The 72,089-nt window shown below is 43.7% G+C and overlaps 1 long non-coding RNA gene across 1 annotated transcript; it reads right to left on the bottom strand.

Annotated features, from left to right (window-relative positions):
• Nucleotides 1–16,286: 16,286 nt before the first annotated feature.
• LOC130830373 (uncharacterized) lies at nucleotides 16,287–56,393 on the bottom strand. The gene is made up of 7 exons (XR_009047785.1): nucleotides 56,227–56,393; nucleotides 54,847–54,974; nucleotides 50,531–50,657; nucleotides 30,831–31,053; nucleotides 26,000–26,097; nucleotides 17,135–17,316; nucleotides 16,287–16,330 (listed from the first exon to the last, which is right to left on the bottom strand). It is a non-coding gene; the product is annotated as an uncharacterized LOC130830373 (long non-coding RNA).
• Between the last annotated feature and the right edge of the window lie 15,696 nt (nucleotides 56,394–72,089).

Below are 72,089 nucleotides of genomic sequence, written 5' to 3'. Positions count from 1 at the left end.
GTGGGCTGTTAATTAAACTCCCCAAATTGTTATTTACAGACAGCGGCTGCCTCGGGGTGCCAAGGGCAGGCCACGCACACCCGCCTACTGTCCATCTGCCCCTCATTTCCAGGACTCTGTCTCTGGAACAGTGAGCCTCGGGTTCCCAGGGCTGGCAGTGTGCTCACCCAAACACCTGCCCACTGCAGCTGTGGACAGGCAGTGCTGCCTCGTGGTGAGGAATGGGCTCCGACAAGACTGCTGGGGTTGCAGTCCTGGCTCCACCATGAACAAGTTGTGCACCACTGGGAAAGCCTCTTAACCTCAGTACCTCATCTCAGGACCTCAGTTTCCTCATCTATAAAATGGGGATCGTGGTGGTATACCCACCCCTTGAGTAGTTGAGATTAAATAGTAAATATTTAATATTATTATATTAGTAATTAAATATCCTCTAACATGTAAATTGCTTAAAATAGCACTGGAAGCAGAGTAAGACCCCAATATAGGCCAATCCCTATTGCTCTTAGTTTTATTACTGTGCACCTGGATTTACAGAGCAATTCACCAAAATCCTAACCTTCAAAAATTTCCTAGCAGCGCCTTGTCAACACCCACAGTTTCAGTCCTCAAGAGCAATCACGTTAAGTGACAACCCTCGGCCTTCCCCAAATCCTCTGTAAACTTTCAGATGCTGCTGCAACTTGGAAGTCAAAGATTATGAATCTCCAATTGCCAGAGGTGCTGAGTCCCTTACTGCTACAGTGATGGTTTGTGGGGCTCCATAACTCACAGAGGACTTTGTCTTCCGCTAGTCACTTCACTCTGTCCCCACAGCTCTCACCTCCCGCCTTACTGTTTGAGCTCTTGGATGTCACGAGAGCTCCGGTGCTCCTCTACGTTTGCACGTGCCTTTCTCTTTGTGTGCCACGGCTCCTGGGGACACTTCCTCTTCCTTATTCTCCAGAACGCCTCATGTGGCTCATCCTTCTAGACCTTCAGGCATCAGCTTAGGTTCTGCCTCCTCAACTGTCCCGGCCCGGTCGTGTGCCACGCACCTGGTATTCATCACACACTTCAGGCGTAGCGCGTTTCTCCTCCCCACTACACCCTGAGTTCCCTGAGGGTGGAGACTGTGTTGTGGCTTACGGTCTCTCTGGTCCTTAGCACGTCAGCATTTCAAAGATGTTCAGGGGATAAATGAACCACCCATTGAGGGATGCAAACTTTCCAGGGAGCGTCCTTAGAGAGGGGAAACGGTCAACATGACTGCGAAACCTGGAGAAGGCTTCACAGCAGAAGTGACACGTGGAACTGAGTCCTTAAAGATGAGAATGATTTTGACAGGAACAAGAGGGAAGAGGCAAGGGTCTTCAGACCAAGGAACTAAGAGGAGTGAGATGCACAGGCCTGCAGATCTGCTGAAGCCAAGACCTGGGGTGGGCTAGGAGGAGGAGGAGAGAGCTGGAGGGATGCGGGCACTGGGCTAGAAAGTGATGCTCATTTGGGGAGATGGATGTGAAGGACGTTCTGCACCAGGAAGAGGTCGGGCTTTATTCTGAAGGGAACTGGGGCCTATTAACATATTTTAAGCAGGATGGTGTTTTGGAAAGAGTATACGTGGAACAGAGAGGGGCAGGAAGTGCTGTGTACGCTTGCATCTACGCAGAGACTTTTGCAGGTAATGCATGTAATTCCTCTGGAAAGATATCCTTTAGAAACTGGTACTAGACAGTGGCCCTTTCGTGCAGGGACAGGGGTGGAAGGAAGACAATTTTTGCTGTAATCCTTTTGCACTGCTTCTATTTTCCCAGGCATTTGTATTACATTTTCTAAAAGACTACAAGTTTTAAATAGCTAATACAACTGTAAAAATGAGGAATAAAAGAAAGGAAGACAGAAGGAAAGAAGGAAAGGAGTCTCACACCACAATGTGAAAGAGCAAATTACCCCCCGAGTCTGGCCAGGAGACTGTGGGGACGGGCAGGAGAGAGATGATTACTGCCCACCCGGGGCTCTCCTGCCCCAAGGCAGAAAACCAAGGAAAACCAGGGCCACAGTGTAGGGCTGAGTTTGCACACACTTTCCCTTGAGGCAAATCAATCTCCAATTGTAAATCCTCTTATTTCATACTGTGATCCCAGCCTCAAACGTTCCACAAGGCACATGCATCCCCAATTGTAATCAGAGAGATGCTTCCTGCTCCTCTGTGGACCTCCATCCACTCTGCCTCACGTCCATCAGCTTCTTCAGTGCTCAGACCTCTCTGGGCAGACTCCTCTGGGCCTCTGAGGAGAGCCCGGATGTGCTAAGCCAAATGTGCTAAGAGTATACTGAATAAAGTCCAGTATCTGGCCCTGTCTCGTTGATCACTTCACCCGTCTGGGCTTCAAGTTTCCCTTTAGATCTGCAAGATGCATTTCAGCTCTCCACTTAATTCTAGCAGCATCTATTTGTACCATGAAGGGTTTCCTGATTTATTCATCGATGTCCTGTTACCTGTTATCCTAAACTACGTTCAGCATCACTTTTCAAGATGCTCACGGCTCTCCTGAGAGGCGGGTGGCGGGAGGGCAGGGGTAAAGGAGGCACTTTTGGCTCAATCACCCAGAGCTTTAGACTTTCACATATTGGGGAGGTGGGGGCAGCTTTATTTTGCTCGAAGAACGTGTCTGATGCTGGCTATCATCACGGGACTAAAGCTGGGCAGCCCTGTGATGGGGACCCTTTAGGTGGCACCAATGACCTCCTCTTGCACAGGAATTTGTTGATATGAAAATCACGTTTGTGATACTGCTAGCAGATCAGCACTGGTGCCTGTCAGTTTCTCCAAAGCCTCTGCTGACGGGATCTTGGCTGTTGCTTGCTGACAAGGGTCTCAAAATGGTTTGAAATAACTTGAACCGTTTTTCGATATGTTCTGCCTTTTAGGAATAGCCAGCAGATAGTAAATATCATTAAAATTAATTGTGCCAAACATACTCACACAATTTAAATTGAATTGTCAGAGATGCATAATAAAAGATTGAAATTGTGTCACACAAGGAATAAATTTAACCTGATTATTTGACTCAAAATTAAATTAAAGGCTGAAGGTACTTACTTTTTAATATGTTTCACATTGTTATAGGACTTCCCTCAGAGTCATTTATATCTAAGTCGTATTTCTTTAAAGCAGGTAATGTAAATTTGCGCTCTCTCGTGTCTTTCACATCACCAAGGCAAGCAATGTATCTTCCATGTAACTCTGTTTTCTGGTGATGATAATTGATGCATCTTAGTATTTCTAATGTTTGCTCTGTCTCTCATTCACACGCAGAACAATCTATTTCCACACTGTTCCACTCTAATTTTGGATGACTCCCTTGGCCACAATATCAAATGCTAAAGATATTGATTCTCACTCCCCTTGTCCAACACTCTCTGGAGTAGAATGAGCAGATAAAACAAAGGACTGGGCGTCTTGTATTTTTATTTGCCAAGTCTGGCAACCCACTGCCAGAGCCCTTCTAACTTTCTCAGACCTCCTCTTCCACCCAGTTCTCCCTCCCACTCTTCACCCTCAACTTTCCCCAGGCTTTTGGACTCCCCAGGGCCCCCCACCCCGAGCTCTTGCTCACCTGCCTGCTTCCATGGCCCCCACCCATGCTCACCCACCTTGAAGTGCTGAGCTTGTGAAAGCACCCCGCTCCCCACCCTGTAAGGACCCGTCTCCAGCCTAGGATGCTAAGCTTCCTCTCACCCCTTGGGTTCAGTCTTTTGCCAAATGTTTCCCGTTTGTCATGTCCATGTGCTCAGCTGTGTTCTGAAGATGGCAACAGGGATTCCCCCTGGTCCTCCAGCATCTTTTATTCATGATGAAGGATGATCAAAGCAGAGGGATGAAACTAAAAGGAGAAAGGATTAAAGGGCCATCACTCAGGGCTTGGGTTCCTAATGCATAGGAACCTCTTAATGTGAGGATCATGCTTCCAAGACTCCAATCAAATCATCCTCTGTGTCTACAGACCACCTAGACCCTGGAGGATACAGCTTCTGCTTTCTTGTTACAGAGTCACCATTTCCTTAAATGAGCTGGACTCAAAAGGGTGCAAGCAGAAAGCAATTACACTATTTTTTCCGTGCTAAGTTGAATGTTTCTTCTTCGCTCCTGAATGAAATCTCAGGCAGGTCTTATGGAATTAACAAATAGCCTCATTTTTCAGATTATAAAATTGTCCAGTTCAATCAAGAATTCAAATTTGTCATACAATTTAGACTCCTCTCTTCCTGCCAGGTTGGGCCTGATACACGATTAGGAGCTGGTGGTGGTGTAGGAGCTGGTTGGTTCCATCACTGTTTAAACTCCTTCTCGATTCAGGGTCCCCCAGAACAGGAGAAGAGTGAAGGAAAGGGTGGGAGTGAGGAAGGGGTCACTCGGTTGAGACCACTGCAGTCTGGTGTCAGGATGCTTCCTTCTCTATGTAGCACTTTCATGGGTTCTTTGGGGGCGTCTTCCCTCGGCACCTCGCCTAACATCATGGGGGTCTCCAACCTGCAGTTCTTTTTTTTTTAGATTTATTTATTTTGTTTATTTATTTATTTTTGGCTGCGTTGGGTCTTCGTTGCTGCATGTGGGCTTTTCTCTAGTTGTGGTTGCAGTGTGCGGGCTTCTTAGTGTGGTGGCTTCTCTTCTTGTGGAGCACTGGCTGTAGGCGCTGGGACTTCAGTAGTTGTGGCACATGGGCTCAGTAGTTGTGGCTCTCAGGCTCTAGAGCACAGGCTCAGTAGTTGTGGCGCACGGGCTTAGTTGCTCTGAGGCATGTGGGATCTTCCCGGACCAGGGATCAAACCCGTGTCCCCTGCATTGGCAGGTGGATTCTTAACCACTGCGCCACCAGGGAAGTCCCCCTGCAGTTCTTTTAATGAAGCCAAAGTCGCATCCAGCCGACCACGCCCCCCTTACCCCATAGCCCCTGGTGCACCCCAAGTCAGGATACCTTCCCTCCCCAGCCCGGTCTCTTTGCTCTGCTCCCTCTAAGGAGCCGCTGCAATCACATCTTTTCTTTGAGCTTTGCAGATGGAAGGCACCCACCAGTCTGCACCCACCCAATTCTTAGCCTCACAGATAAAGCTTTCTGAGTGGTTTCTGAAGACTCTCTCAGTTGCTTAAGGTGATGGGGAAATATCCACCTCCTTCCTCCCAAGGAGGGTGGGTGGGGTGAGGCAGGAGTGGTGGGAATGCCCAACTCCTGCCAACTCTCTTCAGACTAATCCTCGCCACTGCCTGCTTCAAACTCCTAATACATTCCTGGCCTCCCCTTCTAAGCCCTTGAGGCGGGTGACAGAAGAAGTTTTGGACCACCCCTGTGCCAGCCCTACACAGATGATCTAACACCCTCTCAGGGTACCTCTCAGCTCGGGGGCCTCCCCCAAATGTCCCTGCAGGAGGAGTGTCATGCGAATATCCCATTACAGTAGCTACTTAGGAAACCGTCATAGAGGTACTGAAACGTCATTTTTGGTTGGAGAGCTTCTAGAGATGTAATTGTGCTAGACGTGGACTTGTTTTTAATCCCGGATTTATTTCTCAGAAGAGCAAGGAAGCAACACAAGGACTCGTGCTCTGAACTCAGTACGAGTGTTCTGAAGATGTGCTCTTCATGTTTTCAGGAAGGAGAGTTCAAAGAGGGAGTGTTCGTTTCAAATGTACCCACCGAGAGAACCTAAAATGGGCGGTGGGATACGAGGTGCTCTGAACAGCAGAGCCATGACGTGGTTGTGGTGCGGAGTCAGTCAAGCTGGGGGCTAAAAGGACGTGACCACAAGCTGGAAAGAGAAGACAGGGTCTGGAGACTCAGGCAAAGGAGAAGCCTGAACGTGGAAGGCACGTAGAAGGAAAGGTACAGGCCGGGAGGGGCCGACGCTCATGAAGCAGCAAGGACAGCACCATGCTCTGTGTTCAGTGCACACAACTCCAGCGCGTGCGAGGCTCTCTTCTGTGTTCTTACATTTGTACCAGTCTGTACCAGTTACCACAATAACTACACTAGGATCATCTCATTTTACAGGTGGGGAGATGGAGGTGCGGAGAGTTCAAGCAACGTGCCCGATGGCAGGCCGATGGTAAGAAATCAAACCCAGGCCCCCAGGCTGCACACGGAAGCCCCACCCACTGCCTCTCTGCCAGTCCATCCCCTTTGCTCGGATCCTTCCAGGGCGTGGATTACGTTTTGCTCACATTGTAATCCCAGCATTTAGATCAATGCCTGGCAAGCAACATAGACGCCAAGTTTGATAAACTGAGTTGAACAAGAATAACAGGTAGAACGAGACTCCTCCTGTGTTCTATTTTTGCCAAAGCCTCCAAATCACAGACAAAGGATGATAGTTACCACCCACATTCTAAAGGAGGGGCCGGCCACATCCATCATGAAGTTAGATGGAGGAGGCCAAGCCACCCAGAAACCTCCTGGGCATCCGAGGGGGCTTGTGGCTCTCAGGAGAGGAGAAAGATTTCTTTGGAGAGACGTGTGTAGGACCAGGGAGAGCCTTGTGGTTTCCCAGCAACCTCCACCTCCCCTTGCCTCCAGGATGAGTGAAAAGGGACCTTAAAGAACCACTGGCAGAGATTCGGGTGATTTTCAGGAAGGCAGACTGACAGCCCACACGCTGGCCAGGCGCTGGCTGATCTTCTCAAACTCTGGCGCCCTCCCCTTGCTGTGGCTGGAGGGGCACAGGAGGCTTCCTGGGAGAGGTTGAAACGTGGCCCTTGGGTTTGCTGGTCGGGAGACTCAGGGGCTGACTCTCTACCGAAGCAGCCTGAAGGCAGGGTGCTGGCTGACGCCCTCGCTGGGGGCTGGAAGAGGAGAGAGGACAGAGGGAGGAATGCCTGCAAGGCCTCCGTTTGGAAAGGACCACAGTCAAGAGGGCAGCTGGCTTGGGGAAGGGAGCCCAGTAGCAAAGTGCAGAGAGGAAGAGTCAAGGGGCCTCCTAAGAGGGCATCTCCAAGTGCATCGCCTCTGATGGGGACTGGGGTCCTCGTGTGGCGTCGACATGTGTGTGAGGGAGTGGTGGGGGGTGTGATGGTGGGGTGACAGTGGTGGGGAAGTTCACCTAAGAAACCTACGGAAAGATCCCAGGGGTAAGTGTAGGTCAGCAACGAGAGGAAACATCGCACAGCGCAGAGCGCCTTCCCCGCCCTGGCTCTGGCCCTGCGGGGCCCGGAAGCAGCAGAGAGAGCAGGTGAGGGACAGGAAGAAGGAGCAGGCCTGACCCAAGCTGAGGTGTGGTACGGCGTGGGAGAGAAGGGAGGAGCTTCTGTGGGATGAGGGAGTAAAGTTCCGATCTGGACTATATGGGACTCTCTGAGCCTTGAAGGCGACCAGAGCACTCTAAACTCTGCCCGAGACGACACTAAGGCCTGGGGAGCGGAGAGCTGGCAGGATCGGTTTGAGGGCGACCGTGATGGGGGAAACACAAAGCTCTTTCCTGATTTCACTCCGGCCTGTACAATAGCCAGATACACAAGGAAGTGGGGGCAGGGGACGAAGGTTAACAAGTAACACTCCCTGCACGTCCCTGATCCTAAGACACGCTTTCTTGTAACATTAAAATATTTCTGAAATCCAACCCCTTGTAAATCCCCGTGCACATCTATTATTTGTTTCCCTAAAAAAGTTTTTTGAGCTGATGCTGTCTTCAAATATACTGCATTTTAGGACTGAGAATATTTTGTAATGACAGAGGTGTCCAGATGTTTTACAGGTTTTTCAGTGCTCTCACTTGCGTGATTGCAAGGTCAATGTCACCCTCGGACCTTCCCGCTCTAGAAAGCTGTGCTGTCCAGCCTGAGTGGGGGAGTCAGGAAAAGGGCAGGACAGGAGTGAACAGGGGTTGGCCTGAGATCGTAGGCAGAAAGCCCAGGGGACTCTCAGCCATGTCAACGGCAAGTGATGTCCAGGGAACCACAGGACAACCCAAGCTTTCCAGTGGAAGCGGTGAAGCGGGGGCCAGGATCTGAAGGAACACCTTGGCCACACAAGATTGTGAGAGTGAGTATGGAGAAATTTTTAAAGAAAGGAACTTTAAAATTTAAAAAATGGGTGTCTATTCATCTGTTGATGGGCACTTAGGTTGTTTCCATGCCTTAGCTATTGTGAATAGTGCTGCCACGCGCACGGGGGTGCACACACCCCTTTGGGATAGCGATTTTGTTTCCTTTGGATAAATACCCAGGAGTGGAATTGCTGGATCATATGGTAGTTCTATTTTTAATTTTGTGAGCAACCTCCATACTGATTTCCATAATGGCTGCACCAAGCTACATTCCTACCAACAGTGCATAAGGGTTCCCTTTTCTCCACATCCTCACCAACACTTGTTATCTGTGTGAGGTGTTTGATGTTAACTAAACTTACTGTGGTAGTCATGTTGTAATATATATGTATATCAAATCATTATGTTTGACACCTTGGACTAATACAATGTCATATGTCAATTGTATCTCAGTAACACTGTGAAAAAATAAGCTATGGCAATAAAATTTTTTAAAAGAGTAATAAGTGCTTTTGATGGAATCCATGGAGAGAAAGAGAACTTAAGACAGAGATGGTACATAAAATTAGCCTAAGAAAGAATTAAACTGAACACTATAAAGTAAGGTTAATCAACTTGTCCAAAGTGACAAGAAATAAACAACAGAACTAATTACCTCCAATTTTCTTCAATTTTATCCCTTAATCCGGAGAGTCTCCAAAATGAGAAAAATAAAACAAAGATGCACTGAAGGAAAATAAAGCTTAGGATAGTAACAAAATAGTAAGAAAACACCTAGCTCCAGATTGGAAATACGGAGTTCCTACACAACCACTTTTCTCATGGGGGCCTGTGACAGGCATGGCCATGGCGCGATGGCGTGACTTCCTGCTGAGCCTGGACCGGGTTTAAGAATCCTGCCAGCACGATGCCTCCCTTGGGCAATCACCACCAGCTGACCCTCTCTGCCCCTGAGAAGCTGCCTCTTCTACGTCAGTTTCCCCCTCCCCAGTCCAGACAAGGTCTCTCAGAGTCTGGAAAGATCCCAGAACCCTGGTCATAATCCTTGAGATGTTCTTTGGGGAACAAGATCTTCCAAATTTCAAAAAGATGAATTTCACACACAGGAGCAGGAGGGTTGTTATTTCCTGGCATAATCTGACCATTGAATATTAAACGAAGAACCAAGGCTTCTTAGAAAATAAGGAGCTAAGCGTTCACAAAAGCAGTCGTGCAATACTAACCTCATTATTTTTCATAGCCTTCACGTCCTGGCATGTAAAGGGAATCATAGATAGAAGAAAACATTTGTTGAAGTTCCTTAAAAACAGATAGAAGTATATTCATTGAGTGAAATATGGTTTCGTAAATTCATACGTGATTAAAAAACCTGCATCGAAAGGGAATAAACAGTCCTGTGAGTGGATATTAACAAATCATTGTCAAAAGAAGAGGAGCATGTATTTATTATTTATTAAGGATTGATTCATTTTATTGCTCTATTGCCATCAAAATTCTTATTAATGATTTGGAGCAACAGAAGAAATCGATGGGGGGAATGATCCAACATTTCGGACAAGAATCTGGTTATTTGTGTAAATAACATATGGGTGATCTTTATTTGTGAGTCAGGATAATTTAAACCCATTGTTTGTGGAAAACAGTGTCTCATAGAGCATTTTAATTTATACCTGAAACGCTTTTCAGGCGATGGGAGCAGAGGCTTCTGTGTCGGGGACGCCTCCTTTAATGATCCAGGTCCTTCGGTGATCAATTATGGATATTGCTCCACAGTCATAAAATGTTGATGAATTTTAGAGCATCCTCTCATCAATCCTGCTGTCACTTTTGGTTGGTTCTTCTAGCTAAGCATTCTGAGTTCTTTCAGGGCATAATGAATCATGGCATTTACACATTTAGCCCCCATACCCTTTATCCTCTGAACATGGTCTAAGTTTACCCACGCCCCTCTTAGACGTGACAACTAATTATCAGCTCCAATACTCTAGGTGAGACTGAATCACCTAAGAGCACAGTATAGTGATGTCCAGCCTTGACGGAGAAACCATTCTTCTAAGGAAACAGTCTAATATCAGCTCAACTCTCCAGTACCTGCTTCAAACCTTTGGCTCTCACTCAGTTGTAAACTAAAGCTCTCACCTCTGTTTCATTTGAACTGCTGTTGAAACAAATATCCTCCCTCTCCTCCCTGTTGATTTTTGGGAAACTGAATACATCCCTCCATGTTCACTGCTGTTACATTTTAACTTATTAACTTCAGCTTAATACATAAGTTAGCTGTCTTCAAACCTTTAAATGTAACATTTAGCACAAATCACCTTACATTCATTCAACAAAAACTTGAGTGCCTGTGAGACCCTGGGCATGGAATAACCAACAAATATTTAAGTTCTAAGTTCCAAATATGCATGAACTATCACAGAACCAATATCTTTTAGGAGGAACAATCAAGGAATTCTAGATAGCACGAACACATTGCATACTTCCAGCAGATTTCTCTGCAAGCATCATTTTGTTAGAGGAGCACTGTCCTGAAACAGACCACCAGCCTTGCATGGTTCTCTGCTCCTCAGTCCCCACCCTGCTTGTGGCAGATAAAGATTAGATTCACATTTTCTTAATAACATAAACAAGCTTTTCGGTTCTCTCGATCCCCAGAAGCTAGATCTTCACGTGACTCCAATCATATCATATTTCCTGGACTTAGGTGTCAGCTCTCATCCCTTTGATGTTGGTGGCTTGAACTTCTGGCCCTTCCATTAATTTATCACTTGAATTCATACATGGGAACAGTCAGGCATTACTTGGAGGGCGTGGTCGCAAGAGTAAATTTCTTGGAGTGAGGAGAACTGGTTTTTCCTCAAAGGTGCTGTGTGATAGAGAGCAAGTCTCACTACCTCTCCTAGCCTTGGCTTCTTTCTTTGCCAGTGGAGGTGCTGGACTTACAGCTAAGTGTCACGCCCACAGGGTTAACAGCATAACCGTGATTCTTTCTTGCGCATTAGGGATGTTAAAGGGCTCTGGTTTGGGATGCTTGGGGAAGGGGACTGAGACCCTCCTTAGGACAATGGGAATACTGTGAGTTTGCAGATGAGGATCAGGAAGAGAAAGCTTGGCTTTAGCCAGAAGTGCTCTACTGGTTACAGTGAAGCTCCTGGGTCTCCGCTGACCTTAACCACAAGGATGGTCTGTGTACTCAGCTTTGAAAATTCACTTTGAAAACTGTGGCCCCTTTCAGAGAGGTTTTCTCTTGAAGGAGACAAGAGGAGGCGGAGAGAGAGATACTGTGAGAGAGAGAGAGAGAGAGAGAGAGAGAGAGAGTGTGTGTGTGTGTGTGTGTGTGATACACATAGAGAAAAATGAGTACAGTTGAACAAACAGCTGTAAAGAGAAATCCATGTAACCACTGGGAGACACTGTTGAAACTGCTCAAAATGCTCAGACTGGAAGTTTAATACCAGAGAGAACTCACTGGTTCCCAGATGTCAGCTCACAAGAGCTGAGGGCCCAGGGCCTCCATCCAGCTGATTTTTCTCCCTCCCAAGCCTGGAAAGGTTGGTTCTCTCTCACCAACCTACGTGCTGGTTGATCCTGCTTTCCCCCGGCTCCAAAGAAGCAAGATCCTCTGGAAGGAAGAGGAGAACAAGAGCCTCACTGGGGTCACTGCAGACTCCAGCTGGAGCCCAGCCCTGCCATCCGTCCAGCGGCACAGACCAGCCTCGGGAAAACTTGTGAAACAGGGACGCAGGTCTTGGGGGCTCTCCCCCCTGCCCCCCAGCATCCCCTCCAGGGGCCCCATCAGTTACCTAGCGGTCCCCCTAACATTAAGGAGTCCAGATTGCCATCACCACCACCCCCACACCCCAACTCCAAGAAGATGGTAACTGAGGGCTGGCTGATCAGGGTTTACAGAGTGGCTGCTGGAGAACAGCCTGCCGGGTCCGAAGGAAAGAAGCTCTGACGCTGGAGCAACAGGAAGAAGAACATTCCCGTCTGCCCCCTCCCTCCGCCCCACCCCAGGAACCCCCACAAGGTCGCTCCAGAGTATTGACCTTCTGGCCAGGCTCCCCTGCAGTAACCTGCCCCACCTCCCTCCTCCGAGCCTGGTCTATCTCAGAGGCCCCCAAATTCTGTTCACGGACGTGGAAACACAGCTGTAACGAGAGCGTTTATCTGGCAAAACCAAGACAAAACTGAGTATGCGCGCTTGCTGCCGCCCATCACAGAGCCACGGCATCAGTTTGTGGATAAATTTGGGTGAGCACGGAGTTCACAGCAAGACACCCGTATGTCAGCACTGACCCAAACCCACTGTCGTCTTCGCTTCCATCACGATGTAATGCCACACCTTCTAACTATTAGAAGATTTAGCATGCTCTAAGGATTCTGAATTAATTTCCAGAAACATAAAATACCGTTGAAAAAGCAAAGGATATCTTTCCTGTTCAGCCCACCATCTTCGCCAGCATTTCTCTTCAAAAGCAGAGATGGATTTGAGGCAGCCGGGGGTTGGGGGGCGGGGGGGAGCGGCGGGTCTGGACTGGGGGGAGGTGACAGCCTCTGTCCTTCTCTTGTCCCCGTTACCTAGGGCTTGTTGTCCTAAGATGCCAGCGTGCTTCTCCCCGCTGCCCACCGCCCCTGGTGATCTGAGAGGGCTCCGGTCCCAAGCACACTGGGCTTTGAAGTGCGTGTCCTCTGCAGTTAGACTGTCTGGTTTCCAGTCCAGCTGTGTTCAACCCTCTCTTGTGCCTCAGTCCTCTCATTTGTAAAACAGAAATCATAACAGAATATCCCTCATGGAATTAAATACATAAACGCCGTTGTTCCTGACTTGCCCTGTTGGGGCATCTGTCTTCATCACTGCTCTGAACAGCTGGCCAGGGCCCCCAGCACTTTCCCGGGGACATGGGTCACGTCTCATCTGGTCTGACGTAGCCACAGCACTCAACGCGGCTGATAGTTCTCTCTTTCTCGAGCATCTCCTTGCTTGGTTTCCAGATTAACCATTGATACTGGTTTTCTTTCCACTTCACTCGTTACATTTTCATCTCCATTCTGGATTTCTCCTCCTTTTCCAGAACTTGGCGTGCCCTGGAACTTGGTGCCGGGACTTCTCTTCTAACCTCATACACGCTCAGTTCATCTGTCTGGTCCGCGACTTTCAACACCATCTCTGCCCACTTTTATATTCTTAGTCTGGACACCTCCCTGGAACGGCGGACTAATACCGAAATGCCCGCCTCGAGTTCCTTACTGAGATTGTCACGAGCATCTCAAGTGTAATAATATCACAAAGTGAACTCCCCATTCCAGCTCTTCCCCTAAACAGCTCCTTCGGCAGTTTCACCATCTCAGTAAATGTCAACTCTATCCTTGCAGTTGCCCAGGACAAAATTCTTGGGACAGTCTTTGACTTTCCTCTTCCCCTCACGTACCACATTCAGTCAATCAGCAAATCCCGTGGGCTCTACCTTCAGAGATAACCAGGGACTGACCACTTCTCACCACCTCCAGTGTAACTGCCACAGCCCACAGCCACCAGCCCCTCCAGCCTGGATTCTGCACCAGCCATTTAATTGGCCCCTTGATTTTCACCCTGATGTCCTAGTCTATTTTCAGAACAGCAGCTGGAGGATGCTTTTAAAACAAGTCATTCCCATGGTCAAAGCACTCTGGTGTGCTCCCCGTCCAACTCAGAGTAAAAGCCCTTGTCCTCCCAGAGCCCAGAGAGGCCCTGCTTAGTTTCTCCCCCATTCAGCTCCGTCTGACCTCATACACCCCTCTCCCTCTTGTTCCCATCACCTCTTCCTTAATTTTTCTTCCGTAGGCCAAGCACACTCCCACCGCAGGGCCTATGTACTGGTGTTTCCTCTGATTTTGTCATGTTTGCATGTTTGCTCGCTCTCTGCTCAAATGCCACCTCCTCAATGAGACCTAAATATAGCAACATTTACCCGATGCTCTGTCTGTTCACCTTAAGTGATTTTTCTCTGTAGGACTTAAGGTCACCTGATACACTGTATGTTCTCTTGTTTATTTGTGCATTGCCTGGCAACCCTTAATAGAGTATCCACTCTGTAAAGGCAGAAGCTTTGTTTGGCTTACCACTATAGAGCCCAGATCAGTGCCCAACACACAGGCGACTCTCCGTAAATACTTGCTGAATGAATGAATGAGTGAAAAGTCTTTATAGCAATACTTGACACGTAGGAGGTCAGGCACTGGGTGAATAAATGAATAAACAGCATTTAGAAGTGACAAGCACATAGGATGCACTCAGTGAATACTTGTTGAATGAATGAGTGAATTAAAGCATTTAGAACAGTAGCAACACGTAGAAAGCCACTGGTAAGTGTTAACATTTATTATTTAAACGTCAAAACTCCAACATCAAGGCGTGCTCCTTCTGCCCACACTCCCGGAAGGACAGAGACACTCCTCATTTAGCACTGCGAGGAGGGAGGAAAGGAGAATAAAGAATTAATAGGTGTGGGAGGGCCATCCCTGAGCATCCCTATCTCAGGAGGCCCCAGGATAAGGACCAGGAATTCCAGGACCCCACGCGGGGTTGCTGTTCCTTTCTTGTATGCCCAAGGAGGCTTCCATGCTTCTTATCTATTCTGACTGCAGATCTCTGAATATTGGGGAGTTAACTATCATTTGCTATTTCCAGAGGCAACATTTCCTTATTATCAGATTAAGCAACACAGAGGGAAGGAGGTAACTCTTATGATGTGAAAACTGTTTTGCCCTTGACCCTAGTGAATAAGATGCCACCATTCAAGAGGTTAACTTCTAAACCCTGAAATGGTATAACTGAAATACTCTAATTCATAAAAAGTGTTAAGACTGCTCCAGGAATTTATCAGCCATTTGCTTTTTAGTGTGAATTAGTTCAGCATTTTCCCTCCAGACTCCTTAGTGATACCAGTCTGATCTCAAGAATGGGAGTTTTGCTTGGGATGGAAGAAAGATTGAAGGAGAGGAATTTTATAGCCATGTCACCAGGGGAAAGAACAGTGGAGGCATTTTTTTGCTAATATATGGGCCTCATAATGATAGGGTGAAGCAGATAGGAGGGTAGAAGTTTGGGGATGAGGGTGGGATCAAATGTAAATTTCTTCCAAATGAAAACCAGGCAGCTTCCATATTGACTGCGCTCATTGTGTGCGGCCAGGAAAACCACCTCTCGTGACCCTTTTCCAGGGCAACGGTTTGATGCTAATTCAGTTGGGCAGCTGGAACCCAAGGGAAACCTCTATGTAAACGTTCCTCTAAACTTATTTTTCTTTGCACTCCTTTGAAGGGTCTCAGTTTACAAGGCTGTGTCAATACTGAAGCAATCCAGCCAAAGCATCTAAGTACAGGGCTCTGTGGCCAGGGACTGGGGTTGATTCGGTAGATGCGTAGGTCTGGCAGCCATCTGCCCTCCTCCTTCCTCCTTGCACGGAAATCGTACTCATTTCGAAGGTTTGGCTGTTAGCTCTGCAAATGCAGCTCTGCAGCCTCCTTGCCTGGACTCTGCAGCCTCCTTGCCTGGACTCTGCAGCCATCTGCTACCCTCCTCAAAGATCAGGGGAGAGGTCTTCCCCCCAGAGACGCATGAATCAAATTACACACAGGAACAGAGTTTCAAGAAAACTCACCAAGGAAAACCTAAAAGCTGATCAATTAGGGGTTTGCTTCTGACGTTTATTTATAGATTCTCAATTACTTGACGGGTAGTTTGGAAGCCCAAAGAAACTTGAAGCAAAAATGACAAATTACCAGGGCTGCTCAGAGAGCTGTGAGGCACATTTGGGATTTCAGAAAACTTTAAGTCATCAACACAAACCATTTCCCGCCCTTCAATGTCCTCTCGTACGTTCCAGCCAAGCGGTCCTCTGCCCTGCCCTTCAGCCACCCCTGCTATGGTGACGAGCTTTCCCACCACTGAAGCGACCTGTCCATCTTTGGCTAACTTTACCTGTCAGAAAATTCTTTGTCACCGATAAGAAGGCAGCTCAAATTAAAAATACATTCAAATTTACAAAATTAAATCAGATTTTTTAAAATGACAGCCGTTAACTACTCCTAGTTTAGTTCTTGCAAATCAGTGGCAGTCAAAATCAAAGTTCCAGTGTCTGGGAGAGGGGTCCCAGCCCTGCATGACAGGCTGTGAGCCTTTGAAACAGGAAGGGCAACTTGACGAGGTAGTGATGCTGTGACTTCAGCTACTGATAATGCAGTGCTTACCATGAGATGGGCATTACGCCAGGCGCTGGCACACACATGAATCATTCCCACCAGAGCCCAGGGAAGAGGGTGGCATCACCTGCATTTTTCAGATGAGAAAACGGAGAGGTTAGGGTGACACTGCCAGTCAGTAGCACAGCTGAGAGGTGAACCCTGGAGGGTCTGATATCCAAGCTCACGCTCTACCCGTGGTGTCCCCTCTGAGGGTGGCCTAGCCTCAGCCACTCTTCACGGACCCCGCAGGGCTGGGCTGGATGGCAGGGGTCAAAGAGGAGCTCTCAGCCAACCACAGAGCCGCTAGCACGAGGCCAGCTCAAGGTCATTTCCCTTCCCATTTCTCCTCAGCCTGATGGAAATGTGACCCCAGCCACCAATGCCTAACAGAGATTCCAAGAAAGCATTAATATCCAGGGGCATTTCTGGATTCCCTTAAAACCTGTGATGCATACCTTTTACCTTTTATATAACGTGAAGTCATGCAACAACAGAATCACAGAACTTCAGAGTTGTTGGAACTTTGCAAATTATCTAGCCAAGGTTTCCTCCTGATGTATCCGTTGGGAATAATCTTACCAAGAGCGAACTGAAGAGTTATGGGGAAAAAAAGTAAGTAAGTGTGGGTAGCAAAGCTAGAACAGTCTTCCCTTTGCGGAAGGCAAGAGTATCTGAGACCCGGTCCTTGCCTCTGAAGGGTTTGGAGGCTGGGGAGGTGGCTAGGAGTCAAGCCAGAGGGTGGAACTGAGCCCTGACAGTCTCTGCCTCTAAGTTCTCATGGACCAACTCCAGCTGCACGGCTCTGTATGTTGATGCAGAGGACAGAGAAATACCCCTGGACATACAGAAAGTTCCCTGCTAGCTACATGGGACCAAGCAGAAAGCTAACCTTTTCCACACTTTTCCTAGAAGCCATAAAGGACAAGAGGGTGGAGTCCATGGACGTCCCTGCTGTGTGAGGCTGACCTCCAGGCTTTCAGGAACCCAAGCTGTTGGGTATTCTTCCACGCAGTGAGCTGCTGTCTGCCTCCCCATAAGTTAGTTATAATCTCGAGGCCCCAGTTGTCTTATCTGCAAAAAGAGAATAAGAAAGGTACCTACTTCCTACGAGTTCTATAAGGGTTCCATGAGATAATCTTGGTAAAACTCTTGGAAGAGACTCTGGCACATAGAAAGGTCTTGACTAGTAACGCCAATTAGTAGTATTTTCACTCTACCCACTGGTGAAAGTTAGAGACAAATAGGGACACATTTCTAGAAAAAAAAGCAGGGAGAAAAAGCTTCATATTGTGTTTCATTTTGTCTTTTAAATTTTCTTTAACCATCGGATGTGTCCGTTTTTCTATATTTCAGGCTATAGGGTATTTAGAGCTAGTGCTGAGATTGGACTTAATTTGTAGCTGTGCCCCCAGGACAATATGAGTGGGGGGGGGGGAGTCAAGGAAAAGGGAGGGGGAAGATACAAACAAAGAAACATAGAGATTTTTGTCTCGTTTCCTAGATACCTGAGCTCAGAGAGACTATTTCTGCATTGCTTTTTCCTCAGAGGAAACTCTTAAGATAGTTCTGGTTAATTTTGCTAACGAACTATGACTGACTGAGGATTTAATGTGCTTAATCCTTACATACGTCATCTTGTTGAATCCAGCGCCACTGGCTGAGATAGGTTCATTTTTCCCATTCTCCAGACAGATTGCAGAGCCAGGATTTGAACCCATTTTTTGTCTTATGCCAAGACAGGCTCTTAACCACCATGCTATGCAAAAAGTTCACCCAAATGTCAGTGGATCTGGGTCCTACCTTAAGGCTCAGTCCAACGAAGCTGAGAAAGCAGGAGTGCGTCCTCGCGTTAATACCCAGAATGCCTGCCCTGGCCAGTCAAGTGGTCTTTGAATAAATCTCTGTTAGAGAAGCTGTCTGAGAAAGCAGTGTTGCAGCAAGACGGCTCTATGGAGCCCAGCTGGGCAGCTTATGGGAGCAGCTTCTAAGAGGGAGGATCACTGGGAGAGACTTCGAATGGGTCAGACCTGGGATGATTCATTCCCAGGAACAAGAAGGCACGTCCAAACAGCCTCCAAGTTACCTACTGTGGAGAATGACTCTGTTCCTGCCATGGTCCCAGGATGAAGGGCCAAGGATGGCTTGGGCGGGGGGCGGGGAAGCGAGGGAGCTTGAGCCCACAGCCCCAATCTCCATCAGTCCTTCAATCTATCCCAAATAAAAATAACATTTGGGGGCAAGCAATATTTTCTTAACCTGATATTTACAGTAAATAAAATCACATTGAAAATTTTTATGTAAAGTGATACAGGAAGAGGGATAAATTGGGAGATTGGGATTGACATATACAGACTACATATATGAAACAGATAACTAATAAGGACCTACTGTAGAGCACAGGGAACTCTACTCAATACTCCATAATGGCCTATACAGGAAAAGAAACTAAAAAAAAAAAAAAAAAAAAGAGTGGATATATGTATATGTATAACTGATTCACTTTGCTGTACACCTGAAACTCACACAACATTGTAAATCAAATATACTCCAATAAAAATCTAAAAAAAAAAAAGTGATGTGAAATCTAAGTTTTTAAGAATGCAGCTTGCAGACAAGACCCCAGGGATGGCCTCCTACTCCCCTCACGAGCCCCTCTAGATAGAAATTCTAGAACTGAGGCAACATGAAGCCTCATTGAGAACCAAAGGATTTGCTTTGTATCCTAAGGATATAGGCACAGGCTAGAGAGACAAATCTTCAGGAGGGAGAACTTTCTGCCACAGGTGGAGCCTGGATGGATGAGGGATGAGAATAGATGCAGAGGACAAAAAGCAGTCGTCACAAAGTCCTTGGTTTAAGTACTTCTCTGGTGAGTGTCTCTGTGAATCAGAAGTTGATACTTCAGCAGCGACCACTACCCAATTCTTGTTACAAAATTTAACCTCTCCATCCAAGAGCTTTAAAAACTGAGCCTGTTCTAAATGTCTTTATTCTGCCCTCACCCTGGATGATCCTTATTCAGTCTCCCCATTGGACTAATCATCTACCAGGGGATACAATTTGACTTTGGACATCATATTCCTTGAGGCGCTCTCTTCCCTGCTCCATTGTCCTCCAGGGTCCAATGTTGCTCCAGAGATGTTTGAAGCCATTTGGTTCTTAATCCTTAGTACATGCCTAGGTTTTCTTTCTGGAAACTTGCAGGCTGTTCTCTCTATTCTCACATTCTGAAATCTGACAATGACATATTTAGATATGAATCTATTTTCATTCAGTGGCTGGACACGGGGGTCCCATTGGGGTCTGTATATTCTTCAATGCTGGAAAACAATTCTCAATTCTTTCATTATTTCTCCCCTCTGCTTCCTTTGTCCAGATCTCTAATTATTTGGATGTTCATTCTCCTAGACCAGTTTTCGATCACTCTCCTAAACTAATTTTCAGATTTTTCTCTTTCTCCCCCATTTTCTTCCTGTCTTTCTGCTTCACGTTTTAGTTTTTTGTTGAATTCTTCATTTCGACTACCATGTTTTACAATTTTCAAAAACTCATTTTTATTGTTTTTCAAGGACCCCCTTCTTTAAGAAAAATTAGTCACCTCCTCTTGTTTTCATGGATGAAATATCTTTTCTTACCCCTCCATGGGTATTAATGTTAGCTGTTTTCCAAGTTTAAGTTTTTCCTGAATAGTCTCATTTTTCCTCCAAGATTGTTATTTATTTCAATTTATTTTGTTCTCCATGTTTCTATAGATATCGTCTCACCCTTGACTGTCTGCTCATATTTACAAGGAAGGGAAACTTTGTGTCCACGGTGAGATTTGCTGAAGAGCAGTAGTTCCCAACTTTACTGAATAGGTGGGGATGCTTCTTAAAGTAGACCGCAGGGCCCTACCCTAGTGGTTCCAATTCTGTAGGTCTGGAGACCATGCTTTGGGAACCACCACTGTGACTGGCTGTTTTCCTGGGAACTCCCTGAGATAGCCATTTTTAGGTATTTCTCCTTGGGATGGTCAGATTTCTCAAAGAAGCATCTTCCAATCTCATGCTCAGGGTTGCGGCCCTGCTGCCGGCATTTTGCTTACCGGGCTAAGAGGGCTTGGAGGGAAGGTCTCATCATCAGATGTGTAAGTGTTCATCTGATCCCCCTGGTGTATTATGGCAGACGTGCCATCATCTATTTCTAGAATCCTAGTCCAGAGACCCTCTGTTCCTCCCTCTCCAGAGGGAAAAACACCTCCACTTGTGCCAGTGGAGATGAGTGACAGTCCCTCTGCTGGGGACCCAAAGGCCTCCCAAGCAGACTCTCAGCTGATCCTGCTAGAGCCCCACCTTTAGCCCCAACTACTGAGACCACTAACTCCTGCACTGAGTTTGCATCTCACCTCCCACTCTGTTGGCTTAGGATTCTGGTTCTTGGGTCTGAAAAGTCAATAGTCCTTGTCCTTCTGCCTCCAGCTGTCAGGACTTTGTCGCTCTGCTCTTCCCCTGCATCTTCTGTGTCCTTGTGGGTTTCTACCCTTTTTAAGCCCCCGTTGCTGTCATTTCAGTAGGCTTTCAAGAGGAAAGAGCGATAAATGAAATGTTCAATCTGCTTTCTTTACCCCGAAGTCCCTCACAGCACTCTAAAAAGATTTGGTTTAGTATTAATTGCAGATAATTCTGAGCTCTCTGTATTTGCAAAGACAGATGTGGCCTCATTGTGACTATTTCAGGTTTCTGTACTATTTTTTTTTTCTTTCTGTGCTAAAGAAAGCTTCCTATTTCAAAATGATTTCTTTTTTAACACATCTCCAGTAATGACCCCCAGAAGAAAATATGGAGGCTCTCACTTTTTCTGGTTTCTCAGACTTGCATTAATTAGGAAACGCCCTCAAGAAACAGAAAAGCTCTAAATCAGATTCATTTCAATATTCAGTGTAACATATTCAAGTTGTCAGGGGTTTTACAATACCTCTAATGAAGTGCTTGGCATAATGAATTGTATAATTATAATGAAATAAGGTTCTAATGAGCAATTATCATTCCAAGCAAGAACGTTCCAGGGTTTTGTTTTGTTTTTTTTAATTCTCTTTCTCTCAAACTGGAGGCTAACAAGTAGTTATGAAAAAAATCATTGCGGTATAAGTGTAAGTTTCATGGCACTCAGTCGAAATGACTCTTACAAACCCAGTTTTCCTCCGTTTGTAGATGGCAATAGAGCTTAAGAAGCTGGCTTCTGTGGACCATTGTGCACTGTTGGTGGGAATATCAACTGGTGCAGCCACTATGGAAAACAGTAGACAGGTTTCTCAAAAAATTAAAAATAGAACTACCATATGATCCAGCAATTCTACTTCCTTTTAATATAGAAAGGAAATGAAAACAGAATCTCAGAGAGAGATATCTATACTCCGTGTTCATTCACAACAGCCAAGATATGGAAACAATCTAAGTGTCTACCAGTGGATGAATACATAAGAAGATGTATATTCAGCCGTAAGACAGAATGAAATCCCGCTACTTGTAACAACATAGGCAGATCTTGAGGCCATCACGTTAAGCAAAATAAGTCAGAGAAAGAAAAATACTATATGATATCATTTATATATGGAATCTAAAAACGCTGAACTCAGAGAAACAGGTTAGAATGGTGGTTACCGGGGCCTTGGGGAGTGGATAGGGAGAGGTTGGCCACAGCATACGAACTTCCAGTTATAAGAGGAATAAGTTCTGGGGATCTAATGTACAGCATGGTGATTATAGTTAATAACACCGTGTTATATACTCGAAAGTTGCTAAGACAGTAGATCTTAAATGTTTTCACCACGAAAAAGAAACAGTAATTATATGATGTGATGGAGGTGTTAGCTACGGTTGCAATCATTCTGCCACATGTAAGTGTATCAAATCAACACCTCGACACCTTAGACTTACACAGTGCTATATGGCAATTATATCTCAATAAATCTGAGGGGGGAAAAAGAAAATGGGTTCCCAGGTATGGTCCCGGGATCTTTCCTGATCTATATGAGCTTTCACATTTATGAGATGGAGTTGTTTGGATGTGGGTGTCAGGCATGAAGTACTGACTCACTGATCATAGCTGCAAATTGAGTCTCACCTATGGGACACTCTCCTTCCTTTCTGTCCTATGAATTTGTGGTGTCAAGTGACAATAAGAGGGTAAATGACCCAGAGGTTCTTTGCTACCATCAAAGATTTGAAGGAGAAAAAGACTCGGAATCATCACACTTGTTAAAATAAAAGCTGCCTTTACTGAGTGCCTGTGTTGCATGGGCTGTAAGCACCATGCCAGATAAATTACTGTGCGTTATTCCGTATTCTTACAGCAACCTACAAGGTATATATCTCACAGATGAAAAAAAGCTGAAGCTTTGACAACCAAAATGTGCACTGACAGATGAATGGATAAAGATGTGGTATATATACACAATGGAATATTACTCAGCCATAAAAAGGAAAGACATTGAGTCATCTGTAGAGATGTGGATGGACCTAGAGACTGTCATATAGAGTGAAGTAAGTCAGAAAGAGAAAAACAAATATCGTATATTAACGCATATATGCAGAATCTAGAAAAGTGGTACAGATGAACGGGTTTGCAAGGCAGAAACAGAGACACAGACGTAGAGAACAAATGTATGGACACCAAGGGGGGAGAGGGGGCTGGTGGGGTGAATTGGGAGATTAGGATTGACATATATACACTAATATGTATAAAACAGATAACTAATAAGAACCTGCTGTATAGCACAGGGAACCTTACTTCACTTCACTGTAGAGTAGAAACTAACACAACACTGTAAAACAACTATACCCCAATTTAAAAAAAAAAGCTGAAGCTTCGAGATGCTGAGTGAAGTGGCCCAAGTTTATGGGCAAAAGAACTCAGAGCCGGGTGTGCCAGGCTCCACGCTTCCTCTGGCCTTCGAAGAGGAAGCGCTGTCCCGGCACCTTCTTCTAGGTTTTCTTCCTGATCCCCTCCGTGACTCAGACCAAGCCATTTGCTCACTGCCTGCTTTCTGGAACCTGCTTTGTGCAAGTCCAGGGGCACTGATTACGTCATAGCCTACAGTGATGTAATGTGAGGGCTCCGCTCTGACCATCTGCTTTCCTCATTGGGATGGGAAGAAATGGTGTGAACTGCCATTGTTATTGGTGACAGCGCTTCTGCTGCAAGTAACAGAAGTCTCCAAACCGATCAGCTTAGAAAAGTATAGAAAATGAATCATCTCACAAAAAAGAGGTCCTGATGTAGAACTCCTCGGCCTTGGTTAAGACAGTGACTTTGCAATGCCACCAGAGCCCTAGGCTCTGCTGTCGTCCTGCTCGGTCATCCTCAGGGCACTGGCATTGCTGCAGCTTGCTCCTTGCTTCCCCAGGGCTGCACGGTGGCCACTGCTGTTCTAGGCACTGTATCTTGGCACAGCAGCACCCAGTGGAAGAAGTGGAACAAGTACTGGCATCACTGCCCTTCAGAATCAAGACATTTCCAAGAAACCCCCAAGCAGACCTGTACTCATGCATCATTGTCTACACTGGGCCACCCCTAAATCCATCACTGACAAGGGGCACAAAATTGTTGTGATTAGATTAATTTGGGTTTATTCCTAACTCAGATTAGGGAAAAGTCCAGGACATCGGAACAAAATCAGGGCTTTGACATCAAGGAGTAAGGAAAGAACTGACCACTGGATGCATAACCAACAGAGACTTCTACTTAAGTGAAGTGTGCTAAACGTCTCTGGAGAAAGATCACATAGCATCGAGGTTTTTGTTTCTGTATTTTCAATTGTTCTCCAAATTGGGGATGTGGGAATGAAAAGGGTTGGGACCTTGGTTGAGGAGCTACAAAGAAACTAAAGAAACTTCAACTACGTTAGGACTTGAACTAAATTTCCATGCATTTAGACAAATGCTGTAATGGAGAAATACATTTAACCATCAACACTATGAAGGAGCAGCGGGATTAAGAATCCATGAAGAGATGGATTTTTATCTTTTAGATTAAAGTTTAAGATATGGGCTGTTATTAGCTGATCAGAAACAAGATGAAAGCCGTAACCCAAAGGTACTGATGAGAACAGACCCAGAGGGTTGCCAAGAATCCCTGGACTTGAATGTCAGTATTCTGGGCTCCACTGGGGAGTTACAGCTCTGGTTCTCACAATAGCATTTGGACAGAGTTCTCTGCAAGGCGGATAGCTGCTGTAACCTGTAACATTTTTTACATGTCATTTGTGCCACCAGCATGAGGTTTTCTCAGTTCAGTAAAGTACGTAGGTCATAGAGGGATATTTAATTCATTTGTGCTATTCTTGAAGAAACTGAGGATTAATGAGCTTCTCCAGCACATATAAGGTGTTATCAATTCTTGGAAGAAAAGAACTACTTGTTGTGAAGCAGCAATATCCCTAATCATCAGTCATTAAGCTTTCCACTAAGCTCAGCCAATAATTAAATACACGGAAAAGAAAACATCTCCTTTTAAAACACAAATCTCATGATATTACCACCTATTCAAAAAGTTTTCATGGTATCCTATTTCCTACACAACAAAATCCAAACTGTTTAACTTCATATCCAAGACCCTTGGGAATCTGGTCCCTCTTTTTTTTTTTTTTTTCTCCACTCTTGGTTCCTCCAGTCTTACCAGATGCCTCACCCTTTCTGGCTAGTATGAACTTTCACATTTTTGTGCCTTTGTCTAACTTCACTCTTTTATTTCTACCATTTAAATACCTAGTCATCCTTTAAGACCCTGATTAAACCCAGTTCTTTTGGCAGACTTCCCTTATCAGCGATCCCTTAATCAGAATTAATCAACCTCATCTCTCTGGACTCCCATCTTTGTTTCCACCTCTGTGTAATGCTTTTAACAGTCGCTCCTAATAAAGACACTTTAGTGCCTGCTAGACTTTCTGGGCCACTAAATTAAGAGCTTCTTACCACGGAGGCCAGCTATATCTTCATCAATCCCATTTCCTCTTTCTGGGAACACAGGGAGACCCCATTTTTCAGCCTTCCTTGCTGTTAGTGTGAGGCTATAGGTTTGGGGTCTGACTGATGGAATGGGGTGGAAGTAGCGTAAGAAACTTGCAAGACAGGTCTTTCAAAATATTTGATGAGCCTCCAGCCGGCTCTTCACCTTCTGTGGATAGAGGCCAGAATCACAGGATGAAAGGAGCCTGGGTTTCTGAGTGACGACTTATAGGAGAGCTGCCCAGGAGAGCTGCTGACCTACTTCGGAAATTGTGTGAGTGAGAAATAAACTACTAGTTCACCAAGCCGCCGAGGTTTGGGGATTCCTTGTCATTGCAAAGCAGCCTCACTCACCTTGACTAATACAGTTATTCCTGAGGTAGAGGGGGCCATGCATTGTTCATTTTTTATACCCCTGGGGGTTAGTGTTTTGCATGTCTTTCCAAAGTGAGATGAAGAGTGAATAAAACACTCGTCATAAACATATATTTTCACCTAAGGAAAGACTCACATCCCCTCAAGAGCAACATCTCTATTTTCTGTGACCGTGAGATTAATGAGTTAACAGACGTGTGTTGCTGATGTTTGCTGACCGACTTCTGCAACGAGATTGAGGGGAAAGTGGGGTGGCAAGAGTCGCCCGCCATTCTCCCCAAGGTCAGCCTGCCTTACCTTCAAAACAAGGTCTTCAGGGCGCACCCTGCTACAGGAATAGTCACCTTTTTTCTAATATTATTCTCTATCTTAGCAGTTATCTTCATAGTATTTACCTCAGGGACTTCCCTGGTGGTCCAGTGGTTAATACTCTGTGCTTCCATTGTAGGGGGTGTAGGTTCAATCTCTGGTCGGGAAACTAAGATCCCACAAGCTGTATGGCCAAAAAAAAAAAAAGAATTCACCTCAGATTGTAATTATTTGCCTGGTTTGTTTGAACTCCAGATTAGACTTGTAAAGGAACCACATCCGTCTTGTTCACCACTGTTTCCGGGTACGTAGAGCATGTCTGGCTCACGGCAACACACACTCGTGATGCTGGGTAAGGTAGGGAAGGAGAAAGAAGAAGCCCCAAGCAAAAAAAAATTACTGTAGGGTGGAGGCAAACAGCGCACACTTCCAAACCCCCAGATCACAGTCACACACAGTAAAACAACCAACGAGAAGGTAAAGTCATGTTCCATAAAATATATTTAAGAAGAAAGGAACACGACTGAGGCACTAAAAATATGACCACATAACATAGTTAAAAGCAGGTGACTTCACATCCATAGGAGGAAATCTTAGTTAACTGGCAAAAGCATCCAACTCAACACTATTCTGCAAAGAGTCAAAATAAATGAGCCACGTCATTTATTTAGTTATTTAGTCATTCTTTCACCAGTTCACTAGTTCATTTCTCAACAAATATTTACTGTGTGTCTAGCAGATAGAGACTATTTTTCTGGAAGTTGCTGGGAGTTCTAAGTAGCAGGTATCCTCCTCCTCCTCTTCCTCTTCCTCCTCCTCTTCAGTGACTTATAATTGAAAACATTAAAGAAAAGTGGCCTTGCCTCCTGTTTCCACCTGAGGCCAGGTGCCTAGTCCTCTCTGTTCCCACTCTGGGTCCTCTGTTGCATCTGACCTACAACTCCAAGGTAAGTGACTTTTATACTGACCACAACCCCTATTCTTCAATCCTCACTTCCCATCGACCCACACCTCCTTTCATCATTATTTCATGACAAAATACAATGCATTCCCATCGAAAAGACTCAGTAAATGTCTGCCATGCAGTTAAACAACCACACCCACAGAGCCTGCTCTTCTGCAGATTTCCCCTCCTGGAGAGAACGTATCTCCCCTAGCTTGTCTCCCCAATGGGAAGGCCTCCTCCTTATCGCTCAGTTCCTGCAGTCTGTGGGCCACAAGCCAGTAGTACTTCCTGAAACTCTCATGCTCACTGGAACCTTTTCAAGCCACTTGCAGCTTGTCTTCAGACTTGCCAAAAGCGCTGCCTGCCCCCCTCACCCCCGCCCTGAAACAGCAGTTCCATCCGAACCTGGGGAAGGTGGGCTCTGAGAGATGGAGCCTTTTTTCCCTTGCACTTGAGAGCTGTCTACCTCAAGTGTAAGTTGAATATTTCTGTTGATTTTTTTTTTTTTAACTCCAGTGATTCAAATGTGTTCCCTCAGAGGCAGCTCGGTGAAGCAGAAAGAGTACTGAATCCGAGGTCCACAAAACGTGGTGTTTTCCTGTCCCGGGTCTGCCCCTGACTCACGGTGTGATCTAGGGCACACGGGGTCTTAACCTCTCTGAGTTGGACCAGAAGGTCATCACCTTTTACTCTAAAAAAAAAAAACCCATGAGTGTGTTTTTCATCCTAACACTATGGGTTCTATTGACCTCCTTGGAGAAAACAGTTTGCTGATATGGAAGATGTCTAAGAGCTCTGCGTGCTGAATTGTCACCAAAGCGAGACAGAGCCCCACAGTTGTCAGCTGTCCAATATGGCTCCACGGAAACATCTAATACAACGAGGTGTTGCTCTGATGTTTCTTGGTCTCAGTCTTTGCTTGACTCTTGGAGCTTTGTTTCTATGAAGGCTTTTCTAGCAAATAAGAGTGTTTACATCAATAAGTCCTAAGGCATTATGTAAGTTCAGCAAACAGCATGTTTGAGCAGAAGCAGATTTGAATGGCTAGAATTTATTTGCCTGTGTGATGAAACGTAGCTGCATAATTCACTTCTTCGTTCGGGTGAGTGCTGCAATCCTACGTCCCTGGACTGGGATTAGATTCCCTAATCATTCAAAAGCCTGTTCAGAGATTATCTCCACTTCACTGCGGAGAGCATCTGAAGGATACTTTCTCTCGATTCTTGAATATGAAGTAACAGCACTTACAAATCCTTTACTAAATAACCATTTAGTTCTCAAGGCCATGAAACGAAGGACTCAATCACTTAAAGACAGGCTTTATTTAGTTAGTTGGTTAGTTGTTATTTACTTATTTTTTTAAGCAACGTTTATTGTCATTGTCATAACGCCTTCTGCTAATAGGAGGAGGACACATCACCACCTGCCCTGTCTCTGTGCCCTTAGGTGGGGTGATCTGAGGACAGATCACCTGGTGAGCCCGCCCTGTACGTTCTTTTGTTCCTTGAGCTGCAGTCCAGAAGCTGCTCGTGATGCTGGTCCAGCCCAGGGAGAAACACTCCCTCTCCACCAACACCCAGCAGGCAAAATAATCAGATATCAATTACTTGGCTGAGTGAGGACCAAACAATTGAACTTGACTGTGTGGCTGGCTCAATTTCTGTAGCTCTGGGTTGGCATTTATCTAGCCCTGCAGCAGCTAGGGCTATTTTCCCATGAATGGCTGTTAATTAGAGTGGTTTTGTTTTCCTTAATGGGTTGATAATTCTTCCCGTTACATTTTAAAATAATTTTAAAAAGCTCCTTTCCTCAGGAGAGACGGCATACACCGAAGGGGACAGCGGTAAAAGTCAGGCACTGGATGTTTCTAATGCAGGATTTTTCTAACAGCATTTTTCTAATGCTATTAATCTAGAAAGCCTCCAGACATTTCACAGTGGCATTTCAAGGGATCTCACCATCTGCCTATGTCTCAGGCTCAGTGAACTACTTAGCAATACTTTTAGGAGGCAGATTCGGACATTATGCTGCTGTTTTATATTTTCCACATGCTGTATAATTGACTAGTATAGTCACCCTCTTCTTCCTCTAATGTAGGGCCCAGTGGGCCCCCAGGTACTCATGCCAGCATGCCAAGATGACGTGATAAAAGCCACCTATGTTTCCTTTGGCCTCTTCTTCGAGCTCACAAAAGCTTGCGGGACTAAGGAACTACAATGTGTTGGCCCATTTTCTCCTCTGTTCTCTTTCCTATAAGCAATGGTATTTCAGTGGGTTTAATACGTGTCAGGAACTACTTCAAGGGCTTAACATGTATTCACTCCTTTTATCCTCACCACAGCCCCATTGGGTAGGGACTAACATTGCTCCCATTTTGAGGGGTGGGGACGGGCGGGGCACATGGCATGTGGGATCTTCGTTCCCTGACTAGGGATGGAACCCATGTCCCCTGCACCACAAGCATAGAGTCTTAACCACTGGACCACCAGGGAAGGCCCTTGATCCCATTTTAAAGATGAAGTAGTTGAGACACAGAGGATCTAAGTAACATGTCCAATTTCACAGTAGATGGCAAGGTCAGGTTTCAAACCCAGGCTCTCTGACTCCAGTGCCCAGGCTCTTTACCATTTCACGACTTGAAATTAGTGAGCAGACACTAAATTCCAGCTATGTGATGACAGTAGAAATATCAATGATATAAAGATCCTTGGGGAAAAACCATATATATGGTCTCGAGCATTCAGGTCAGTTGCCTCTAGAGATTGCTTTAGTTTGCACTAAAAAACAAAAACAAACAAACAAAACCCATAAAAACAAACAAAGCCCCACTACATTACTAAGCTCTTGAAATCTACCGTTAGCCCAGGTCTTTTGCTACCTGCTTATCTGGGAAGCTCACATCTCTTCACAGTTGTAATCTGTATCTTCCATACTCAAGTTAGAATGCATCCTTTCTCCAGATTCCAGGTCCCTGAGGAATGAGCTCATCTATTTGGTTCTTCAAGACCCTTCTCTGTGTTCTTTCCATCAATGCATAGGCAACCTGGAATCCCTCCCCTCTCCCGACAGGCTCCTGGCTTTCTCCCGCACCTCAATTTTCTCCAAACTAAACATTTGATCTTATATGATCTCTTTTTCTTTGATTACCCACTGTTTATCCCCAGCCTAAAAAGAAAGGAGCCCAATCGCTAACCACCCAATCGAGGGCTCCTGAGGGTCACGTGTTGGGGTCAACGACCCAGTTGTCTCTCCACCTTCTGGGTGTCCTTGGTCTACCGGCCCCACTGCCTCTCCTAACTGCAATGTGGATGCCTCAGGATGGTCTATAAAGGGAAAGAAAAGCTGAGCACAACCAGAGAGCGGGGGCGGCCTCTCTAAACGGGAAATTAGGACATCTTCTTAAGTCTATGACGTCACTGTTGCCATTAAAGAATAACCGACTCTTGTCCAGAATCTCAGGCAGGAACTCGAGTGGAGTTTCTAGAGTGTGACACAGGAAGTTTGTTTAATTCAGACAAATAGAAGCAAGTGCTAGACTAAATCAGAGTGTTTAAAGGAATATATGTCTCATAAGAACCTCAGCGTACGGTATTTCAGACTGAACTGGTCATTTCCAGCTAAAACACCTGTTTGCCCCCAAGCCTTCGCAGCCACTGGCTTCCTTGATTTTCCCTTTTCCTTCACATCCCATCAGCAGGTCCTGCCGATGCAACTTCTGACGTGTACACTAAATCCTTCCCTTCACCTCCATTTCCATTTCCACCTCCCTCGTCCGTGCCACCATCACCCTCACCTGCACTCACCCGCCAGCCTCCTAACTGGTCTCCCTATTTCTCTTTGCCCCTCCACGTCCATTCTCCACACAACAGCCAGAACAATCTTTTGAAAACATATATTGGATCCCATGACTACCCTGTTTAATGCCCTCCAAAGTCTCCTGATCACACACGAAATAAATTCAAATCCCTTACCATAGCTTGAAGGGCTCTGCAGTTCTGGACGCTGCCAACCTTTCTGACCTCATCACATGCCAGTCTCTGTCTTGGTCCCCAAACCGCAGCCACACCAGACTTTGTCTCCTCCTTGTCCTCAACTGTGGGTCCCTGCACCACCTGTTTCCTCAGCCTGGAAGACTCTTCTGCAGGATTCCACGTGGTTGGCTCCACATCATTCATGCTTCAACTCAGGTGGTATCTAGAAAATCACAACGTGCTATAGATGTGATCAATGCATTTCTCACCAGTGTGGGATGGCAGTATGTTTCCTAAGCAAATTCTGAGTGAATCTAAGAATTCACTGATGAACTCAGCCTAAGAGCATCTATGCAAAGGGCCTTCTCTGACCTCAAGTCTAAACTACCCAATGTTTATAAAGAAGATGTGGTACATATACACAATGGAATATTACTCAGCCATGAAAAAGAATGAAATGATGCCATCTGCAGCAACATGGATGGACCTAGAGATGATCATACTAAGTGAAGTAAGTCAGACAAAGACAAATATCATATGGTATCACTTATATGTGAAATCTAAAAAAGTGATACAAATGAACTTATTTACAAAACAGAGACTCATAGCCACAGAAAACAAACTTATGATTACCCAAGGAGGAAAGTGGGGGGAGCAATAAATTAGGAGTTTGGGATCAACATACACACACTACTATATATAAAATAGATAACCAACAAGGACCTACTGTATAGCACAGGGAACTGTACTCAATATCTTGTAATAACCTATAATGGAAAAGAATCTGAAAAGAACTGAATCACTCTGCTATACACTTGAAGCTAACAAACATTGTAAATCAACTATATTTCAATAAAAACTAAAAAAACAAGTACCCAGTGTTTTATCACATTCTTGTGACTGGCTTTCACCATAGCACCTGTGGCCACCTGGAATGGTCTTGTCCACTTATTTTTTATCTTCCCCAGGAGGATGAGAGCTGTCTGGTTCTTGTCCAAGGCTCTGTCCTCAGGGCCAGGCCACGGCAAAGCATAAAGTATATTTGTTGTGTGAAGCTTGTGAAAGGCAGCAAGGCACACACAGGGCCTGAGCACAGGGGCATTGTGTTTCCTGCTTGGCTTTCGATTAACTAGCTGTGTCAACTTGGAAATGCTGTTTCAACTTTTTCTTGACATTGGCTTGGATGATAATGGAGATGCTTTCAAGGCCTAAGTTCTGTAACAAGTAGGAGGAAAAGGCTCAACTATGTAGAGTAATTTGCTGCTGGGCCTTTCCTAAGTCAATTCGAATAGTTATTAGCCCCTGAAATGTTTCATGAATCTAGGAAAACTTAGCTTACATTGCTATAGTTTTAAAAGTCCTTTGCCTTGTATTCTAATCCTTTGTAAATTGTTCTCTGTGTAGGGCACAGATAGTACCAACCAACCACAGAACTTTCTAGATTAAAACAAACTCATTTCCCACCAGTGCTAGAGGGTGGGATGTTGATTAAAGTGGGTTCTGAGTCAGGCTGTGACTTCACCCAAGAGCGTGGCTGAAGAGGACAGCAACAAAAAGCCTCCCCATCACCTGAGTCTCTCACTTCACAGGTGGAAAGCTGGGCTCTAGGAGTTGTTATGAGCTATAGGGGCAGACCTAGAATCCGGGTCTCTCCCTCCCAGGAGCCAACCTTTCCTCTGCACCCTCCCTGGCACAGCCACCTGGACTCACGTCTTCTCTGTGCGCTCTGCCAGGGCCCAAACGATGCTCTGGTGCTTTCAGCTGAGAAAGGTTTGAGTGGCTACTCTCCCAGATACTGTTCTCTCCCTCTCCCCTCCACCCCCACCTCTGCATTTTCCTCTGTGGCAGAAACAGCAGAGTCCACCTTCAATAGCCCAAGGTTCTGTGAGTGAAGTGGCTCTGGTGTTCCCTTCTAGACCATAAACCTAATAAGCCCTAATAAGGAACTGTGCTCTACAACCAACAGCCATTATAAACATATGAGTCAGTCAACAGATTAAAAAGGAAATACATCTGTGAATAAATACATTTGGGAGACAAAAAGAAGATCTTCTCAACGAACGGATCTCTTATACCGTTGGAAAAGCTACAATTCAGAGAGGGAACTCAAGATTTCCATATGAAAGAAAAGAGGGGAATTTGTGTGTCTTCTAAAATATTTCATCCCATAGTTGACTACTGGCCAAAGAGTCTTGCAACTTATTGCCTCTTCCTTAGTTTCAGGATGAAACTATTTTTGATTTGATTATATAAGGAAAAGAAAGGAGAGACTTTGGCCTGAATAACAAACCATGGGACCCTTCTTACCCAAAAGTGTACATAGAGGTTTTTTTTTTCATCCCTAAAATAAGGTCATTTACTTACACACACATAAAACATGCCAGCATGGCTCGTGGCTTCTTTTTCTAGGTCCCTTGCCTGAGGACGCAGAGCTGATGGGCTGCTCTATATCGGTCCTAGACATTGAGAACATCCAGGTTTCCCAGGAACCTAAGAGCTGCTCTGTCTTGGCTCAAAGTCTCCGGCAGTTCAGCTGCCACACGTGGTTCCCTGGTTGTAATTCAGTCATGATTCTGGCTTTAGCTTCGTCTGCACAAAACAGTAGCCTCTCTGGGGCTCCAAGGATCTAAGTGGTCAGAGAACTTAGTCTAACTTCTGGTGTTCTCTGTTCAACCAGGCAAAGAGCCCTGCCAGCCACCCTTGAAATACCTGGTCCTCGGTTTAACCTCGTGTGGCCCCCTGTGGACTTCAGGGTCTACTGAGATGGTAAGTTACACCTGGGCCCTCTGATGGGCCTGCTATGCAAATACAACTTGGATGCAGAGACGAAGGTCTCCAATCCCAAATCAGGACCTACGGTCTGGAAGATGAGCTGATAGTGAGTCAGTCCTGGACTATTAATCACTATATCTAACACTTTGATTGCTTATGGGAAAACGTAGCACACTGGTTTAAGACCCTAGCTTAGCGTGGAAAGGTGTGTGTGTGACCCTCCAAACCCCTCAGTCATTCTTTACTTTGTTGTCCTATTTGTTGTCTTCGCTGACGATCTGAGTTTATATTATTGATTTGCTTATCAGCTCCTTGCCTGTTTCTTCCCACTAGAAAGTCAGCCCTACAAGGACAGCAACATTATCTTATCTAATGCTACCTCTACAGTACTCAGAAAAGCGTGGGGCACACAGTAGGTGCTCAATAAATAATCACTGAATGAACAAAGTATTCGAAACTAGTCGAAGTATTTCTGGCCGGGGGCAGGGACCCAACTTCTTTTAATTCCCCTCACGTTCCACCCTCATAACAATCACATGAGCACAGGGGTGTTATCCCTATTTTACACCCAAGGAGACAAACAGACAGCACTTCTTCTCAGGCACTTCACAAAATACAAACCAGAAGCCAGAATAACAGCTTTTTGTCTCTGGGCTGAGAATGGAGGGTGAGGAAAGAAAACAGGGAAAGGCCAGACTGACTTTTCACTGAGAACAACAAGATGGTCAACCAGAAAGCAGAGCTTCGCAGAGGTTCAACCTTACCCTAGGAGGCTTCCAGTTTGCCCGTCTGACTTTTAAAACTCTGCTCAAATGTCCACTTCCACTTGGGGTTTATTTCTCCTGAGAAACCATGACCAAGTTCTCTTCCTTTCTAGAGCATGCGTTCTGCACACTCAGACAGAGGAGACTCTGGCTCTTGGAGGGCATGTCTGCTGTATCCATAAGGGATGGGGTTGCTGGTTCAGCCGTGCGGTGCACTGCTTAGGTATCCAAAGTCCCCCACACACAAACCTCTGCTCTAGCAAACTCTCCGTGCCCACATGTCTACCACTAGAATTCCACTTTTGGTTGAAGCATGTTTTCAGACGGTACCTGTTAAAATACAGATTGATTGATTTACTTAGTTTACCTAGGAGAGGATTCACGACTGTGGGCCAAGTCATACACAGTCCAAGGAATCCAGCTGAGGTGGCAGAGCCTGGAGTCATAGCACCTGATCTTACAGAGGTGGGCACCCCTGGGAATTCTGCAGCACTATGGGGTTAGGCCATGGGAGCATGAATTCAAAGATACATCAAACACCGAAGGATCGGTCTACAATCGGCAAGGCATGCTTAACACCTTGTAAGAGCCCAGACTTTGTCCAGTCCTGATTGTTACCTGCAAAGATCCAGCACATAGGTGAGTAATATCCAGAAGTCTGGGAACAGTTCACAGAAACTGGGTTAACGGGGCTGAGAAATAAGGAAGTAGGGTGCCCAGGAGCCCTCAGTACCAGGGAAATCAACATGTGGCTTCGGAATCAGAACTGGGGCAATGAGTTCCGATAGACTGACTTCAGCACACCAGCCTTACTCATGCTCAGCCACCCGTTTCCTTGCAGGGTCTAAGCGAAAGTGAGAAGGAGCTTCACCTTTGCTTTCATCCAGCAGCACAGGGGACCCAACTTCTCCTGTGTCCTCTGGCGGCTTCCCCCATGGAATCCCTTTCTCCCCTTCCTCACTGGGTTTCTAGTACACACAGTCTGTTCGGGTATACACTTCTGTTTGATATTACTGATTAGTAACTGTTCATGTGTTTATAGATGTAAAATGCAAATTACCCTCCTTCCATTAGATATTTGTTTCCATTTTAAAAACTGACACCACCATTTTCCCTTGTCTTCAGGCAAAGTGAGATGCCCCCTTATGAATTACTGCTGTATGCTGTGCTTGTCTTTCATAACTTTTGACATCAGGGTAAATAAATATACGATTCTTTGTGTAATGATTTGTGGCGTCTGTAAAGACAGGAATTATGTCTTATTCATGGGTTTATCCCCTAGCATGTAATACAGCCTGTGGCACACAGGGGCTGTTCATAAATATCACATGAATGAATCCATGGGTGAAAGAGGCACGGTTAGAGTTGAGACTCGACTTTGGGACCAGTACTTCTCCACGAGACCCACGTAATCCTGGAGTTAAAAGGTTTACCAGTTGGCCCATTCTGTTTACCCACCAGCTTAAGATCCAGTGCCTGCTTTTTGCTCCCAGCCTTCTGACAACATGTGGTCATCTTTGATGTCGCCTTCTTTCTTCATTCTTCTTATATCCTTGTTCTTTTCCCTGTCTTTGGAATTCAAGTTCTTCCATCTCTGTTCTTCTGGCTTTTGATATGGGCCTGGCCTTATTTAAAGGGCTGTGAATACTCAATTTCTTTGGTTTTTTTACTCCTGTGTAGGCTGTGGATGTTGGATTGCCTCTTTCATTGAGCACCTGTGAGCCCTTATCCAGTTCCTACGGACGTTCTTCGGCCAATCTGGCCTCACTGCAAGCCCTATGGCCTATAGTCTCTGTGTAGAATTCACCTTATTTATGTGTTAGAGCCACGGGGACATATATTCAACACTTACTTACATTATAACATTGTGTCAGGGAGGAAGATATTTTCCTCTACCCTTCTGAGTTCTTGTGGCTGGTCTAAGAAGTAAATGGATGTGGGACATATTAATAGAGACATATTAACATACTATGAGACATATTAACATAAAAATCAAACAAAGCTTAGTGCCATGAATACATGAGAGAGACCAAGGAGAACTGAGGAATTTGCCAAAATGGCCCAAACCCTCACCTTAAATACCATCTTCAGCTAAAGACAAAAAAGGATGTTGAGGGTGGGGAGAGTCAGTAATGGGAGGTTACCAGGAAAAGCACAGTAAACAATGGTAAGGGTGTCATACGGATTTAAGTCATTGCCTTCTTCACGGTTAAGAGTTTCTAGAGATCTGGTCATCTTTCTCTTCCTGGTACATGGAAGGAGACACCCTTGTATATAGAGATTTCCCTTATAAATATAAACCTTTCTTACAAAAGGGTAACTCCTACTTAGTTTTCAGAATTTTTCCCACGTCTGCTGTTTCCTAGAAAATAACCATCTTAAAATGATTAGTATGCCAAAGAGACAATATTTTTTTAAAGAAGGAGCTCTTTTACAATAGAATAAGGGAGAGAGAATTGGGATGATATGTAAGACAAGGACCTCAAGATAAGCAAATTTAAAGATCACTGGGCCAACCAAAAGGCACAAGTCGCCAATGTGACCGTGGACAAGTCACTTAGCTTTTCTGAGCCACAGCTTCCAAACATATAAAATGAAGCAGTTAGATAGTTTCTTAAGTCCTTTTCAGCTTGTATGATTCCCTAGTATTTTGAGTTTTAGAAGAAAGTTCTCAATAGAAATATTCTTTCAAGAATAACAGCTAACTGCCCCAGCCTGACCAAAATCAGAAGTGTGTGTTAATTTGCTCACATTCTAGGTTGGATTTCCATTTGTGCCTTTGACAAAATAAGTACTGGCTTTTTAGAATTTTTTAACTACCTTGAGACTAGTGTATTGATGTGGTTCTCAGAGCAATCTTAGAGCACTGGGAACTGCTTATGATTCTAGCAATCTTGCAGTAGATTACTCATTCTTTGGTATTTGGTTTGACATTTATTTTTCCTTTTCAGCCACATTGACTTAAATATCATTAGCCCCCAAATGCACCAAAGGGCAACTGCATTGACTGTTTTAGTTCTACTCAGCTATTACTTTGTAATTCATCTTTTACAGCAAAACTTCCATTGTGAACAGGCCAGGAGGGCTGAGTTTACATCACAGTCACACCTTCCAATCAAGTGTAGAGTCTACTTTAAATGTAACAGGAGTAAATTGCAAGATAGGAGAAAACACTTGCTAAATGGCAAATGATTCAGAACCTTCTATTTGAGAGAGCGTTAGGAGAGAAATGAGTGGAGCTATGGAATTATATTGTATTAGAAAGCAGAAAAGTGTAAACCAGTTCTTACAAAATTGTATGATTTCCATTGAAAAATCTCCCTGATTGATGACATGTTGCACAACATGGGTTAATTTGAGATTCAAGTAACCCAAAGGTTTCTAAGAGCCCAGCAAATAAGAGAGAGAGAGTCTTTGGGGCAGCAAGACTGTCTCTAAATAGGATCCCTTTTCTTCCATGGGGTCAGAGCCTAGAATAAATTCCTGGGAATTTAAACATTTTTGGTAAACTGTTCTTTTGAAGTTAATTTTTTCTAATCAAGACTCCAAATCTAGGGGAGATTGGGTTTGTATGGAAGGAGTTTCCCACTATCATCTTATCCTTGTTAAATATCTGTCACAATATTAACGTGTTTTTAGCTGCAAGCGAAGAGAAATGCTAACTGGTGGGTCTAATCCTAAACTGAAATGGTTTTCCCCACAATCTTTCTGTTGGGTTTGTGTGGCGAACGTTACTTTCATAATTACCCAGCCAGAGTCCTCTGTCTTGGACAAAAGGAAGAGTCAGTTACAACGTGGCAAAAGCAGATAACAAAAAATAAGAACTAGGCAACAAAAGTAAAAGTAAACAAATGGGACTACATCAAACTAAAAAGCTCTGTACAGCAAAGGAACCATCAACAAAATGAGAAGGCAACTTACATAATGGAAGAAATGTTTGCATCATATATCTGATCAGAATGGCGATTATCAACAAGATGAGAAGTAACATGTGTTGATAAGGATGTGGAGAAAAGGCAACACTTGTGCACTGCTGGTGGGAATGTTAATTGGTGAAGCTACTATGGAAAACAGCATGGAGATTCTTTGAAAAATTAAAAACAGAACTACCACATGATCCAGCAACCCCACTTCTGGGTATTTATCTGAAGCAAAAAAACCCACTATCTTGAAAAAGACACCTGCACCTTCATGTTCATGCAGCATTATTTACAATCAGCCAAGACATGGAAGCCATCTAAGTGTCCATTGGCTGATGAATGGATAAAGACGATGTGGTGTACATATACAATGGGATATTATTCAGCCATAAAAAAGAAGGAAATCCTGCCTTTGCAACCACATGGATGGATCTTGAGGGCATTATGCTTAGTGAAGCAAGTCAGATTGAGAAAGACAAATACTGTATGATATTTAAATTTGAACTGATAGATACAAAAAACAGACTGGTGGTTGCCAGAGGTGGGGAGTACAGGGTGGGCAAAAATGGGTGAACGTGACCAAAAGGTACAAACTTCCAGTCATAAGATAAATAAGTTCTGGAAATAAAATGTACAGCATGGTGACTATAGTTAACAATACTGTATTGTATATTTGAAAGTTGCAAAGATAGTATTGATAATCTTAAAAGTTCTCATCACACTTACACTAACTATGTGTTGTGATGGATGCTAATTAGATTTACTGTGGTGATCATTTAGCAATATATACACATATCAAACCACTATGTTGTACACCTAAAATTAAGACAATGTTATATGTCAATTTTATCTCAATAAATTTTTTAAGAATTAAAAACTCATATTTATACAAAGATCCCATTTTGCAGGAAGTTTATGTACTTTCACCATCCACACCCCTTACTTCTCAGTCTCCCTTCCCCTTGCCTCTAAAATTTCTTCCCTTGCCATGGGTCACTCATCTAGACCACAGGTCAATATCAGGATGTATGGAAGAGGGCCTTCTGAGTGGCTAATCTAGAGGAGAAGATGAGGGCTGAGTGGCAAACAGAGATGACCCACATCCGGGCACTGAGAGACACATAGAGGTCCCAAGACCTTGATCAAAGCCTATGTTCTTTTTCAATAATAACTAAAATAATTTACTTAATTTGGATTCCCAGTCCACAGATAGTCAGGAACCAATGCTGGGAATGAAAAATAGTACCCCACAGGCTGAAAGTGATGATGGAGACCAAAAAAAAAAAAACTGGTACAACTAAAACCCCATAGAACTCAGAGGGTGTTTCATGAGTGACTCACTGCCCAATAGCTTCAGAGTCAATTCCTCTGTATTTTTATATTTCAGTTCCACGAGAGATGTACTCAATAGGTCTCTAAGCTTTGTTTTTAAAAACAATAGTCTTCAGTCATCTGTAAGCTTCCATGATAATGAACTACTCACTACCAGAAATGCCTCTAAATGAGATACCATTACCTCATGTATAGAGATAAAATCCCAGGATTAGTTGGCCTGTGTTGTGTGCACTGTCTAAATGAGGCTGCCCATCTCCTAAAATATCCTCACCCCAGGAGGCCAGTGCTAGGGAAGCATGAGTGCTCCCCTTGATCATTAGATGACAAAGGAAGAGTCACACAGCGTGCCCAGACTGAGGTGACCAAGACACTCAGAGTGCATTTTTCTTTGAGGATGGCCAGATGGCACCAAGACCAAGGTGGAGACTGGGGCATGAATCAGAGACCGTTTGTGGCTTTTGCACTAGCAGGGCTGAGTGTCTTAGCAAAGTCACTGAAGGAGGCAAAGCCCCCACCTACAACACCCTTCCACTTCTTCTACGCTTTTCCAACACCTTCTTCTTCTAAGGTCAAATTCAAGACTCACCTTACCCACAGGGCCCACTCTGACCATCTAGTCCTCTTCTGGTCTCTCCCTCCTCTGAAGTCTGCTTATAGTATTATCCAGATCATTCATCTGGCACTTGCCAGAGTGTTTTATACTGTCAGCTCTCATTTCCTTGCCAAATGGTAGGTGAGCTCCTGGAAGGCACAGGCTGTCTTAGAGGCTCTCGCATCTCCCATAGCAAAGAGCACGGGGCCTTGACCACAGCACACCCCCAGTAAATATGACTCCTATTCATTGAGCAAATATTTATTCACTGCCTACTATGTGTCAGCTACACGAAATCCCTGTCCTCATGGAGTTCACAGTCTCCTGGAGGCAGATAGTCAATAAAAGACAAATAAACCAAAGGTATAGTACCTTAGACAGTGCAAGTGCTAAGCAGAAAAAAGTATGACATATGAAGGGCAGGTGGTGGGGGAGGCTTTGAAATTTGAGATCGTGTGATCAAGGAGAAGGTGACTTTTGAGTAAAGACCTGAAGAAGTCACTGAGAGAGACATACAGATATCTGGGGAAACACATTTCAGGCAGAGGGAATGGCAGGCAGAGACCCCGTTACTTAACAGACATGGTCACCGACCCCCTGGGAGCAGGACTTTATTTCAACTTGAAAAATCCTGTTTATTATATACAATATATATAGTAGGGCTGGCGTTAACAAACACTATTGTTAACTTTTCAAGTATATATATGTGTGTACACGTCTGTGTACCTTTTCAACTCTACATATGTGTATGTGTGTGTATATATCAAGATACACATTGATATATATGATATTGATATGATACACTGTGTGACATGATATTAAAGGCTGGCATCAACAGACACTGCTATTGAACCCATGGGAGCAGGGCTTCTCGAGCTGTAAGAACATGAGTCATACCAAACAAAGCTCTACCCAGCCCTTAGAGGATGCGACCAACCGTCTTAAATTTTTGTGTCTCCCTGGCCATAGCGCAGGGGATACAACTCAATGACCCGCCCCAGGCAGTCCAGTTCGCCACAGCAGGAACACTGGTCTTCACTGATGGAACAACAGCCCCACGTGGGGCAAGGTATCAATGAGGCTGTTAACAAGTCCTCTCATTATTAGCTTCTGCCAGAAATTATCATCGGGATACTTCATTAGATGCAAGATAGATTGGCAGTGGGACTCGTGCCCATTGTGAAGTTCGGTTTCCAGCTGAGTCTGGAGTTGCCCCCAGAGAGGCGTGCTCCGATTGGTTAGGCAGGTTACACAGACCAGCCGATCAGAACATTCAAGAGACCGGTTGAGGCACTTTTGTCAGCCCTGGCGGCTGCAGCGGCTTCTGGCAATGAAGGTCAAAATTAAGCCTGAATGTACTATTGTAGCTTCTCTTTCCTTCTCTGATGGGCCAGACTAACCTCTTGCTTACTTGGTTTCCTTTCATTAAAGACCTGAGGTAATAACTCAAAGCTACTGCAGAAAACAGCATTAAGACGTTTATCCTTTGGGGAAAACTGCATAAGATGACCTGTCACTCCTCTCCACTCCTCCCAACCCGAGGGTCCAGGAGCAGCCCCGCTTCTCACCCGCTTAGATGTCCCACAGCCCTGAGAGAGGGGCTTGCATTTCACTCTACCACCCTTTTTTTTTTTTTTTCACCCCTTCTCTTCTGGAATTATAGAGCTGAATTTTGAAAGTCACTTTCTGCCAAGACTTTTTTTAAACATCTTGTGTATGTGCTACCGCCAGACTGGGATTGACTTACCAAATAAAAGGACATTAGAAATCCGCAGAGTCAGATCAATCTTTAATGAAAAACCAACAAACATTAAAAGGCTGCCACTAAGCAGCTAGGGGTTGCAGGCAACTCCAGCTAATTGGCACCCATAGCACTTTTACTCGCTGCCAAGTTCCAGGGAACTGGCTCTCAATCCAGCTCCACCAAATTAGGCCAGTTCTCTACAGGGCTTGTGTTGCTGTGTTGCTAATTAGAGCACCCCTATCCAAACAGAGTTTCTTCTAGACATAGATGCGTCCTGAGACTCGAGGATTTAACAATGCTCCCTGAAACGCTAGCTGCCATTTTGTAACTTGCATTGATCAGCGATGAAGAAATGACTAAATAGCTCTTGTTCTCACTAAATGGTGCAATAGCAGCGCTAAAAGTATTTGGGGGCTGAGAGGATGGAGAGATATCTGGAGTAAGAAGTCTATTTTATATTGGTGGAACAATACACAATGATTTATGAAATCTGAGTCTTTTAAGAGACTGAGATAGAGTGATTCTCTTTGTAGATTCTCAGGACGTTTCTAATCAACTGATTTTTAGAGCAGGTTTTCTCCCCCTTAGTACCTTAGAATCACCCCGGGGGTGGAGTACTGGTGCCCAACGCAAACCAATCACCTAGAAACTTTGGAGGCAGAACCCAGATATCTGTAATTTCCCTCCAAATCTCTCTAGCTGACTGTACTGTGAAGCTGATTCCACAGGAATCAAGTTTATTGTTTCAAATAACAAATTTTCCAAAAAATGTAGAATGGAAACAAATGTGTTATATAGGACTTTGAAAAGCCTAAGTGCTACAAGCCCTGTTTAGCGTCAAGGCTTTGGATACATCCCTTCTTGGGGTACTTTTCACCCTCAAGATGAATTTTTCTCAGAGATGTTGAGAAAATGAGCAGGGGTACCGAGTTGCTTTGCTCAGGCTGCCATCACAAAGTACCACGGACTAGATGGCTTAAACAACAGATGTTGTTTTCTCATAGTTCTGGAGGCTAGAAGTCCAAGATTAAGGTGTCAGAAGGTTTGGTTTCTTTCAGGCCTTTCTCCTTGGCTTAGAGATGGCTGTGCTCTCCTTGTGTCTTCATATGGTCTCCCCGCTATACATCTCTGCGTCTTAATCTCTTCATAAGGACACCAGTCGTATTGGATTTGGGTCCACTCATGTGACCTCATTTTACTTCACTTCATTAAAGACCCTATCTCCAAACACAGTCACATTTGGAGGTAGTCAGCGTTAGGACTTGAACAGATGACTTTGGGGGGGATTCAGCCCATAACAGTTCCTTTGAAGTAAAGTAGATTTTTTTGTTTTTGGAGGGAGACAAAAAAATTTCTTTTTAAAACAAATTAATTAGAAAAAAAGACATTGAGAATAAATGCAAAAGTTGCCTGGGCATGTGTAGCACAAAGATCTTGAACCATGGCCCATCATGATGGGAAGCTTGTGCCAGACGAAGAAAGTCTCAGACCCGACTGCAAGCCCAGTGCTGGGGTATCCAGAGACGCCTTGTAAAGATGCAAGTGATTTCCTACTCATTTGAATTCTTCAATTGCCTCCATTGTTCAGAATGCCCCAGACAGCCCAGGGTGCCACAAGAGTGTGCATAACAGACTTTCCCTTTCCAAGAGGTCTCTCCTTTCTTGGCTCTTCCAATGCTTATAAAATTTGTATTTGTATAAAAGGCAAAGCAATGTATACAATGCATGAAGCCTCGGCACTCTTAAATTCTAGATCTGTTTAGTTAAAATACTTAAAAATAATTTTAGGATCTTAAGAATCCACTCCCTAAATGTGTGGTTCCTGGAAAATACCACCTAATGGGTTTCACCTTGGGCGCTCAGTTTAGTTTTTATAAAATTGAATGTTTTTAGAGAAACGAAGATGAGGCAGAACATAGAAGCAAAACAGAGAAGTACATGTATGTGGTGTGTGTATGTATGTGTGTGTGCGCACACGCGCGTAGTGAGGGGATGTACAGATAGGGGAAAATAGAACCAAGAAAAGTCAGTGTAAGCCACGGCACTGGCATGGAGGAGAACACCTGTAGAATACCTGCTCTAGATGGTGATATTCTGACTCTGAGTTTCTGTTTGAATGAATCGCCCAGTCCCCTGACTTTACCTACAACAGGAGCAAAGATAATCACCATTTTGTGCGAATTCTATGCAAATTCTATGCTCCAAGTCAATCACGGTGCCATTCCTTCAGCAAACTGTTCCTGAGAACCTACCGTGTGCATTGCACTATCCAGAGAGCCAGGGCCAACACCAAGAGGTGCAAGATACACCCCCTACTCTCAACGAGCTGGGAGTTTAGTTGAGCAGACAATGTGTACACAAGTCAAAGATAAAACAACGCCATGCAACGTACAGCAATGCAAAGGCGATTATAGGGTGATGGTTTAGAAATGTCCATGTAGTGCCCTAAAGGAAAAAATTCAACTCTTTTAGAACTAAAGGCTGCAGTAAGAGATGTGAGTTTAGAGCTATTCCGGTAGACTGGACTCAGGGCAAGGAAAATGGAGAGGAGAAACTTCGGAAATGGAAAACAGGGATAAAATGGAGTAGCCGTTTTTGTTTGTTTGTTTTTCGCTGGTTTGTGTTAGATTGCATGACTCAGATTTGGGATTCAGGAGAAAAATCACTGAACACATTTATAATAAAATGCAAGTCAAATTTCAGTCAGTCTCAGCTTCTAACAGGTCTTTCTTTCAGCCCCATCGCTACTCCAAACAAACAGGCAAACAAACATATGACTTAATGACCAGCTCAAACTACGATTCCTGTCAGTGGGAAACTAGATCTTGGCTAAGGGCACGGTCATTTAAAAGGGTCCAGTTTGGTCCTCAGTATAAACTGGTCATTACAGAACATGAGAGACCTGACTCTCCTTCAGGAACCTGCCCAATGTGGCTAAAATTGGCCTCCTGATTTAGACATCGCTAAGGAGAGAAAACACACCATGGGCTGAGGGCCTTTCAAAAAAGTCTTTTCTTTCTCTAAATGGAAACGAGGCCAAAATCAGCAACCAGAGTAGACTCAAGTTTATGAAAGCTATCTAGATTCTACCTCAGGAATGTGAAGGAAACTCAGGTCTTTCTTAAGCAATATCTTTTTATCCAATCTGCTTAAAAAAAAAAAAAAAAGCGGCTGTTGTGTTTGGGTTACCATCCCTTTTCTATTATTAATGTTTTTAAAAATTCTGTGACTTTAAAATAATAGCCTAGTATATAGGAGATGACTGTTTTAAACAAGGAAGCCTCTTCTCCATCCCCTGTCCCAGACCTCCACACACGGGCATGGGACCAACCTGCTCTTTGGACCTCAGAATGCGTGAGCACACACGGGCATCATCCTCCTGCCCTTTGTCCCTCGGAGATCGGGTTGTTCCTCCATCCAGCTGGCGCGACCAGCAGACCACTGTGCAATCTGTTCCGCCCACACAGACCTCATGCGATTGCTATACCGTCTTTTCCTGTCATTAGTAGAGCAAATCAATCCTCCTAAATGGTAAGTCCAGGATTGTAAGGGAACTGAAACAGCTGCATGGGTTTTGGCTAGTGGCTAACTAGGTTCCCTTGTTCCCAGCTCTCCTGGAAACGTCCAGTGAGGAGCAATATCCAGGATCCTAATCTCTCCCTTCTAGAAACCGTACTTCACCTAACTCGTATACCTCCCTGGCAATAAAACCATCACGATAAAGCCTGTGTCATGCCACTTTCTTGAAGGCGTACGCCTTCTGGCTTTCCAGTCAGGAAGACCTAGGGGTAATGAGCACAGATGACTCCGTGGACCAGCTAGACAACGCCAGTGTGTGGATTTGGTGGCATCTGTGCATGTCCCCAGGGATCCCGGCAGGGGTGATCTCAGGCCTGGGGTAACGGGGCCACTGTGACTCTACTCCAGCCCACTGCTACCCGGCGGGAACACTGACCCAGTGTTATCTTAGGCGTTTTCAAGGGATGCTCAGACTCTAGAGTTTAATATGAGATGTCCTGATTTTCCAAGGTTGGCTCCACTTTTTAAAACATTGTGAAAGCCAGATAAAATGCATCTGAGGGCTGTGTTCAGCCTTCAGGCTGCCAGGGTGAGACGCCTGCCACCTGGGACGGGACCAGCATGCCGGTCTGCACGGGAGTCGATGAATGGAAGCAGGTGGAGTGTGTACTCTGAGGGCCCGCCTGGCTGCCCTCACCACGGAGGTGTGGGTGCTGCTGGTAGTCACATCAACTCCAGCCGGACTTCTCACTGCGTGTTGGCACGAGAGACAGCACGCTCACCGCACACGGGGCCCACGCGTGGAGAAGGTCTGCCCTGCGTGGCTGGAGAGGAGGGAGTACGACGGGGCACGGATCTCCACGTCTTCCTTTCTCCCTCTGCTGGGAAGGTGCCAGGCTGGACTGAGCAGCCTAGACGTCCCTGACTGGGTGGACTGGCGGGAGAGCTGTGGAGTGAGCCTTCCAGGTACACTCTCACTCAACGCAGACGTCCGTGGGGACACTGTATTGTGCGGGAATTGGAGAAAATGGCTGTCCAGTTTGGGTGTCCTCTCCCTGCCTGGCTAGACGCTCTCTCTCATCTCCTGCCGCTTCGCAAGCCTCCTACACACACACAACATACACAGGTGCTGCCCACTCCTGCTTCCTACCCTCACCTCCATTCACATACCAGCACGTTGGGCCTGGCATCAAAATCTCCACCGCCTCTTGCCCAACCCAAGTTTGCTCTAATTATCCAGTTCCAGGAGAGGGAAACTAGAAGCCACTTCTCCTCTAGAGCTACACTGTCTAATACAAGTATCACGTGAGCCACAAATGCAAGCCACAGTGTAATTTAAAATTTTCAAGTGGCCACATTTTAACAAGTAAAAAGAAACAGGCAAAAAAAAAATTAAATAACATATTTCATTTAACCCAATATACCCCGTCTCATTTCAACGTGTACTTGATTTTTTAAAAATTGTTAATAAGGTATCTGACATGTTTTTGTACTCAGCCTTTGAAATCTGGTATGTATTTTACACTGAGAGCACATCTCAATTTGTACCAGCCACATTTTGTGTTCAAAAGCCATTTGTTTAGATAACACAGCTCAGAACATAAAGACATTTCCTTAATATAGTGATCAAATTCTTACCTCCAAGTTTTTGTTAATGAGATGATCCAACTGCCTAAAATATCCTATACTGACATATTTGAATAAAATTCAAAATGTTTTTGACAAATTAAAATAGTTCATTGACTGTTACAAAGTGAATGTCAGCTAGGCTAAATGTAAAATTCTATATTCAGGCGCATAAAAGTCAGACATATAAATATAGAAGGAGGAGACTGGCTTGGCAATTCATGTAAAAAAAAAAAACAATCTGTGTTTAAGTTAGCCACAATCTCCTAAGACCCATACTGTAATAGGAATTTTTTTTAATTGCCACAGTCTATATAATAACCCAGTATATAGGAAATAATTGGTCAGATCTACTGCTGAACTAAGGAGTGTGTCAACCATGCTGAGGCCCAGGGCTCCAAACGATAAGATGCTCAGTATCACAGGATGTGTAAGAAGATGGAGAAAAGATCATTTACCAGCTTTCTTGGTTGCACTTTCTGATAAGCTCACTGGCATGAGAACTGAGTTGTCTGAAGCCATGTTTGACTTATAATTGAGGGTCACCAAGTAGCTTTCAAGGAGCTGGGTGCCATTATCTACAGGACTTGTGTTTGCTAGGTGGGGTGTTTATGATTGGGCAGGACCTGAACTGAACAGGGTGATAAAAACGACCAAGAATTGCTGCCAGCCAACCTTCCCAGCCCCACTCCACGCAACAGACACATACTTAGGGCGTGCCCATTTGAACGGGCATAAAATTATTAACCGGCTTAGGGTACCTATAATGTCTTCTTTTGGCCACGGCTAGGGAAGTGTGCTGAAGTTTAAGTATAGCATTTGAAGATAGACTTTTACCAACTGGAGTTTCTGGTGAGTAATGGAGACTATTGATACGGGTGATGAGCAGTTCGTTGATTATCTGAGAGTTTGAAGAATGAAAGATGTGTGACCTAAGAGAAGACTAAAGAACAGTCAAAGGAGTCTCATGTGAAACATGGAGGGGACTTTCCTGTTCTCTGATTCTCTGGATACCAACTGGGTACCCAACAACCAATGCAATTCTGACACTAACTACCAGGAGTTAGCTTCCGATCCCACAAGTTAAAGGATCTCTGTTGCCACAAGACTGCCCTCACTTCAGACACCAACATCAGACATAAATTTCTGCCTGACTTGGCTAAAAATTCAGAAGTTTCCATAACTACACCCCCCACCCCGGGTTCCATAATTTGCTAGAATGACTCACAAGACTCGGGAAAATTCTGCATTTACTCTAACAACTTATTGTAAAGGACACAAATGACCAGCTAGATGAAGAGGTACATAGGATGAAGTCTGCAATGGTCCTGAGTGCAGAAGCCTCTGTCTCTGTGGAGCTGGGGTGCCCCAGCCACCCAGCACATGGATGTGCTCACCAACTTGGTATCTCCCCAAACCCTGTCATTTATGCGTGTTTATAGGGGTTTCATTACTTGACATGATTAATTCGTCATTACTCATTGGTGATTGAACTCAATCTCCATCCACTATTCCCTCACCAGGGGTCAGGTCAGTGGGGCTGAAAGTCCCACCCTCTAATGTTGCCTTGGCTTCTGAGTGGCCCCCATCCTGAAGCTATCCAGGGCCCCACCTCAAGTCACCTCATTAGCATAAACTCAGATGTGATAGAAAAGGCTCATTACAAATAACAAAAGATGTTCCTCTCACTCAAGAAATTCCAGGGGTCTTAGGAGCTCTGTGCCAGGGCACCAGGGACAAAGACCAGATGCATTTCTTATTTTACCATGTTGTGATGGTTCATTTTGTGTGTCAACTTCACTGGGCTAAGACCTCTGGTAAAACATTATTTCTGGGTGTGTCTGTGAGGATGTTACTGGAAGAGAATCATTTGAATCAGTAGACTGAGTACAGAAGATCCACCCTCACCACTGTGGGCTGACATCATCCAGTCCCTCAAGGGCCCCAACAGAACAAAAAGGTGGAGGCAGGGAGAATTCTCTCCCTCTTCTGGAGCAGGGATGTGCATCTTCTCTTATGCTAGGACATCAGAGCTCCGGGGTCCCGGCCTCTGGACTCTGGGAGTTATACCAGCAGATCCCTGATTCTCAAGCTTTTGGATGTGGACTGAATTATATCACTAGCTTTCCTGGTTCTCCAGCCTGCAGAAGGCGGGGTGGTGCCGGAGCACCCCAGACATCTCAGCCTCCAAAACTGCGTGAGCTGGTTCCTATCATCAATCTCTTCTGACATGGAGATCTCTGTATGTCCTGTTGTTTCTGTTTCTAGAAAAGCCCGACTAATAGGCACACTTACATTATTCCCAGCATAAATTGCATGATGGAAGTTTTAAGGAGGCAAGTTTTAATTAGGCATCAGAAAGGACTTCCTGAAAATTAGAATTCCATTAGTTGAAAATTGGTTTTGTCCCTTGGGTAGTGAGACAATGAGCTCTCTCATCTCCAGATATAAAGCAGAGGGAGGCTAAACTTGTCAGGATTGTAGAGATTCTCACTTTCTTTCTTCTTTTCTTTTTTTTTTTTTGGAACAGTGAAGCCTCAAAACTTGGAGCTCTGTTTACCAACCTTAATATTCTAAACTATTAAAAAAAATTCAAAGGGCTAGGATTTACATTTTAAAAGAGCTGATCTTTTAAAATGTCAAAGTAGATACAGATCACATGGAGACATTTCAGGTTTTTCAGGTACCTTGCCAAATATCAACATGACACTGGGGGTTGTCCTCAACAGCAAGCAGGGTGAAGGGAAAAAGTACATGGAGTCAGCACTGCAGCTCCACACTGTTGCTATTGCTTCACCAGCACAATCCCCACCCCCAACTCTGTAAACTCCCGCACAGATTCCTAGCCAACAAGCAAAGAGTTAGGTCTGGGGGAAGTGTGGGGGACGGCCCAGGAAAATCTGACTAGTAAGGCGTGCAGAAAATCTCCCGTGCAATGGAAACTTACTGGTCAATGCTTTCCTTTGTCTTCAGGAAAACCCCTTAAACTAATTTGGTCAGAAGGTTACTAGCGGCTCTTTGTTTAGCCAGTGATTCCTCTCCACGAATGTATATAACTATGGGCAAATCAAAATTCAGGTTACCTTTGTTAAAAGATAAACAAGCATATTAAAATTTTTAAGAGTTTTTTTGAGCAAACGTCAATTGGAATCAACATGGCCAAACCGGAAGCAGCGAGCAGAACGCTACTGAGAGGAGGCAGGTGCGAGACATTTACGGGGAAAAGGCAGAAGCAAAGCCAGGAAATGATTTGATTGGTTGTAGCTTAAGCATTAGTCTTACGTGGAAAAGCTGTCTGTGATTGGATAACCTGAGGCATCTACAGGGTCAGGTTTGGGTCTGCTCACTCTGGCTGCTAAGGTATTAGAACCATCTCCATCGAATGGCCTCCCTGTTTTATTAACATTTCTACCTCTGTGGTCAAATACCTTTGATGACTGGACCCGAAAGCTGCTCCAGCATCACCGATCTTCAACCAGCTCCATTTTCAGAGTATAGATGTAATGAGATTGTTCTTCGGGGACAAGCTGTCCAGAGTACTGCCACCATGTGCTTCTAGAACAGAAAGTACACATTAATAGGTACTTAATATGTCCGCTTAGAAGGACGACTTATTTCCAAAAGGCCTCTGTATTTCCAAACCCAATGGTCACTTCTCTGAACTCATCTTAGCCTCTCAACAGCATTTAATCTAGCTTACCATTCCCTATTTCTTGACTTACTTTGTTCCCTAGGCTGCTGCTTCTTTTTTTTTTTAGAACTTTTATTGAGACACAATTGACATACAATAAACTGCATATATTTAAAGTGCACAATTTGAGTTTTTTCTTATTAGTAATGTATATACGGCACTCCCAATCTCCCAATTTATCCCACCCCAACCCTCGTTCGCCTCCCACCCCCCCAGCCCCCCGCTTTCCCCACTTGGTGTCCATATGTTTGTTCTCTACATCCGTGTCTCTATTTCTGCCTTGCAAACCGGCTGGTCTGTACCATTTTTCTATACTCCGCATATATGTGTTAATATACGATATTTGTTTTTCTCTTTCTGACTCACTTCACTCTGTATGACAGTCTCTAGGTCCATCCATGTTTCTACAAATGTCCCAATTTCGTTCCCCTTGGCTTCCTTGAGAAAGGGGCATGGCCCCCTTGTGGTAGGTGTACCATTGTTCCAACTATTCACTGCTCATCCCTGTGAGAGGATTATACACCCTCACCCTAAACGCAACAAGCTTGACCATGGAAAGTAAATGGAAGAGAAAGAGGCCACATTCCTCCATGTGTTTAATGTATGGGATTCAGGAATTCCTAACATCACCTCCTCTAGCTACAGCTGATATCTGAAATGAATATTCACAATTTCTTCATTTTATCTTAGGACACATCGAGTTGCAAATCCTCTTGGGTGAAGAAAACCCTTAAAGGAAGAAGGGAATTAACATTTATTGCATACCTAGTTCTGTACAAGAAACTTTACATGTATTATTTTATCATCACAATCAGCTCATTATTCCCATTTTACAGATAGGAAAACAACAGCTCAAGGAGGTTAGGTAAATTTAACTCTTACCAACAGTCAAACAGATAGTAATGAGTCACTGGGATTAGAACCGAGTGTGTGTGTGACCTAAGCCATAGTTATTTCTACACTACAATGCTGGCTCCCTGCTTGGTCATATACCTCTGGGTTAGAACAAGATTGTAGTGGGGAGTAGAGTGCAAAGAGGTTAGCAGATGCCTCATGGATGGGCCCTGTGGACCCAGGATGTGGAAGGAAGCTGGTCATATTGATTTAGAATCCTAGAAGATTAGAACTGGAAAGAACCTAAGCTATCACATGGTCCAACCAAGCAACTTTACACGTAATGAGACTGAGGCTCAGAGAAGGGAAGTAATCTTTCCCAATGTGGGAGGATAATTATTTAGATATTTTACTAGGAAGATTTTGCTAGATTATCCTATGATTACAAACAACCTTAGGCCCCAAATCTTAATAGATTTATTTCTCACTTGCATTACACATTGGCTGTGGGTTAGAACCAGACTACAGCTCTGCCCAAGTTGCAAGTTGGTTGCAGGTTTGTTCTGCAAGAATCAAGGCTGAAGGTTCTAGGGCATTCCTTGTTTTATCATGCTTTGCTTTACTGCACTTCACAGATACTACATTGTTTACAAATTGAAGATTTGTGGCAACCCTGCATCAAGGAAGTCTATCGGCGCCATTTTCCAACAGCATTTGATCACTTTGTGTCTCTGTGCCACATTTTGGTGATTCTTGCAGTATTCCAAACCCTCCACCAGCAAAAAGATTCACTAAAGGCTCAGATGATGGTCAGCATCTTTTATCAATAAGGTATTTTAAATTAAGGTATATATGTTTTTAAAGACATAACGCTATTGCACACTAATAGATTACAGTTTAATGTAACCATAACTTTTATATGCACTGGGACTCAAAATTCGTGTGACTCCTTTTATTGCAATATTCGCTTTTTTGTGGTGGCCTGGAACTAAATCTGTAATATCTCTGAGATATGCCTTTGCATGGAACATACTATTTTCATGGCAAAGGGAAAATGTAAGGGGAGCTAGTGGAAACACAGTGCTCAGACAGGCATCATGTCACATCTGCTCATCTCCCACTGGCCAAAGCTAAGCCTGACATCATTGGTGGCAGGAAATATATATTTTTCACAATGGAACATGGCAAACCACATAGCAGTGTGCAGGGTGTCTAACCCTCTTGCAGAAAGAGAGAGTGAATAATTGGGAACACTAACACAATCTACCACATATATTAATTTGTGTTTCATTCACAGTGAACTTTATTGTTTTCAGTGAAGATGGTAGCCCAACCATTGCATTTGCTGGCCTCAAGAAGGGCTTGTGTTGCTAAGGTCAAGTATAACTTGCTGGTTTAGATTTTGGAAAGCCAAAGATTTTGAGATGTCTCTGCGGGGCAGGGCATGAGGAGAAAGGTGAATGCCTTGGAAAGAGCAAAAGGTTGTGAGAGTTAACGAGAGAGATTTTATTCCTCAAGCTGGAAAAAGGAAGAGGGTTTTGGGGAGAGGCGTGGCGAGGTCTCAAGAGTTGTGGTCTCACCTGGTCTCAAGAGTTGTGAGAATCAGCTGAAACTTGCTAGGAGAGCGGGCAAGACTCAGAGGAGCCTGCCTCTTAGGTGTTCTTGGGGAAGCCAGGGTACCAGCCTTGATGAAAAGCCCAGCTTGGTGCAAGCTTGGTTCTCCATGTGCTCAAGGAACAAATGTCCTCTCCAAAGGTATCGGATGACCTAAGACCCCAAGGACCTTCACAACGGTCTGGGATGTGGAGCAGAAGGGGACCCACTGCACATTAAAGTTACTACCAATCCAGTGGGATGGGAGCAGAATACATTTGATTTAAAAAAATAAAATGAGTGAGACATTTCTTCTATCTCATATTATGGAATAAAATTCATTCATCAAGATCTCACAGCTAGTAAAGGATAGGACAATTCTTTATAGATTCCTTTAGACAAATGTTTGTCATTTTCTATGCTAGGCCCTTCTTATTAGTTTCCTAGAGTTTTCATAACAAAGTACCACAAACTATGTGGTGCAGACAACAGAAATTTATTGTCTTATAGTTCTGAAGGCTGCAAGTCCGAGGTCAAGGCAGGGCCATGCTCCCTCTAAAGGTGCTAGGGAAGGACCCATTTCCAGCCTGTCTCCAAGCTTCTGGTAATTCCCTAGCTGTGGCCGCATAACTCCACTTGTCACAAGTTGTTCTCCCTGTATGTGGATCTGTGTCCAAATTTCCCCTTTTTTATAAAGGACACGAGTCTTATCAGATTAGGGGTTCACTCTACTCTGGTATGACCTCATCTTAACTAATTACATCTGCAAAGACCCTATTTCCAAATAAGGGGACATTCACATGGGTTAGAACTTCAACCTATGAATTTGAGAGGGACACAACTCAACCTCTAATACCCTCTGAGAGGCACTGGGATGTGATGCCACCGAGACAGTCAGGGACCCTGACCTCATGGGGTCAACCAACCAGGGGAGGACAGACACTGAGCCCATGATTGCGAATGTGAGTGCGAGTATGAGGCAGATCACGGGTCTTTCCATTTCATCTTCCTGCCTCTTGGCCATTGGGAGCTAGTCTTCCAGTTAAATGAACATCAGCAATGCTCTTGGGAGCCTCTATGGATATATAATGTGTATTCTCAAGGAAGTTGTTAGAAGAGAAATTAGGATTTGCCATATTTTTAGCCATCCAGCATCTGAACCCCCTTCTCAACTTCTGCCTTCGTGTGAGCCTTCAGGGAAAGTAGCAGGGAGATGAGGCTACAGCCAAAATACAGCCATGATACAGCCATGACTCACTCTTGCCTAAGAATCTGAGTCTGGAGCGACGACTCCTAGGAGCAGCGACAATTGAGAATTCATCCTGGTGGCACCACTGTCAGCATTCAGGGTCCCAGGACACCCACGCAAGCAGCAGTGCTGGAAGCAGCACCCTCAGCAGTCTGTAGCCACTGTGCAGTGTTTTAGCCAACGACCCAACTTCCCTTGGTGGATTCTCCAACCTCGCTGTTAATTCTGTGAACTCCCCCATATTCTACCAATAAGTTCCTTTTCTTCTTACAATAACTGAAGTGTGTTGTTTGCAAGTGCTGAAGGGGCATGAATAATTACAGATCCACAGGTAAACAGAGCTGGCTTCATCCAGCCTAGGAGGAGATAAATCTTACGTTGAGATTCTTCAGCTGCAGAGGCAGCCTGTATAATCCATCTCCCTCTGCCTCTCCAAGAAGTTGGCGTCCTTTACACATTCTAAACTGCTTATCCTTTCACTCTGCTGAGCTGTTCTTTAGAAGACCTGCAACGGAAAAGGAATAGATTTTGATGAAGAAATGGAGAAGACGGAGTGGTATTTAAGATGGTGGCAAATGGTGAGAGCTCAGTGTAAAAGCCAAAGGCAACCATCTTGCCCATTATAGACTGAAGCCTCTCAATCAGGAGTGTTTCTTTTTAGTTTGCTGATGTCACGCTTCTTTAGTTTGTTTACCACAGCAGCATCTCTGAACATAGCTGAGTCAAGTCCAGTTAGCCACGGTCACATAGAGAGTTTGGAATGAGACACAACCAGCCTGGACCTGGCCCCTGAGGGATGAAGGGGAAATAGCTGCAAGTGTGGGGACCAGGCTGGTGTGGATGAGAAAATCTAGCAAGCAGTGTGCTTGGTGTTGAGGCTGCCTGTGACTGACATAAGGCATGGCACCCCTTCCCTAGAAAATGCGCAGCGGGGAGCGGGGAGGGTCCTGACTCCCCGCAGGCAGGCAGCCATTAGATAAACAACGCAGTAGGAAGCATAGACCCAAATCTTGAATGGAGAAGAAGATGGAGTTTAGAACTCCTGTGGAGTTCAATCCAATCAGAGTCCAGATTCTAAAGAGACTGCAGAACGCTTGGGTTTACATGATGGTGATGCAGAGAAAGAGAAACCAGGGCAAATGCCAGTCATCAGACTTGGGACAAAGGAAGGCAGGGTCAGCAACCAAAAGTGGATTTGATATGAGTACTAGAACCTTCCATCTCTGCTGTTTTTGTCAAGCTCATTGCCGGGGGAAAGAAAGCAGCAGGGCCAGGCTCCTGAATGGAGGCCACATGCTCACATACAAAAAGGATGCTGCAAAGACTGGTCAGCCACTTGTAATGCAACTTGCCTCACTCACTCCTTCCTGCCAAATTTCACAGCATTAGAAATCCAGGAGAATCCTACAGAAGGAGCTGGCCGAGGTCCCATCTAAAGACCTATAAGAAAAGCAGAAGCACTCCAAAAGAGCCATTTTCCTTTATTTATTTTTGGGAAAGAGATTCCAAATCCTTCTGTTGCTGTTCTACTGTTTATTTTCTACTCTTGTTTTGCGTCTGACTCAAAGCTCTCAACTTTGATTAAAATCGGGTCGATGACTTCATGTGTTTACTTTTTAGTACACTCAAAGAAATTCCTTATTTGCTTCAAGCTTGAGAGTACGCCACCTAATTCAAATGGAGAGTGTATGTATTGTGTTCTGGGTTTTGAGGATTCAAAAATGAAGAAAATATAGTCCCACCTTTGGGAAACTTACAGTGTAATTTGTAGCTGCCTTTTCTTAAGACAGATCAATCCCCATTCTTACAAACTTGTTCAGCATCTTAGAAAGGAGAGGAAATTGGAATGGAAAAATTAAAAGATAAGGGGAAGGACAAGAAAAGTTAAAAAAAAAAAAAAAGCAGTGGTGAGCCCCATCATTCCTATTTCTGAGCTTGGCTGTCTCCCGACACAGACGACTAGGACTACCACAGCGGGACTCCTCCTGGTCCACACCATTCATTTCACAGCAATCTGACGCACACAAAGAAAGCCAGTGTGATTTACTCCCTGACTGACTGACTGACACATACAGGGTGGTATGTGTGTAATAAACTGTTACCCATAGGACTTGCCTCATTTAATGACAACAAGAGGAACAAAGATACACAAACACATCTACATCTCCTTTCCCCCAACCTGCTACATACACATAGGTGTAGAAAGCTTTATAAGTATAAAACCAAAGGCAAAATATTAGACAGGAAATTACTTATATACCCATCTTCGATGTAGCAAAAAGCAATGAGAAGCAAAAGTACAAGGCAAATGACCATTGACGACATAAGAGCTCTTACCTACAGAGAGAGCTCTAATAATTCAAGAATAAAAAGACTAACACAATAGCTAAATTGACATGAGATTAATAGAAATCCACAGAAGAAAAAACATAAATACTAAACGTTTATGGAAAAAATATTCACTCTCCCTAGTAATTTAATTAAAATGGTAATTATAGCAAAATTATAACAAATGAGATCTCAATTTTCCTTTATTAAATTGACTGATATTTTATACAGATCTCATTGTTACCAAGGATATGGAAGCTCTCCAAGGGCTATTTACGTTGAACTGGTTGTGCTTTATTACACCAGTTCTTAAGCTCTAAGTCAGCAGAACACTCCAGGGTGTTCCAGGACCAAAATCTGTGACCAGTGGTTTTCTTTCCTCAAAAACAGTCAAGCTAAAGGAGGAAATGTGCAAAATTATATGCTTTTCTCCAACATATGTCTTATAAGGCCTTTAGAACTTGCAAGAGTAAAAGGACAAAATCAATTAACAAGATGCAAGCAAATACGAACATAAAAACCTTGAAACAGCCCATCTTCGTAGTTCAAGAGTTTGCTGGGCTTCATTTTTGTTGATGTTGCTTGTGGACTTTTGTGTTTATGATTTTATGGCGCAAAGATCATACGACCATACTTTCTGCTGATAAATTATTCCTACTTCACATGATGGGATTAAACATAAATATTTCATGTTACTCCCCAGGGAACACCACGATTTCCACATGTCTCTTCACTCCAGCCTCTCACTAATCCCTTCAATAGATATTCATAGAGCTCCCTCCACGCTGGGCAGAGTTCTGGGGACTGGAGATAAAATCATGAGCAAATTAAAGTCTCCTTTCTCACGGAGCTTACATTCTTGTGGGAGAAAACAGACCATAAACAATAAGAGATAAATCTCTAACATGACAGGTGGTGATAATGAAAGCAGAAGAAAAATTCAGCAGGATGAGAAGGATAAGGAGCATTGGGGGAAGTGGGAGAGGGGATGAGATGGCTGTAATTTACAGGATGGTGAAAGAGGGTCTCCCTAATAAGGGGATGTTTGAGCAGAGTCCACAAGAGAGGAATGGATAAGACATGCACTTATCCGAGAGAAGAATGTTCCGATTAGAGGGAAGAGGAAGTGTAAAGGTCCTGAGGTGGGAGCATGCTTAGCATGTTCAAAGAAGAGCAAGGAGGCCTGTTTGGGCAGAGCAGAGAGAGGGGGTGATAGTGGTGGGTGATGAGGGCTGATAAGTAGCAGGGGGTGGACAGATTATACAAGGCTTTATAGGTAGAGTTCATACATCTCATTTGCCTGAGATAGCCCTGTTTATGCCTACCGGTCTGGGATAATTTGCAGTAACTCCTTCTTTCATTTTAAAAATGTCCCTGTTGGGACTTCCTAGGTGGCGCAGCGGTTAAGAATCCGCCTGCCAATGCAGGGGACATGGGTTCGATCCCTGCCCCAGGAAGATCCCACAATGCCATGGAGCAACTAAGCCCATGTGCCACAACTATTGAGCCTGCACTCTGCAGCCCGTGAGCCACAACTATTGAGCCCATGTGCTGCAACTACTGAAGCCCACGTGCCTAGAGCCCATGCTCCGCAACAAGAGAAGCCACCATAATGAGGAGCCTGTACACCACAGTGACGAGTAGCCCCCACTCACAGCAATTAGAGAAAGCCTGTGTGCAGCAACGAAGACCCAACACAGCCAATAAATTAATTACTTAAAATTTTTTTTAAAAGTCCCTGTTTATAGGATAAATTACATGGTTACTCTACTTATGGACCATTGTATGGGTTTTGCCTTTTGCTCTAGGCAAAGGAAAAAGCCACTGAAGCATTTAAAGCAAAGAAACAATATGCTATGACTTTCATCTAGAAGCAAAGCGGCACTGGTGGAAAGCAGGGAGATCAGCTGAAGCCTCGTGCAATAGTCTAAGCAAAAATAATGGTGGTTTGGGCTGGGACAGAATAGAAGGTAAGGCTTAGAGGATGGACTTACAGATCCCACTGGAGAGTGAGAGGAAGAGCAGAGTCATGAGGACTCCAAAGGAATGTGTTTGGAACCCCTGATTAATTATATATTTGGTTTCCACAGAACCTTCATATATCATGGAACCTGCTTGCTTGAAGTGTAGGTCTTGGTACATTCACTGTTGAGGGGAACAAAACATTCATCACCAAAAACAGATAATCTAGTACATAGAGATTATGGTCTGAGAGCTCAAAGACCCACAAAATGAGGAGTAAATGTATTATTGACATCTTTCTGGGGTCTCAAATCATAACTGGCACAGGCTGTATAGAGCAGTTCAGGGCTGTTCAAAGCTGTTGGTGATTCACACAAGGTGATGTGTCTCAAAGGACAGATGCTTAATCAGCTTTCAGACTTCACAGGAGGAACTAATCTTCAGCTTTGGGAGAAAATGCTGCTTGCTGAACCTGGTTAACTCCCTTTTTGCTGCAGACGTAATTCTACATGGCCGTTTTCCAGCAAAAGAAGACACATACGGTAGATGATTTCTGCTTGGCACCAGGGTCTCAGTGATGATGAGTCTCTTCTGCCCTTTAGGGTTGAAGAAGCATCACTGAAGACTGAAAACGTTGTCAAGTGGCTACGTGTGACATAGGCTTTGTCCACATCCCCAAAACTATAAAAAAAAAAAAGTTGAATAGTATTGAATAACTCAGAATCTTATTTAATATAGAACTTTGATGCCATGTTAATGATATTTTCTGATCACTTCCTTAAGAACACTATAGCACATTTATTTGCCTTTCTGTTTAACTAATGTGAAATATAGTAAACACTGTGTTACTAGAATATGCCTGTCACTGCCCTCTGCTAGTTCTCTCTCCACTGACTTAAGGCAAGTTTAACTAATGAGAAATACAGTAAACACTGTCCTACTAGAATAAGCCTGTCATTGCCCTCTGCTAGTTCTCTCTCCACTGACATTTCTTCCTTTTTATTTCCATTAGAGAAGTTTTACGGATTTCATCAGAGATTTTTCACCTTTCTATTTAGGCATATCCTGGGTGTTTTTATAGTTTCATCACTACTGTGAATGGATATTTTTTCCATTACATTTTCTAACAGATAATTGCTATTCGAGGAAAAGTACCTGCCTTTCGTACATAACTTTCTCTACATTTTACTGATCATACTTTTGGTTTCAATATTTTTTCAGCTGATTTTCTTGAATTTTCTATGTATGAAAATATATCATTAGGATATAATCATGTTTATGTCATCCCGCTGACTATAGTCTCCGTAACAAGGCTGGAATGCTGGTAATAATGGGGGGGGGGGGCATTCTTGCCTTGCTCCTGACTTTTATAGGGATTCTTTGTTAGCTCATCACTGAACGTGACAGTTGCTACTGGTTTCTGCTATGTACTCTCTGCCGAATTAGGGGAGCTTCCTTTGGTTCTCACTATACCAAGAATTTTAATTAGCATTAGTGGGAGGCCTTAGGGCACCAGTGAATCACAGCCTATCTGTTCCCCACGTTGAGTGTGGAACCTTCTCTGAACCCAAGAATCAGACTGATGCAGATCAAAACACCAGCGTAACTGGCAAGACGAAATGGACAAGGTGGTGTAGATATTGTGGGCTCAGTTGGCTTCCTAATTCTTCACCTGGGAAAGAAATCTTCCTAACTCCCCACCTGTCCTGAGCATCCAGGACAAGGCAGGTCATAGCAAACCTCCTCCACAGAGGCACCACTGCCCTGGTAAACACAATACCACACGGAGGAAAGCATTCCAAAAAGGAGCCTCCCTCGCAAGTAAGAACATTTAAAACAGAAAACGCAGAAGGGGCAGAGCCAAGACTTTTCATGAAAACTCACCAGACATTCTCAAGGGAGAAAGATACAGAGAGAGGACAGACACATTACTCTCAGGAGGCCCGTCACAAAAATGGCAGCCCGATTTTGTCCAAAGATCGTTAGGTATCAGTATTAGTCATCTATGGCTACATAAGAAGTTGCCACCAACTCAGCTGCTGAACACAACACGCATGTACGGTTTCACAGCTTCTGTGAGTATGTCTGGGCATGTCTCAGTGGGTCCTCTGCTTGGGATCTCTTATCAGGCTGCAATCGAGCTGTTGGCTAGAGTTGGAGTCTCATGTGAAGGCTCACGTGGGGAAGGATCCGCTTCCAATATCAGTTACATGGTTTTTGGCAGATCCAGCTGGCTCTTGGCCAGAGGCCACCCTCAGTTCCTTGTCCCATGAGCCTCCCCAACATGGCAACTTACTTCCTCAAAGCCAGCAAGAGAGTCTGCTGACAAGAGGAAAGTCAGAAAACTTCTGTAATTTAACCAATGGCATGCCATCCTCTCAATGTTGCTGAATTCTGTTGGTTAGAAGCAAGTTGTACTTAATAGGAGGAGACGACATAGGTGTGAACCCCAGATGACAGGGACCACTGGGGCCATCTTAGAGGTTGCTGACCACAGGCATCTATAAATAAGATATAACTAATACACTGAAAAATTCTGAGCTATCCTTAAATTCCTGAAAGAAAAGCTGCTTGAATCATGACATGTTCCTCTTTTAATTGTTTGATTAAATTTCGGCTAATGTTTTATTTAGTATATTTACATATATATATATTTTTTTTTATCTGGTATACAATTTTTATCATTTTTACTGGGTTTGGAATCTGGAGTATGATAGCCTAAAAAGTTGAATTGGTAAGTGTCCATCTTTTTTCACACTCTCACAAAAGTTAACAACATAGGAATTATCAGGTTCTTTTGAAGTTTGAGAGGACCCTCCTGTACCACCAACTGGAAGTAAATTTTTAACAAAATTGTCAGTCTCTGATTGTTGGTATATTTAAGTTTTACATATTACGTTGTCAACTTTGATATTTTAAGTTTTCCTTAAAAGAATGCATTTTATCTAGGCATAAATATTCCCTCATAATTTTAAAGTCTCTATATCTGTAGCTATATTTCCCTTTCTCACTCTTCTTGTATGAATATATCTTCTGAAGTGTTTTCTTTGCTAGATTTACTAGTAATAGTCTCTCTTGATGTTTAAAAAAAACAGCTATACAGTTTTAAACTTTCTCTTTTCTAATTCTTTACAAATGTATTTTTCCAACTTTATTTTGGTCATTTTTTTAAAACTTCTTGAGTTAAATTTTAGTTAATTTTCCATGTTTCTTATTTGATCACAAGATAATTTAAGCCTCTGTATTTTACTCTGAGTGTGGTTTGGCTGTATCAATACCTATAGGTTCTGATGTGTGCTATTTCCATTTTATTATCTCTAAGTAGTCTGGATTTTAGATTTTATTTCCTCACCTATTCAAGAGGTATGATAAAAAGTAGAGTTTTGATATAATTTTTAAGTTGTTAGACCATTTTTGTCATCCTCTAATAGTTAATTTCCAGTTTATATTAAAATCAAATAATATGTCCTGTAATAATACTAATTTTTGCACTTTATTGAGATTCTCTTTGTGGCTTAGTACATTATCAACTTTTGCAAGTGTTTATTGGGGATTTGAAACAATTGTAAAGTACAAAAATTTTATGTATACAATTTAGTTTACTACATATTCAAAACATTTACGGTCTTATTTAATCTTTAAACTACTCAATCTGTTTTAATACTAAAAGAGTAATATTAAAATTTACCACTAATACTGAGATCTATTAAATTCTCATAAGCCTCCCAGTAGTTTTATTGCCTTATGTACATTTTTGCTATGTTAATCAATGCATGAAGTTTTATAACTATAGGTTTTGTATATTGTATTTTTTATTATTTCTAATATCATCTTGTCCATTTAGATCCTTTTGTTCTTAATTTTACTTTGTGTGATAATCTTGCCAACCTGCTATATTTTTATTATGCTTTCCTAGTATATCTTTTCCCACCCCTTTATTTCAAACCTTATTGTTACTTTTTTTAAGGTACAATCTTGTAACAGTTATGCAGCTAAATTGTTTTTGAAACAATCTTTGTTTTGGTTGGGATTTTAACCCATTAGTGTGGATTGCTCTTACTTACTTGAGCTAACTGTTAGAAATATAGTACAAATATCTTGGACAGATGAGGGGGTGGGCTCATATATCCCATAAACATTTCTCTCTCTTTTTCCTGTTTTAGCCAGAGCTGGTCCTGAAGAAAATGATCAACTCTGCACTGAACAAATGTACGACTTTGGGGGGCAACCAAACAGGGTGTTAACTGCCTCAACTTTGATCTGCTGTCGGCATCCTATGCATAAATGCAGTAGAGGCACAGAGCAGAGGCCTCTGGGCCAGTGTTCTCATGCCAGAAACTACGCTGACAATAGTTCCACGCATCTCAACTCCTCTGCAGTGATGATTGATGTGATCACAGTGTTGCTCTACAGCCTGTCTTAAAGGGCCCAGGCCAATGGTTTTAGGGTATTGGAGTACAAGGAACTACTGAGAATGCTGCATTTGTCAATTCTGTCTTTAACAAAGCGATGGCATCCTTGCTCAGGACAATCTCGATAAATCTCCAGGTCTCCAGAAACCCTTTGTATCCTCCATCATCCTGACTTCTTCAGAAAGTGGGCAGAAGTCAGTGCTTTGCATGTTGAGAGCTCTGATGGTTCCCTATTCTATTAATATAAAAATTAAACTAGATGAAAAGACAACGTGACTGTATTGAAAAAAAAAAAGATGGATTGGCTAACAATCTTCTTTCGTTCTGTTTGAAATACTCTAAGTAAAATCAGAGAAAGAAAAGATGATATATTTTTATTCCACTCCCAACATTCCTACAAAAATTACTTTAAAAAAGCCTCTAATAAATGTGGAATCCTAAGTAAGAAATAAGACAGCCTTGTGATGTCTCTGGAAGAATAAATGGTAAAATTTGCATTACCACAGAAAGTTACTAAGGGTGATATTATGAGAAGGAAAAGTAGGGATTTTTTAAATGACATTTTAAAATTCACGTGTAATTTCTCACTTGTGTGACTAAGTCCAGGCACTTAAGGTAAGATGTTAAACTAGTTTATGTATATTCTAGGATTGAGCAGGTAAGTAAATATACGAAGACAAGAGTTCTCATTGTCAGAGAAAGGAGTTACAAATGAGAAAGGAGGAAGGTAAGAAGGAGCCCTACGGGTTTGGATTGGAACTGGAGACAGTAAGCACCTATGGTTTTTAATATGTGTACATATAGAAACAAAGGTGTCTGTAACACATACATTTATTAGCTCTGCCCACTGGGAGGGCTAGAAGTAATGACACCCCAATAGCAATGAGAACAATCATCTCCAAGATCTTAGACTTTCAACACCATTCTCCAAGAAAAAGAACAGTCTTCCTTCAAGCAATGGCTGATTCCAGGGCTGGAGCAGGGTAAGAACAAGATGAGCTTGGAACATCTTGATACGTCAGAAAGTAGGAAAGAAAGTGCCTGACGAATTATAAGGACATGTCAAAAAGGACATGGAGACACAGGAACTGCTTTGAAGGGGCTCCCAAAGGCCAAACCAGGGGATAACACGAACAAGAAAATAAATGATGGTAGTAATGGATTGATAGCTCATAGAAAACAAATAAGACTCCATGAGCCCTTATAATTTTAAAATAAATAAATAAGAGAGAAAAGGAAGCTCTTCCTTACTGTACAATTTCAACTAAAAAATACAGAAGGAAAACTCACCATCTGGAAAAACACCCCAGTAATAATTGCTTCAGGTAGGAATCATCAAAGGATGCTAAAAGGAATAAGTGAATGTATGATGAAAAACAGGATATTTAGTCTCAAAGTATCTCCTCATAAGAGACTTAGTATTTACAAAAGGGAAAAAATAACTAGGTAAAAAGAATGAAATTTTGCCATTTGCAACAACAAACTGGAGGGTATTACGCTAAGTGAAATAAGTCAAAGACCAATACTGTATGTTATCACTTACATGTTGAATCTAAAAATTAAAGCAAACTAGCGAGTACAACAAAAAAGAAACAGACTCACAGACACAGAGAACAAACTAGTAGTTACCAATGGGGAGTGGGAAGCAGGGAGGGACAAGACAGGGATAAGAGATTAAGAGGAACCAACTACTAAGCATAAAATAAATAAGCTACAAGGATATATTGTACAACACAGGCAATATAACAAATATTTAATAATAACTATAAATGGAATACAAACTTTAAAATTGTGAATCACTATGTTGTACACTTGAACATATAATATTGTACATCAACTATACCGCAATTAAAAAACAAAACTATGTAAAGGAGGAGCCGAGGAGACACCACCTTAACCAAAGTGAACCTCACCAGTAATGGGACATTTCTGATACACGTGCCGAAGATACACAACCTGAATCTCATCACGAGGCACCACTAGGCAAACCCAAATTGGGGGATATTCCACAAAATAACTGGCCTGTACTCTCCAGAAGTGTCAAGGTCATGAAAGACAAAGAAACATGGAGGAAACAGTGCAGATAAAAGGAAACTAAGGGGACAGGGAAATTAAATTCCACGTGAGATCCTTGATTGGATCCTGGACCAGGAAAAGAACATTAACGGGCCAAGTGGCAAAGTCTGAACACCTAAGGATGAGCTCTTAGTACTGTATCGAGGTTAATCTCCTGACTTTGATCATTGTACTGAAATATTCCCATAGTTGTGACCGTGTCAGGGTTAAATCTGGAGACTCTGGGTGAAGGATATACAGTACTTTTTTGTATTTTTTTTAAACCCTGAAAGTATTTAAAAATAAGAGTTTAAAAAGGGGGAAAAAATGCTCCCAGCAATACTCTTCTGTGGATAAACAATACATCCTTGCCTCTTGCCTTTTCCATGCGGTTTTGAACTTGGGAGTTTGCTGGGCTGTGAGATTCCCCACACCTTACAGCACTTATAACCATGTGTTTAGGCTCCCGAGACTGAGTCCAGATGAGGTGATACACAGCACAGACGCAGTCTGGGAAAAGGAAAATTCTTGTCTTTTTTTTTTTCCTCACTGTATTTTCTTCCTGCTATCTGGCCACATGAGCTTTAGGCTGCAACTAAAACTAGGTGGGATCCAATCTCTTCAATATACAGCCTGACAAAAGACACTTTCGGGAGCAAGTTCAGGCCACGAGTTGAGATTTCTGTGGATGCTGGGCTGGGATGGGGGACAGGGTGTGGCTCCCAGCCCCTCATCCCCCACTTGGAAAAATTCTGCTGGTCTCAAGTCTGTATTCAGACAGACAAACCCTCAGGTGTTCTGTGACAGGAGACCAAGCATCCGCCTTCGGCACAGGATGAAACCGATTCTGGTCCCCGGGGAAGGGGCTCGCCTCTGTGGAGCGTCCAAAGGCAGGAAAGAGTGCTGAGGGAGAGCGCCCAAGAGCTGAGACCAAACCTCCTCCCTCCACTGGCATCTGGTTACTGTACACATTCTCCTGCAAGACCACATTTCTGCTGGGATTAAGAGGTTTCAGAAGTTTATACTTTATATTCTCATTCCTTAGAGACAGAAGGCCTGGTTTTTCATTTCATCTATATGAAACTCGTTTCCCTTAGACCCAGTGTTTGCTTTTTCTTGATATGAGTTGTTTGGGTTGTGGGCTCCATTTGTACTAAACCTAATAGATTTATTCTGTTATCCTTGCCTACATGAAAAAAATGCGGCGTACATTAATTCCTCTCTGAATCATTGCGGGTACAATGATGTATGGTCATTACCATACAGGTAACATTAGGAATAGCCGTGTCTCATAACTGGGAAGTAAGCAACCATGGGTCACAGTGCATGTTTCTTGCAATTTTAATACACACCAGAGCTGCAAAGTGGGTCTGGTGGAAGAAATCGCTGCTGGATTAGTTTCCTGCTGCAGATATGGAAAATCATTCGACTTTTGCTGGAGCGGGACACCCTATTTTCTGTTTAGACCTTCAGACACTGTGTGTGTGCCTGGATTCCCAAGTAGGGGAGGCGATGAGAGGGCTGCCCAAAACATCCGGGCACTTCGGCTCAGGCTTTGTACAACCTCCCAAGGAAAATATGCAAGACTCTTGAGCGATGCTAATGGAATGCCATTTGCACCGACTTCTGAATTATCTTGGAGGTGGGAATCAAGATGGAAATTGGTGATTTTAAATTTTAATTTTGAATCCTGCTCCTACCAACACTAAACCTTCCCTGGAGACAAGCTGCTTGGTCATCTACATATATGACAAGTTCCCACCTCCTGCTGCCAGATGCTGCTTGCTGCTGGCTGAAAAATGCGTTTAAAATTGAAGCTTTTTTTTTAAGAGAAGAAAAAAAATCTAAGACTCCAAAATAGGGTACTTTTTCCCAGAAGGACTTGCCCAAATGTGGAGTTTTTAATGAATATTGATAAGTCTGAATATGAAATGAATGATTAACAGCTCCGTAAGCCAGTGACAGATGTTCAACGCAATATAACACAGCCTCATATGCCATCGGCATCCCTCCCAACAGAATTAAAGTAGAGCTTCTCATTAATATAGAAAACCTCTCCTGTCTTTCTTCCACTTGAAAAGAGCCACTTGGTTTCCTCAATACCAGCCGGGTTGTTCTAAACACTAGTTATAATTTATTGCCTTGGCACGGGCTTTATGGTGGAGAGACTGATTGTTAAATTTCATTCATACAAATCTCATTACTTTTTAATTATTTTGCAGCCAAAACAAAAATTGAAGACCGCGCTAAAATACAGAAGCAATTCTAACTTACACTCTAAGATATAGAAAAATAATAGAAACCCATATAAATAGCATATCTAAAGGTTGGACCCATCTAAACCAGGCAACATATATATGAACGAGGCAAATTAGAGATAAGACGACACAGAAGGTAACTGCGTCGCTGGTGTCCATCCACCAGTAGGAAAACCCAGATCAGAACTGGGAGTTCCGGAAAGCCAGGCCAGAACAAAGGGCAGAGGGCAGGCAACAGCTGGACAAGCTGTTCTTTCCACGGTGAAACCATAAAACTCTTTGTGAGTCCACAGTTTAGATGCTGGCCGATTTTATTTCTCATCTCTTCAGCCAATATCATTTCAGAAAATTAACATCATGAATTAGAATGGAGCTATGTAAATATAAACCTTTTTTTAATTGTCTTGAACCATAATTTTATACATATATCAAAATATTTTTAAATGAGGATCCTATGATTTTTTTTTTTTTTAATGGCCTACTTTGAAGAATCCCAAAATGCAAGAAAAGTAGTAAGGAGGAGTGGTTAGCGATGATGCTTATTTATCTGCAACCACAAAAACAGCTCCCTTAGGCATTTACTTGGCTGATCATTAGTTACTTGAACTTGAGTTAGGGAACTCCTGGTCTGGAGGAACAATGGGAAAGAAAGTAGAGAATCAGAAAACCAAAGGGGTAAGCAAATTAGGATGTCAGTGATTCCTAGCTTGACTATTAATGTTATACTATTTTATTTACTTCGTGGCATTTATCATAAGCTATTATTATTCAATTCATTTACTAGTCAGTTTACAACCCTCCTCTCAAATGCAAGCTCTGTGAAGTCAGAGAGCTTCCCTGCCTTGTTCAGGGCTCTAATTAATGCCACAGCTTCACCCAGAGCCTGACATGCGGCAGATAGGATTCAGGGCTGATTTTTGAATAAATACGTGAATGAATGAAATTCATAATCAATAAATCAATACAGAATTAATGAGGAATCATTAACAAATACATTAATGGAAAATAAGATTCAGATTTAACAATTTAATGCTCTTTCACTGCAAGCACTCCCACCATACAAAGGCTGCATGGTCTCTAATATTTCATAACCGAGAAGAAACCCTCCTGAGTCTCTCCCATGATCACAGTACCCATGACACAGCTACACCCATCACCAACTTTATCAGCATCTTTAAAGATGTTGGTTCTGACTGTTTTCAGTTTTGCCTACTCTGGAATGATCCTGCAGGCTTTTTTATATGTTGTCATTTTCCTGAAGCTTTCATCTGAATTACAAAAGCTTCTAAACTAACATTTGGAATGAGTCATGGAGATAGTGAGTAACATTTTATACACCTTCTTATTCTCAATTTGCTGAGGAAGCATTTCTTAAAACTCTGTGAGAGAAAACAAAACTACTCTTCAAAACCAGCTGGAACTGAAGAAAAGTTGTTTAAGAAAAGTATTGATTGTCAGCAAAAGATAGAAGTTATTGAGAGTAAGTTCAGGTTTTCATAGCAATATCGTAACCTCATTTTACGAGTAGGGACTTACAAAAGAATGTGAATAAGGACACTGGGGCAGCTTGCATCATTAGGGCTCCTCTGATACCAGTCACTATGAGGTCAGTACTGGACCATCCTGAGCTCTGATTTAGTCGTTCTGAGCCACTTCCTAAAACAAAGCTCCAGCCCCCACCTCCATCAAGAAGCATCAAATCATCTTGGCCCCAGAGGCCGAGAGGTGCCAGAGTGTCTTTGGGACCCTGGTAAGAGAAGCCAAGGGTAGGCTGTGTCAACACTGCCTGTTCTCTGTAGGCAGAGCTCCAAGTAAGGAGAGGCATTCCAGGGCTGATGAACTTGGGAATAGAGGGGAAAATTAGTGCAATTCTGGAATGCTCAGGCTAGAAGGGACCTTCAATTAATAAATGAGTAAGTGGGACCCAGAGAGGTAAAGTGACTTATAAAAGATGAAATCACGGTAGAAACACAGATTGCAGCAGGATACAGATCTTAAGTGGATAGAAACACAAGGTCGAGTTTGATGGTGAGCACAGACTTGTCAGCTCCTTCTGTCCAGTAGAACAGATTCTCCAGGAAGCCCTCAGCCTAAAAGTTGCTCTTTTTTTTTTGGCGGGGCGGGGGGGGAGGTTGTCAAAGAGTAAGGAGACAAAAAGAGACTCACATTGCAGCCAATACATAAGAGAAGTTCCAGCAATGGCACAGGGCTGAGCGGGAGCAATGAGGGGAAGCAGCCCTTACAGTCATTGAAATATAGTTGATGAAACCAGGACATCAAATTCTAAACTTCATGCCACTGCGCTCACATGCACAGAAGCTTCTGCAGATAGTAGAAAAGCTCTGATCTGTCAATGAGAGCATTCTGACTCTGACCTGCAGGGGACAGAGAGGAGGGGTGGCTGTGACAGAAAACGGTGACAAGGGAGGGAAGGTCCTGATGGGACACGACAGAGACACTGCCTTCAGCCACTGTGGGCGAAGGGTTTCCCAGTGGTGCCCGAGATCTGGAGCTACCACTGGATGCAGCGAATCCCAGGGTGAGCATCGGTTATGCGCCCAGGACTGGTCAAAGGGATTGGTGAACTATATGTACATCATTCCACACGGGGGCTTCCGTCATTCTCAACCCATCCCTTTAGAGAGTCCCTCATAGCTAAAGAATTGTTAAAGGTAAGGCTTTAATTTTCCTAGTTTGCCAACATTAAATCTTACCAGCTCACAAGACTGGGGAACTCAGAGCGGACATCCATTGGAGAAGCGCACTGCACAGAGATGTGTCTGAGGAAGGTCCCCTTCAGCAGGTGTGCTGCACAGGACTCAATGCTTCTCTGAAGCTCCAGAAAGAGTCAGGGAACCTAGCTAGGGCAGAAGTTTACATCCAGAAAGAGCATGCGTGTGGAGGTAGGCAGAGCTGGGCTCTACATCTGAGTGACCCTGGCCTTTGAGTTCAGTGACCTTCAGTGACCTTCTATTTCTTTATCTGTGTAATTGGGACAGGGTCACTTAAAGACTAAAATAATAAACTGAAAAACTAGAAAAGATCTTAACACAGTGCCTGGCCAAATAGGAGGTAAACGTGTTCATTTTCTGTCCTTTATCTGGACAATAAACCTGTGTTCACTTCCCCAAAACTTTTTTTAATTGTGGTAAAAAAAGCACATAACATAATATTTACCATCTAAACCATTTTTAAATGTACATGTCAGTAGTGTTGAGTATGTTTGCATTGTTGTGCAATCAATCTTCAGAACTCTTTTCATCTTGGAAAGCTGAACCCCTTATAGCCATGAAACAACTCCCCATAGGCTTTCTCCCTTCCCCCCAATTTTTAACTGAAAAGAACATCAATCACTACTTTGAATAGCTGCCTTAGCAGGTTTTTCTAACAAGCTAAATTTCTGATTAAAAAAACAAAACCAGAAATGAAGACACCACAGTTGTTGAGCAATTCGAAGTTCATAAAGGAGCAGGCAGTGAACTGAATGTGTCAAGAAGACTGATCTGATAAAATTCCATTTTTAAAAAATCACAAGGGCTCAAAATCGCCATGTTATATTCACGCTGCCAAACAGAAGCATACAGCTTCGTTACAAAGACTACATGCAAATATTTCACAGGTCTACGTGATTGGGGTGGGAGAGAGAACAGGAAAGCCAAGTATACAATAAAGCAGTGTCTTCCAGGCTTTTCTGATGATAAGAATCACCCAAGATACTTGTTAAAACTACAAATTCCTGGGCCCCATCCCAGACTCACTGAATCAGAATCTCCAGGTTGGCTTTCAAGTATAAAGTTTTAAAACAGCAATCTTCCAGAAGGTAAGAGATCTGTATCTAAATACATGTCTATCTTCTGAAAAAGCTGCCTGGTAATGCTGATGATGATATAAAACAAGAAACTGAGTGTGGCAACTCCAATCTGTCAGCCCCTGAGAAGTGAACTGAAATGTTTATTCTAAGCACGAAGATAATTAGCCACAAATGCAGCTAATTGTTAGAGGACACTGTTAGGGGCACTTGGAACAGAATCAGGGATATGGTGCCTGTAGGGTTTGGGTAGAAATGAACTAACAGCACAGGTTCTAAATATAACACGGGGGAAGGAATACCCCCATGCACACCCATGTCCCAGGGACCTTTCAAATTTCCAAAAGAAAAAAACGTAACTTTTCAAAACATGCTAGAACATGGAACCAGTACATAACACATGGCTCTAGGTGTTCTTGGATAGTGAAAACATTACTAGTTTTTTCATCAAGATGGAGACTGAAAATAAAGAAAAGCTAAGCACCACCTCCTAGAAAGACCTGCTCCCCGCTGGAGCTGCCAATCTGGGTTCCAGACCCACAGCAAGTGACCAAGAGGATAAGAAGGGAAGATCCTGGGGGGACCAGTGGGACCTGGGCATGGGGGCTGAAAGGGAAAACCAAATCACAAGAGGAAGTTAACTCAGGATCTGAGCTGGGGGTGCTCTATGGTTTTGTGTCTATAAAGCCCCCAGCCCTGTGCCCCCTGCCCAGCTCCCACTGGGATGGATTCTAAGAGAACCACCCCCCATAGGCTTTTACCCTGATTATTCCATGCACAGTTACAAGTAAGAGTTT

The sequence above is a fragment of the Hippopotamus amphibius genome, chromosome 10 (assembly GCF_030028045.1).
Source record: "Hippopotamus amphibius kiboko isolate mHipAmp2 chromosome 10, mHipAmp2.hap2, whole genome shotgun sequence".
In the NCBI taxonomy this organism is placed as follows: domain Eukaryota; kingdom Metazoa; phylum Chordata; class Mammalia; order Artiodactyla; family Hippopotamidae; genus Hippopotamus; species Hippopotamus amphibius.
Note: the sequence above shows the minus strand (reverse complement) of the source record. Positions and strands in the feature narration are given on the sequence as shown.